The sequence below is a fragment of the Solanum dulcamara genome, chromosome 11, assembly GCF_947179165.1.
Source record: "Solanum dulcamara chromosome 11, daSolDulc1.2, whole genome shotgun sequence".
NCBI classification, from domain to species: domain Eukaryota; kingdom Viridiplantae; phylum Streptophyta; class Magnoliopsida; order Solanales; family Solanaceae; genus Solanum; species Solanum dulcamara.
In genome coordinates, this window is record NC_077247.1 from 450,898 (window position 1) to 522,986 (window position 72,089).

Here is a 72,089-nt window from a genome sequence, read left to right on the forward strand (position 1 = left end):
CATTAACACATACCAAATATCCTAATTAACTCAAGTACAAGAGAGGGATGGAAATTGCAGTAGCTTACCTTGTTTGACAGAACTTCCACTCTCTAAGGCTTGGATTACTTAAGGTAAAGGTTGTCCTATCCAACTTGTCTTGATAATAAAAGAGGGTTTATTAACCTAGAACACTAATTATATCTTAAGAGTAGAAAATATTAACATGGCAGTAGCTTCTAGCTTATTTGGTGGAGAGTTTTATCCTCTTAAACTTATACCCTCTAAGAGCTTGAACTCCCATTCAATCTTAGCTTGAAAACAGGGAGAATAAACTAGAACCCTTATGGTATTTTACTGTCATGACCAGAACTTGGGTCAAGCCGTGACACAGCGATCGAGATTATAAGAGATCCCAACCAAGCCATCTTAGCATATATTGCATACATAAGGTGAAGAAACATAGTAAAGTAAGAGGATGTAACAACTCAAAGGAGTGAGTCTAAGCGATAGAAAACTCAATAGATGTCCAACCAGACTAGATCATATAGCGTCTAAACATGCCTCTAGTCTATTCTTTGTTGGGGGCTTATGTCACGACCCAACCCCGTGGGCTGTGACTGGGTTCCGACCTTGGCCCCCATATACGTATCTAGAGGATGTAATGATCAATATAAGAACTATACATAAGAACCTAGTGGGTCATAGAATTTTCATGCATGTTGCCTCTTTCATTTGTATCTTATCATAAAATGGTGTGCCAGCCGACAAGGCTGCCGTAGTATCTTAATATTTACAATACATCATATAGACATAATTGAACAGAACTTACACGTATAACCCACACATATGTCTACAGACCTCTAAGAATATTAATAGTAACATATGGCGGAATAGGGCCCCCGTCGTACTCCTGAATAAACAAATATATACATAGGAGGTTTGGTACTACAACTCGGCTACGAATCAATGGAGCTTCTTCCAAACTGGCCGAGTGGAATCCTAAGCTAGCGGAATCCCAAAACCTGTGTCTGTACCTGCGGGCATGAAATGTAGTCTCCCGAAGAAAGGGGAGCCAGTACGATATATGTACTGAGTATATAAGCATAACATAACTGAGATAACAACTGAAACAGGGATGCAGGAAATCAAGTATACATTTAGTAGGGTACCGTACCTGCACCTCATAAAATAAATTCCTGCCTACTAGTATCATGTACCATATCCGGCCCGCTCAGGGACTCAATATTACAAATACATCATCTATCATGATAGGCATATGCATATTGTTAGCACGGTGGAATGTACAGCCCAATTGATATATATCAAGTTAGTGTCGAAGAGCGTTCGGCTCGATCCGTATATATAACAGGTTATTGCCGAGGACCATACAACCCGATCCCTATATATATAACACGTTAGTGCCAAGGAACGTATGGCCCAATCCCTGTATATATCACACGTTAGTGCTAAGGAACATTCGGCCCGATCCCTATATAATATAACAATGCATATACGTTCACATAAAACTTGGTAGCATAACAAACATTTCCCGAATATCATCATAAGGTGTGTAAAAGAGTCTCTAGGAATAGGATCTTACACCTCCAATCATTATTCAAGATATATAAGACTCAAGGGTCGTAGTTCAACAACTTCAAGGCCCTTATCATTTAAAAGTGAGTCCAAGTCATGGGTCACATCCAGAACCTGTAAAATGGAAATGTCTCTAACTCATATCATATATCGTTTCACTTACATTAAGCTATTTTAATAAAAGGAAGAGATAGGCTTTACGTGTATTACTTTTTATCACGTAGAAGGCTTACAAGACCATAACTCAACCATCGAGATTTCTAACATCAAGAAGTGACTAAGATTAATGAGTCATGCTCGGGGTTCTAAGAATGGAACTACCTCCACATCACACATACCAACCACTTATGTCTAAGACATGCCACAAGAAAAGAAGAGTTAAGCTTTACATACACTACTTTTCAGCATATTTGACTTGAAGAATGAGAGCTTAACTACTTTAAGAGTCTTAACATTTAGAAGTGAGCATGAATTATGAATCATGAATTATACTCAAAGCTCATGAATAGAGTTACCCCAAGCCTCATACACATATCATTTGTCACTTAAATCTAAGACATGCCCAAAAGAAAGAAAAGATAGGCTTTACATACCTCTTACGGATTAATCTTTATCGCATTTGCCTTGTCATCCTCTGAACCTATTTAACATAAAAGCAATATGAATATCAACAACCCTAGACTTTTCAGCATCTTAAGTTATACATGAGTATTCATAGAACTCATTTCCTCGCTCGCTTCCTCGACTAGTTCTTTAGTTAGCTAGAAAGTTAACGGAAATTGGGCAGCACCTCCCCTATAACATGCCATATCCAAATTTCCAATTACATTCCTAAGCAATACAGCCAAGCAACAACAACAACCTGTAGCATATATACAAGCAATTCACTTTAACATTACATAATACAAACTCTAAGCGACTCGCTCAAAGTTATGATATAAAAATAGGGTTTTTAGTTTCTAGTTCGTAAAACCTTTAACCGTACAATATGGAAGGTCCTGTGGCTTCAACTAGCAGCTTTCCCACCTATTTTAGAACACTTTTAGGCCCAGCAACACATCACCATGCACCTGCAGCCACACACCACAAGCACAACACCTTGCTTCGACTACAATTTAACTATAGCAAATCCAATTTGGTTTGTTTCGAACGTCAAGCATATTTATGGAATTTACCTATTTCCAGCTACTTACACAATGTATAATACACTTCATAACAACACCATAAACTCTAAATTGAAAGGAAAACCCTTACCTTAACCTAAACTCGTCAAGCTCACCAAAATTATCAAAACGTGAATTCTGGACAGCCTACTGTCTTGTATTATCGCTTAGTTTCGAAGGGGTAATTGAGGGAAACATGATTTGTGTCCTCAATGAAAGTTATAGACATGTGTCTTAGAATTGTATACAATTTCGAATCACCCTTACAAAAATTTTGTACAAAATGATATGCCCAAAATACCAACAGCAGTCCTAATAGAACTTCTAAAATTAAATCTGGGCAGCAGACCCCGTGCTTCACTACCCTTTTTCGAGCAGAGAAAAGAAAAACTGGATTTTAGAGGCTAAATAAAAGTTATAGCCCTATGAAATAGATTTCCAAAACATCTTTAATCACTTAAAACGAAGCCTTACACAAGGAGTTATACTCATTTTACTAACAGCAGTATCATTAAAAAACGGGTCTGTTAACAAGAACAAAAACCTCCTATTTTCCCTAACGATAAATTTTATGTTGTTAAACACCATCATATTACCATAGGATACCTTAAATAATTAATTCATGGATCGAAAATGGAGGCCTTACCTCAAAACCATGGCTGTTGTAGCTCCTTTCTCTCTTTCTCAATGTTTCTCATCTTTTTTTCTAAGTGTAAAAAGGATGGAAAATGAAGGCTTAGTCATAAGAATAAGTATATATAGCCTTCCCTAGGATGTGACACGTGGCATCCCCTAGGAGTGACATGTGGCAGCCTCCTAGGGTGCCACCTTATGTCTACAACCAATCATACGCTGCCACATGGAAGCATGGGGTCCACCCTAAGTAGGTGGGTCACCTACTTAGCCCAAGTAGGTGTGTAACCTACTTTTCACCTACTTGTCACCTGCTTGCTTCATTTTTGTGGGTTCGTAATCTCGTCTTCCTTTAAGAGCCTATGTATTCCTTGCTACGTAATCTCAACACGTACTCTAATAGCTTAAGTACGTAAAATATCCAATTTGATAGCTTACGCAAGTAAGTCGAGTCCTACGACTCATTACTTGGCCTTCAACTCATTTCAAATACTTATAGACCTATTTCCAACCTTCACTCTTAAGGGTCATCACTTCCTCCCTTCCTTAGAGTTATTTAATCATGTTATATATAATCTCGGTCACGGGACAACTTTCAAGAAGCTTAAGAAGACGTTTCGAAGCACAAAGGTACAGGCTATAACAGCTTAGGACAAGATCCTAGCTCACCCAAGTCATATGAAGAAAAGTTGAGTAAAAAATGAGAATGAAAGTAATGTCCTCGATAGAGTGAGGACTCATCAACTCTTTGATATCTAAGCACTCTAGCCACGAATCAGATAATCAAAGTCTACCTCTACATTATTGTCACGACGACCCAAACCCGTAGGCTGTGACGAGTGCCCGAACTGGATACCCATGTGTACTCCTGCCAACCATAAGTAACTATTCTCCTACTTGACTCATAGTATAACAATAGGTAAGAAAACATATAAGCTGACGAGCCTATCAAAATTTATGGGGTCATCCCATAACAAGTACACCTATGAGATGACAAGGTTGTCACAACAAGGGAACGCCCCAAAACATAATTCATGTAAGTACAATTGTACATACACATATACACAAACCATATACATCTCATATACAACCCATATACATCTCATATACAACCCATATACATCTCATTTACATCCCACATACACCTCATATATAACCCATATACACCTCACGTACATATCCACATACCTCTAAGAGTAAAAGAAACCAATAGTAACATAAGAAGGGACAGGGCCCCTACTGTACCCGTGAACAACAAGATATACATCATGGTTTAGTACCAAAATTAGGCTCCTGCACAAAGGAGCACTTTTGGACCACTGGGTGGGACTCCTATGCTGATGGATCCCCAAGTTGTGTATCTGTATTTACGGGCACGAATGCAGCCCCCCGAATAAAGAGGGGTCAGTATGACATATGTACTGAGTATGTAAAGTATAACATGGCATAACTGGAAGCATATCAGAAATAGAGAAGCAGGGGATAAAATATCATATAAGGAACCTATACCTGTACTCTGTGATTTATAAAAGCATGCATGCTCAAATTATACCATATAGTCGGCACTTTCAGGGATTTGGTGAATCATACTTGTAGGATCATCATAGGTCCGCCATCATCACCACCTTATTACAGCCCATCATTATATATATACGTACGTATCCCAGCCCTCTAGTGAGAGGCTCGGTGAACAATGTAGTAAACTATGCACGATTACGTACCCGGCCGAAGACTCAGCGAAAGAAGCGTTACAGTATACATGAGTAGAGTAGTGAGTAACTATATGCAATTCAAATCATATCGGAGACTCAACCGTATAAGAAAATTGAACTATTGTCTAACGATCAGGGTAGTAATGTATTTTTTCAAATGCCCTCTAGCTGTCATTTGGGACTATGTCAATTAGGATCTCAGGGATCCTATACATATACTAAAGTAATGCTAACCGCTTATGAACTCAGAAGTACTTGTTGTCATATAGTCTTTCAGACTAGGAGCCTGTACATTCGTTACTTCCTTAACATATAGAAAGATCGAGGAAAGTGGTTCAATTACCATGAGAGTTCAACATCCAAAAGGGAATAAGAGAACTTAAGAGTGGAATTACTTCAGAGATTGTATTATCTTTTACTTACCTCTAAGATATGCCAAAAGAAAAGAAAGAATAGGCTTTACATACCTCTTACGGGTTACTCTTTATCCCGTTTGTCTCGTCGTCCTTTGAACCTAAGTAACATAAAGAAATACGAATATTAACAACCCTTGGATTTTCAGCACCTTAGGTTACACACGAGTATTTATAGAACTCATCCCCTCACTCGCCTTCTCGACTAGTTCCTTAACTAGTTAAAGAGTTAACGAAAATCGGGCAATATCTCCCCTATAATGTGCCTTATCCAAATTTTCAATTACACTCCTAATACCTACAGCCAACCAACAACAATAACCTGCAGCATATTTTTAAGAAATTAACATCAACAATATACAACATAAACTTCAAACGACCCGCTCGAAACTACGATACCAAAAGAGGGTTTCTAGTTTTGGTTTTGCAAATCCTTTAATTACACGATATGGAGGGTCGGGTGAATGCAACCAGAAGCACCCACACCTATTTTAAAACATGTTCAGCACCTTAACATACCATCACACTACCAGTATCATCCCCCACACGCACAATGCCTCATTTCGACTACAATTTAACTATAACGATTCCAATTTAGTTTATTTTGAACGTCGAGCAATTACATGACTTTATTAAACTTCCAGCAGCAAGGTGTTTAATAATCCCTATAAAAACACCATAAACTTCGAATTGGAAGGCAATACCTTACCTTACCCGAAATTGGCCAAAACTCGCCAAAATTGCCCCTCGAAACTTCTCGAGCGCGATTTAAACGCCGTGGATGCTTGATGTCCATTTTGTGCCACACCAAGCCATGATTTTATACTAATAATACGTCCATATCATCATGTTATACGCTAGATAATTAATTTACAGAACAAAATTGGGACTTACCTTATTTTTTCTCCTAGGCCGCCACTACTCTCTCTTAGAGCCCGTTTGGATTGGCTTTAAGTTGGTCAAAACCAACTTAAAGCCCCTTTCTAGCTTTTGGACGTGTTTGCCTAATGCTGACTTTAAGCCATAAAGTTCTTAAAGTCAGTCAAAAATGAAAAGTTAGGATTCCTAACCTTTTTTTTTTCAAAGTGCTTAAAGTCATTTTCTTTGACCATGGAAATTACTTTTATATCTCATATATTTTAACTAAATTCTCAAACTACCTTTTTTTATTCTTTTAATCCTAAAATTCACATCATAAGCACTTTTATCCAAACACTCAACTGCTTATTTATAAAAATAACTTTCAGCACTTCAAAGTTCTAAAAGCACTTCATACATAAAAGTTACTTTTTTTAAGCCAATCCAAACGGGCTATTAGTCTTAGGGTTTGTTCTTCTCTTGCCTTGGCTGATTTTTGGGATAATAACTGAAGTATAAGACACATATCACATATATATAGGTGATCCTAGGAGGTGACACATGTCATCCCCTAAGGGTGACACGTGTCCAGCCCCTATTGGGCCACCGTATCATGCAATCAAGGAGGGGCTGCCATATGGCAGTGGGGTCTAGCCCCCCCAAGCAGGTGGGTCACCTACTTGACCCCAAGCAGGTGGGTCACCTGCTTGCTTAAGGTGCTTCCATGTGTCCTTCTCTTCTCTTCCTCGTGGATTCGTTATCTCATCTTATTTTAAGAGCCTATGTAATCCGTGCTACGTAAGCTTGGTATATCCTCAGGTATCTTAGGTATGTAAGACCTCTAAATTAGTGGATTACATAGGTAAATCGAGTCCTACGACTTATTACTTGGCCTCCAATTCCTTCCGAATTCTTATGACTCTATTTCCAACCTTCTCTACTATGGGGTATCATATTCTTCTTTCCTTAGAGTCATTTGATAGTGTCGTAGATTATCCAGCTCACATGATAATGTCGTAGCTTTATCTTTCTAGCTTATGATATGTTGAGATCGTTAGACACTTACTATGACATTTCTTTCTATTATGATTGAGTGTGAGCTAGGGGATTGTCTTAGCCACGTTAAATCTAAAAGTTAGTGGTATTGTTGGACATATGTAAGTTGAAGATTTACTATTATGATTTTCACTTATTTATTTATTGTCATTACCTATGAAATGCTAAAAGACTGCTAAGTGGCTTGTTAAAGGTACTTTTAGGTTCCTCATTCGTCATGTCACGTCTAGGCTCTAGAATTGGGTCATGACAATTTTGTTCCATTTTGGAAAACAAGTTTCGGGTAGTGTTTAGGACCTTTTTTGGAGTTAATTCTGGAATTACCAGAGCAGGTTCCATATTCCCATTTTTGACTTTGAAATACGTCCATATCCGAATTTGATAATTTTAGTGTTAAAATAATTGTATATTTGTTGTGATTCTATATTTGATAGCACGCGGTCGGCCTACATTTAGGCTACGACTTTTCCTCCTTAGACTAGATTGTTTTAGAATTTGTATGAGGAATTATGTGAAATTGGAGGTATTTAGGTGTTAATCATGCTAAGTTCTTAGAAATCATGCCTTAGGTTCTATTTTCAAGAAATTTGGGTTATAGAAGCATGTCTCCTATTACTGTTGATCATCCATACCTTTTGGTGTGTACCGTGTGTTTGTTTTATTTCGTTAGAAGCATGTTTGGCCTTAGTCTAGGCTTAGACAAGTGATTGCCATAGACTTTTATTTTTTTGGAGTTGTTAGGCCTTGGAACTTCTCCGACGTTGCTATGGACGGCTTAGCTCCTTGTAGACTTATGTAGCATAATTGGTTCTTAGAAATGCTAAATTCTTACAAAACCATGCCTTAGGTTCTATTTTCGAGAAATTTGGGTTACTGAAGCATGTCTCTTGTTACTGTTGATCATCCATACCTTGTGGTGTGTACTTTGTGTTTGGTTTATATCGTTTGAAATATGTTTGGCTTTAGTCTAGGCTTAGACTAGTGATTTCTATAAACTTGCATATTTTTGGAGCTGTTATGCCTTGGAACTTCTCCGACATCGCTTCGGATAGCTTAGTTCTCCATCATGCAGTGATACAACTCTTGGAACTGTATATCTATAATTCCCTAATTTTGTCGGTCCCACATCACTTGAAACTTTGTTTTGGAAATCTATTCATCAATTTTGGTAGAATGTGGTTTGGGATGAAGTGATTTATTGATGGCACTACGATTTGGGGTACTCCCTGTGATGTTCGGTTAGACGTTGATCCTAATTATGACCAGTTTGCCTCTATTCGCGGTTCAAGTCCCCAATTCACTCCACCGGATGGGATTCAGGTCCTTGCCTTGGTATTATAGCCTCGGTTCAAGTCCCTATCTTTACTTTGTATGGTTCAAGTCTATAGCTACTTTTCACCCTTGGTTCAAGTCCATAGCTATTTTTTAGCCTTGGTTCAAGTCCATAGCTACTTTCACCTCAGTTCAAGTCCTTGGTCATATTATCATGTGGTTTAAGTCCATGATTATCTTTATCCTTGGTTCAAGTCCTTGGTTATTCCAAATCTTAGTTCAAGTCCCAGATACTTTTGTATTCATTTAGTTCATGTCTTTGACTCTTTCTTGCTTTGGGTTAAATGCTTCAAGCTCTCGAAAAGGTTTGATTCAAGTCCGCAAAAAATTATGTCATTGTTGGCACTGCATCGGATTCCTTCATTTCACTTCAACTTTCTTTGATATTGTTGGGCTTATGGGAGTCTGATAGGATTGTTACTCCTGAACTTGTGCACGAGCATACTTGTCGAGTATATGGGAGCCCGGTTGATCTAGTTAGCTTCTCTCTTTCTCTTTGTGTGTGAGTATGCTGGTGTACATGACTATTTGATTTTCTTTTTCTAGTCTCTAGTTGTGTTTTAGTCTCACATTTCAGATTACTTTTGCTTTTCATGCTCAGTAGGCCTATGATACCTACTGGGTACCTGTTGTTTTGGTACTCATACACTCTACATCTATTTTCGTGATGCACGTCCAAACACCAACTATCAACATTGATCTCGACTCAGATGTAGTTTTGATCGGATGCGAGGGTGAGCACACAACTTTCTAGATTTACTTATCTCCCTCTGTATATATATATATATATATTAGTTTTTGGACATGTGTGTTGCACGTGTCTTTTGCGTATTTATTCAAATAAGAAGTTTGACACTAATTTATAAAAATAATTAAAAATATATATGTGGACATCGAAAATAAATTTTATCAAAAAATAATCTCCAATCACAAAACAAATCAAAAGAAGTGATTTTATTTATCTAGATTGTGAGTGCAATTTTGTGTATTCCTAAATTTTCTCAATAATTTGTGGGCCATAAATAGAATATATCTCGAACTTAGAATGATTTGTCACACAAATTGTGCACCCAGTATGTCCAAGCTCTTGATTTATCCTTAGAATACAAAAGAATACGATTAAACTCAAATTCTAAGCATGATGTTGGGATCAAAATAACAGGGCATCACGCATAATCCGAAAAAGAAACCTTGAAATGATGGCAAAGAGAAATCATAATACAACAACAACAATAACAACAACAACAACCCAGTGAAATCCCACAACGTGGGATTTGGAGAGGATAAAGTGTACGTAGATCTTACTCCTACCAATGTAGGACGGCTGTTTCTGAGAGACTCTCGGCTCAATCAAAGAGAAATCATAATAAAGACCATAATATATTAAATTTGTTTGGTCAACCTACATATTATTGATCTAAAATGTTGGGATACTGCATAAGTACATCTGAACTATGACCAAAATTTCAGCGACACACATTAACTTAACTAGGGTCCTATTATCCCCCGAACTCATTTTTTTCGCATGTTCGTGCACCTTTTGTTCTGATGTGGCACTTTCAACCAAGTAAGTGGTTGTGTTTTTACAAACTCGTCGCCACGTCAGTAATTAATTTTTGTTTTTTTAATTTATTTTTTATTATTTTAAAGAAAATAAAATAGTTTTTTCAAAAGTTTTTAATTCTCTTTATTTTCTTTATCTTGTATTTAAATAAATTTAATACACATACTTTTTATTTTAAAAAAAATATTGTATTTAAACTTTTTTTAATATTTTTTACCTTCATTCATTATATTTTTACTTTTATTTTTCTATTGATTTTATTTACTCTTTTTATTTTTCTCATCTTTCCTTTTTAATTTAATTTCAAATTTAATTCCAAATGCTTGTATTTAAAATTATTTAATTTCAAATGGATATCAAAATAATTGAATAAAATCAAATAAAACATAAAAAAATTAAAACGTTAAAATTAAAGAACACTTTTTAATTATGTTTTTTAAAGAATCCACATAATTTTTTAAAAATAATTAAAAGTGAAAAGATAAGAAATTAATTAAAGAAAAAAAATAAAAAAATTAAAGTGAGAAAGAAATTAAAAAAAAAAATTCATAGAAAGAAATGATAATAATTAAATATATATGTAAGTTTTAATATCAATAATTATGTGTACTAAATAATTATAAAGTTACTAATTAAAAAAGGATATGTGTCCAATTTTTTCACCCACCACTTGCCTTAAAGAGAGTGTGCACACTCTCTGTGCCACGCCAGCTTTTAGGATGTATTTATTCCATTTTAAAATAATTCATGGGGTAATAGGATTCTAATAAAGTTAAGGTGTATCATTGGAATTTCGATCATAGTTGAGGGTGATACTTATGCATTATCCGTAAAAAGTTTAAACTATTGGGAGAATAATCTCACCCTAAACATTACTTCGGCTGACCACTACGTTGTAGATGTTATTACATTATTGTAGAAAGGATGAATCCTCAATTTATAGAAGTCAAACCTTTTTCTTCAAAAAATTGATTACCTCAATATGGAAAAGTTTTATTTTTATTTTGGGAAGAGTAAAAATCAATTATGATATCAAATTATTAGAATTTCTTTTTCAAAGTATTTATAGTTACCAAATTTCTCGTTTTATACAGTCATATTAGGAACTTCCCACATTGAATTCCTTTTATGTTTAGGGGTTTATGCTATTTTGTTAATTTTAAAATATTAAAAAAAATAGTAAATAATAATTTTGTCTATTGTTATGTCTTATAATGAAAGAAAAAAAAGTGCAATCAATATTTTTAAGGATTTTCATGCCTTTAAAATAGCTTAGATATAGATATAGATTATAATCTACATATACCTGGAAAAAAATTAAATTCCAAAGAAGTATTTAAATAAATGAAGAAAAACTGAAGCTTGGTGACACTCTCTATATATGCAGTGTGTCAAGACTGTAATGTCTAAAGATTAATTATACACATGAAAAGAGAAAGCAAAAGGAAATTATCACATTAAACTTTGCAACACCGTGGACATATATACTACTCTAAGGAACCTATTCACAATGGTTAACTTGAGAAATTAAACTATCTGTCATGCATCGCTAGTTATTGTTTCTTTCACTATCATCACAAAGATAAGAGAATCATTATCATACTACACATCAACATATTAATTAATCCCCTATTTACAACATAAATAACCATAACGTAAAATCAAATACATTTAAGAAAAACTAGTTAGAGCTCACTTGTTGAAGGAGATGAATGGAAGGACACGATTAACCTATTACAGAGGAGCAAATAGTTTGTTCCCAAATTACATGAAGTTGTCTCGATACATTAAGTTCATTGACTTTTCTGTAAAATCATACCCCTTTATATTAAAGGGCGTGTTTGGGGTCTTTCTACGCGTTTATTTTTGCTTCTTTTTTTAAAAAAAAACAACTTTATATTTCTAAATACGATCTTAGAGTATTTAATTAGAAGGATATTATAATAATTAAATTTCAAATTAGGGAGTTAATGAATGCGATTATTTTTTAAAAACTTTTATATTTCTAAATAGGATTTTAGAATATTTAGAAGGATATTGTAATAATTGAACTTTCAAATTACGGAGTTCATGAATGAAACCATGAAACAAATACTTGAGACAAAATTATCCAACAAATTAAGAACCAAAAGTAAAGCTCTTTAAGTGAAATTCTACCACTAATTGTCATAAATCAGCCTTAGAAAAATAAAATGAGAGTAATTAACATTTTAGATAGTATATAGAGAATTGTCATTACACAAATTCAAGAATAAAGGTGAGAACTTATGAAATAATTTTCTCCATTAACAAAATACGTGACAAAGCAATTAAGCGGAGATAAGAAGAAATCAACTTTGCTTACCAATTTGCTGCAAAAAAGGACAATAGAAGATTGTGTTTTTCTCTTGTTCAAAACACCGAGCAGGCGAGCAACATCATGCGGATGTTTGATGTTGTAATATATACGCTTTCAATACTTCACAAATTCGCACCTTTACGGATGTTAGTTATTTTTATTTTAAACATTGTGATTATCAATACGAATAGAAGCATTGGTTTTGTATGTGGTACATATGTTGAAGATATAGATGGGTGTTTTTAGTTGGGGGAATTATAGACATTTAATATTTTTGTTAGAAGATGTTTTTAGTTGGGGATATTATAGTAATTTAACATTTAAGTTAAGGAGTTGATATTCTGAAGGTTGTATAGATTGTCTGTCTTTTTCTTTTTGAGACAGTCTTGTTTCTGTGGTCCACTTTTGGGACTTGTATTCATTTTGTTTAGTAGCTCTGTACATATGACTTCCAGGTTGAATTTCATACATTCAAGTTGAGTTTTGAGTTTAAGTTTCAATTCCGATAAATGAATTTTTGAGTATCTATAGAGTTTCTTATTGAACTCTAGTTTGTATATTTGATTATATGGTGATGAGTTAACTTTTTCATTTTTTTTGAGATTATGGATTCATGTTTGCATTTACGTGAACCCTCATTGAGTTGATGTTCATTGCTTCTGTTTTAAGTTGAAGTTGACTTATTTCATGCATTGATGTAAAGGATGAGTTTTTCGGAAACATGAACGTCCCAAATACATATATTATATTAAACCATGAGTATTACTATAAAGTCCCGTATGTTTTGAATATCAAAATGCATTATAATAAGTTAAAATAGAGGGAAAATGGCCTCGGATGATTTTTTTTGAACTTGATAAATTCAAATTGTTTATATGAGTTAGGATCGATTACTAGATATTTAAAGTGTGTTAAATGTGGTGTAGGGTCATAAGACATCTCTAACACCAAGCCAAGTCCAAAGAATTTCTATCAGCTAAGTTTTCGTATAAGTCAGTATAAGGGTCAACTTCAAATGACCATATCTTTTAGCATATAACGAATTATGTGGCCCACAACCTATCAAATTAAAGTTCATTGAGTCTGCTTTTCAATGTCACCAAGATTTCATTATTTTGAGTTTGGAGTAAATGTTTATGTCCTCTTAAATAGAAGGGTTCGCGCCAAGTCCTCGGCTCAGACTTGGTCCATTTTGTTTCAAATTTTAATTTTGGAAAAAAATGAACTGTGGGGGAATGCCTCCATGTCGCGGACCTTTTCCTAGTTAGTTAAAAATTCAGCAAATATTTCCTATTTCAAGTAAGGGCAACTTGGACATTTCTCTAATTATTAGTTAATGAACCTAGACGTTTTTAAGGCTTAATTCCACTCTATAAACTAACTTACACCTCTAATTTCATTCATTCTTCTATAATTCACCTACTCAAATATTTTTCTCTCTAGAAAAGGCTCTCAAGGACTCCATTGAAGACTTCCAAGAAATTCACTCAAGCTCTACATCAAAACTCTCAAATTCTTCCAAATTCTTTTGTCTTCTCACTCAAGGTATGTGGGTATTTGATCCTAGTGTACTTTCACCTATGGAGCCTAACTAATTCTTTATTTTTTAAATTAATTAAAGTATGTACTCTTACGGGTTGTATGCATTTTCTTCCAATTTCATAAATTGAGTTTAATTACATAATTCTCTATTCAAATATATATAAATTTTATGATATTGCATGATTTCAATGATTTTCCAATAAATCCTCTTACAAGATACTTAGGGTTCATGATCTCATTATGGGTTTTGTTTAATTCTTATTAAATTGCATGAATTATGATTCTAATTATGATTATGAGTCTATTTTAATATAAATTGATGGTTATTGTATTGAACTGATAGTTTTTCCATGAATTTTAGTATATTGATATTTAGGGTTCATGTTATGAATTAGAGGTATTTTTAATTATACTTCAAAATGATATTATCTTTATGAATTATGTATGGACTGATAGAAAGTATGTGATCATGCATGTTTACAAGTCAATGTCATGATTTTTAAGTAAATTGATCATGTATTCATGTTTTACCCAAATTTCCAAGTATGATTTATGATTATGTATGTATGATTTGTAATGTGGAAGGATAATACCCGCATTGCACTTATGTTATAAAAATAAGCTACTCTATGATTTCAACCTATGATCATATCTATGATGTGTGTTAACTATGATCACTATGCTATGTAAGTGTTTCGTGGGATTTAACTTAGCACCGAGTGGACTTGAGGTGGAGGCCGTACCAAAAGCCTTAGTAGCAACCTCATGTATCTAAAACTATGTGCCACCGTAGGTTGTCTTCATGGCCAAGCTAGTAGATCCACATATAGCTTATGTACATTACGCATCTAGCGGGGTAGAGTCTACCTTGGCAACTAGATTCCCCTTTTTCCGCTGTAGGGGTAACATCGGGATTCCATATTATAGCTCGCATGATCTAATTGTCAGTTATGCTTCCTATCCCACATATGTATGGTCCTTTTTATGTTTTAAATGACTAATCATATCCTTTACTTTATATGATACTCTTACGGTTTATTATGCATTGATCCTTCCTATGACTACTTATAATTTTTACTACTTTTCCTTTCATGCTACTTAAAATGGTCATTTTCACAAACATGGTTTTCTATGCATTGCATTGCCTACATACATAGTACATTCAAACATACTAACGCATACTTTTTGCCTATATTATATTACAATATAGAGATGGATGCTCCATCCTTTTCCCGTGGCTAGTTGGTGTTCCATTGAACATTAGTGTGGTGAATCCTCATGCTTTGAGGACAATTCGATTCATTCTTTCCTTTATCATTATTTTACACTATGATGATATTTAAAGACTATTCTGTATGGTTTCATTACTTTCTTTGAGGGTTAGCTAGTAACATGTCCGAGTCCCCACCTAGGTTGTCATGTAGAGGCATGTTGGGCATATTGTGTAAGGAGTCTGTGTTGTCTTGATTGTCTCTAGCTATGCTTTATCTCCTTGAACTTTTATGAGTTTCCGCTTATTGTTTACCTTATGTATGCTTATGATATGCTAAGAGGTTTGGTTGGGGTTTCTTAAGAAATTCTAATCATCGTGTCACATCTAAGCCCTAATATGGGTCGTGACAAACTTAGTATCAGGGCACAAGGTTCAAGTGTCATAGGTAGTCCAACATACCGCATCAAGTAGAGTTTTATTCATCGGTGTGAAGCGCCCCTCACTTATGAGTAGGAGGCTATGAGTAGTCTTAGGAAATCCTTACTTCTTTCATTATCTATATTGTGCTATAGAGTGGTTCTCTAAGCCTTTCCCTCCTAACGATTGTTCTTTGAGATTTTCATAACATGCCTCCAAGAATAAAAATTCCTCAAGCTAATAGTACTCTTCCCGATCAAGTAACTAATGAGGAGTTTTGGACCACTATCATTATGCTATCTCGCATTGAGGCCAACTAAGGAGTAATGGCTCTTCTGATAGTGATCAGACCGACTTCAAGAGTTAGAGACTTCACAAGGATGAATCCTCTCAAGTTTCATGGTTTAGAAGTGGATGAGGATACCCAAGACTTTGTTTATGAGGTATATAAGATTACAGATATTATGGAGATGTCTTCGGAAGAGAAGGCGTAGAGGGAGGCCTACCAACTTAGGGGTGTCACTCGAGTATGGTTTGACCAATGAAAGGCTGAAAGGGTTGAAAGAGTCCCTATAGGTTGGGAGGATTTTAAAGTTGCTTTTCTTGACCTCTTCTTTCAACTTAAGTTGGGGGAGGAAAAGGTGTTGGATTTTATCAACCTCAAGAAAGGTAATATGATTGTGAAGGAGTATGCCCTCAAGTTTACAAAGTTGTCTAGGTATGCTCCTTCTTTGGTAGTTGATTCTCATGCCCGAATAAGTAAGTTCATTTCGAGGGTATCCGACTTAGTTGCTAGAGAATGTTGAACTGCTATGCTTATCAAAGAAATAGACAGAACTCGGCTCATAACCTAAAAAAAAAAATGAGGGAGTCATAGGCTCATAACCTATGATGAAAAAATAGAAAGAGAGAAGCTTGAAGAGAGAAAGATGAGGGAGTCGAAGAGGGCTTGGTTTGAAGGCAGGTTTTCTAATGCTAAGGCCCATGAGGATAATGGCCAATTTCAAAAAGGCCAAAGATTTCAAGGTCAAGGTTCCCCTCAAGCTTCAGGCCAAATATTTGATAAGGATAAGGTGCCATACCCTAAGTGCCAAGGTGGAGGTGCAAATGCTAGTGGTAGTACTGTCCCTAAGTGCACCAAGTATGGAAGGAATCATGGGGGTAAGTATTTGATGGGAATGGGTGGTTGTTTTGGATGTGGTAAAATGGGGCACAAGTTCTCTAAATTCCCTAACAAAGGGAGAGAAAGGCATCCTCAAAGGAAATCTACTCAAGGTGTACAAGATTCCTTCTACTAGTTGAACTGTGCCACCTTGCATCTACTTTTATCGTAGATAGCTAGCCACAATAGTTTCTATGCACTTCAAGCTAGGCAACATGTTGAGGAGTCTCCCGATGTGATTATAAGTAGCGGTTGTTTGACTTTGATGTTTATGTTTAATTTATTTGGGTGCCACATTATAGTTTTTTACTCCTTACCTTTCTATAAGAGTTGATGTATGTCCCAAAATCTTCTAGAGCCTTTTTCGATTAATACCCCTATGTGATTTGGTATTTAGGGGTAAGTTTGAGTGATGCTAATGAGGGTGGGGTTATTGTTTGAGATGGTTAGGAATTATGATTGGTAGTGCATAAGAAATTGGTGGTTGATGAGAAGATCGAAGTTCCCTCACAAGGGGGAGATAGAGTATTTCATTACCAAGATTTCTTAGGAGTTTCAAATGGAAATGGCCTAAGAGAAATGGTATTGAGTGGAAGTCATAGTTCTTGATAGGCGAGTTAGTAAAGATTAGGGGTAGAGTGGGTGTTCCGTATTGTGATGATTGAAGTATGTTTATTCCATTTAAGGTTATATATGTGAAGGGAGAGCTAGATGAGACCTTGTTGTGTGCACTAGATAGGTAAGGGTATATTGGTGTGCCCTTTGGTAGGAGGATATGCAAATGCGGATGTAGAGATGCTAAGGTAGACATGGAAATTCTTAAGCGATGTTGACTTTGAGAGAGACATAAAGTGGTTAGAATGGTAGGCTTAAATGTGTGGTTGTAGATAAATGAGTGATTGTAGTAGGCTATTCATGATTGTTAAGGTTTTCAACTGAGTGTATTAGAATGGTAATAGAACTAGGCTTGAATGTAGTGTTGATGGAATATGTGGTGAATGTACAGGGCATTGGATGCTTCTTGATTAGGCCTCGTGGCTTGTTGTATGTAGTGGTAAGGAGTAGTAATCTTCAGATAAAATTCCCTACAAGATTCTAAGGTGTATTGGTAAGGTGATGCATGGACTTGATTTGCCAATGGTGTTAGCCTCGATTCATCCGATATTCCATGTGTCTTTGTTGAGAAAGTTGTTTGTTTGTGATCCTAGTTCTATTGTGTCATTGAACAATATTGTGTGAGGAGAGTCTTTCATATAAGGAGGTTCCAGTTGAGATCTTAGATTGGCAAGTCAGGAAGTTGAGAAAAATAATAAAATAGCTTTAGTTAAAGTGTTGTGGAGGAATCAAGAGGTTGAGGGTGCTACATGGGAGGCCGATGTCGATATGATGTCGTGGTATCCTCATATCTTTCTTTCCATACCTAGTTGAGATATTTAGTTCCTTCATGATCCATTCAGCCCAAATCATGTGTCATTGTCATTCTCATGTTTTCATATGTATTCATTTACATGAAATGAATTTTATAGTCATGTTTTGATTTCTGATTGAGTACTCAATGTTTTTATGCATTTTAGAAATGTTTTGCATTCATGTTGGGTTGCTATACATTCATTCCACTCTATTTGTGCTAGCTTAATTCACATTCGAGGATGAATGTTCCCAAGGGGGAGATATTGTAAGGTCCCGTATGTTTTGAAGATCAAAATATGTTATAATAAGGTAAAATAGAGGGAAAATGGCTTCGGAGGATATTTTTTCAAACTCGATGAATTCAAATTGTGTAGATGAGTTAGGATCTATTACTAGGTATTTAAAGAGTGTTAGATGTGGTGTAGATCATAAGTGTAACGCTCCTAAGTTCTTAAGTTAATATTCACACTTCAAGGGGTTATTTCTCAATTATAGGATCAACTCCTACTTTACTGTTCCTGTACTCGAACATTGTGACATAGGAGAACTTGATTTTCTTAAATCCTTATATTTTTATATAGAAGTATAGTGGGATAGATTACTAAATGCTCATAACTCCTAAATATCCTTTTAATAATAGAATCAATGTGTTTATTTTAGGAGTTGGGCAGCCCTTAGTGACTTTTTGGGCAACAACCATTTTTTCAGCAACTTTAAAGATGTGTATCACTTCTATATTATATAATATTGAATCTCTTCCAAGGAAGGTAAGTTATTTAGGAGTAAAGGACATTTATAATTCCATTAAAATGATGTAGTTGACAAAAAATCAAAAGAAAAACAGGTTCCACATAGATGAAACTCAAGAAACACCCTTACCCTTGGTAAGTAATCAAATCCTTTTTTGGAACTGTGAAGCAATTAGTAATTTTTAAATATTTCATTGTGTAGACCTTTGAGTTTAGTAAGTAAATATTTTTTGGTAAGCTAACACGCATACCTAAAACTCTTATGTTCATGTTAGGTCCTAATTTTGATGTGATGTGTTCGAAAAACTGGACGCAAGTTAGGAAAAGTTCTAGCCAGATTCTTGATTTAGAAACCCCCTATGTGCAACCGTTATTGCTTTTATTATGAATTTTTGTACAAAACATATTTTTAGGTGATTATTGCTTTTTTGCTACCTTAAAATGTATATATACAACTTGTATGAGATCGAAAAGTCCAGTTTTGCCATTTTCATATTGAAAACTAAGTTACAACCAGAGGTATTGGACTGACCAGAATTACTATTTTGTAGCATAGTGTTTGTTATCCATGCTAGGCTTACTTTTGGATAATACTCTTGTTTTTTTGTTAATATTATGGAGATTCTAAAAACTTAAGAGGATATTTAATTGTACTTTCAAGGTTGTTTATACTCGTGTACAAGTTGAGGAACTTGAGACGTTGATTGGTCTACGGTTTGAACTCTTGAAGTTGTGTTGGACTTTTTATATGCAAAAAGGCTGAGGTTTATGTATAAACTTCTACTCTTGTTACCTGCTGATATATTTGAAATCCTATATTGGTATGTTAGTTATTTCTTTTTATTTTGGATTGTCATGTTGGTATCTTAGAGATGTGCAAGACACTCTGTTAACTTGCCCACTTATACGGATTGCTCGATCACTTGACATTCTTGTGGACTTTGTCCTTCTTGTGGCTATGACTTTGTCACTATTAGCATGCCTATTCTTTCGAACCCTTTTCTATTTTGATTATGGATTTTTGGTTCATCTTAAGTATGGAAATTGTCAATTTTAGTATGAACTAGAAAGCTATTTTTGATATGGTTCTTGGTTCTCTTGATTATTGGGTCTTTACCCTTCTTGGTACCGGGCTCCATCCCTTCTTGGTACTTGATCATGTTTGGTGTGACGGCATGACGTACATATTGGGTGAAACTTGTTATTTAATCTCTTATAAATATGGTTCTATGAATTCTTGATAGTAAAATTGTCACGACCCAACCCCGTGGCCCGCGACTGGGGTCCGACCTGGACACCCGTTTACGTAACTATCGACTACAGTCAAATTGGACTATGTATAACGTGATACTGCTTACAAAAACCTCAATGGGTTAAAACTTTTTCATGTTCATATAGCCTCCTAGATATAGGAACCAAACACATGAACCTAGTGGGTGATAAAATATTCATACACATGTGGCCTCTTTCATTTGCATCATGTCATTTAAGGGAAAACCAGCCGATAAGGCTGCCACAAAATAATAGCTTTTGCAATATATCGCATAGGCATAACCGAAATAAACTCCTAAACAACCCACACACATATGTCTACAGACCTCTAAGAATAGGAACGACAACATATGGCGGGACAGGGCCCCCGCCGTACCCTTAACCAATATGTACAAATGTACAACAAAATGCTAGTACCAAAATAGGGCTCTGGATAAGGAGCATTGCCAACCAACAGGGTAGCTGTCCTAGGCGAGTGGATAAGCAAACCGAGCGTCTGTACCCGCGGGCATGAAACGCAGCCCCCCGAAGAAAGGGGGGTCAGTACGAAAAATGTTTCGAGTATATTAAGCATAAACAATAATAAGTAAAGTCGTTACAAGAGCAGAATGTGCAAAAATGAGCAAAATATCCAGAATATCAAAATGCTTTTCATAATCACCGACAATGTATACAGAAAAACATATGCCACATCCGGCCCTATTAAGGGACTCGATGAACAAATACAAAACGTGGTCGCCGCCCCTTCACTAGTGCCACAGCACATCATAACACCAGAGTAGGGAATATCTCTGTAACAGATCATATCATATCAGATGGTCATATCAGATCATATCATACCATATGTGTACATGGTACATCATAACTCCACAAAACCCATGTACAGGCCGTACCTGCCCCCTCACGTCAGGGCACGACGAACAATGCAGAGAAGTATGCACGATAACAAAACCTGAACCAGGCTTGGTGAAGGAAACGTTGAGGTATCCACGAGTGGAGTAGTGAGAAACTATATGCAATTTACATCATATTTGAGACTCGACGGAATAATCAAAATGAGTTTTCCTTCAAAATCGAGACAAAAGTCATATCAAGTACCTTTTGAAAGTCACTATGGACTATATCAAAATAGAACTTCTGGGAATCATATATATGTATCAAGGCATTACAAAATATCTTTTGGAAGTCGAAAAATTGGCCATCCTAGTGGCTTTAAGAATAGGACTTCTTGGAAATCATATACTTGTTTCATAAAAACCATGCCAAAAAGGGAGATTAGTTTTATATACTTATGTCAAATCATGCTAAGAGAAGGAATAAGACTTACATACTTATGCCAAAGAAATACTAAAATAAAGAGCCTTACATACGTATGCCAAAACATGCCAAAAGAAGGAAACGTTAGCTTTACATACCTGTTACGGGTTACTTCTTATCCCATTTGTCTCGTCGTCCTTTAAACCTAAGTAACATGGAAGAAATACAAGTATCAACAACCTTAGTCTTTTCAGCACCTTAGGTTACACACGAATATTTATATAACTCATCTCCTTGCTCGCCTTCTCGACTAGCTCCTTAGTTTGTTAAAGAGTTAATGAAAATCGAGCAGCATCTCCCCTATAATGTGCCCTATCAGAATTTCCAATTATACTCCTAATAGCTACATACAACCAAAAAAAATAACCTGCAGCATATATATATACAATTCACATCAATCTTATACAAAATAAACTCCAAACGACTCGCTCGAAACCACGATACCAAAACAAGGTTTCTAGTTTCCGTTTTGCAAAACCTTTAACCGTACGAAGTGGAGGACTATGTGTCTGCAACCAGAATCTCCCACACCTCTTTTAGAATACCTTTAGGACCTGCAACACACCATCACACACCTTCAACAGCCCCCACACGCACAATGCCTCATTTCGACTATAATTTAACTATAGCAATTCCAATTTGGTTTATTTTGGACATCAAGCATATTTATCATATTTTCACATTTCCAGCCACTTAAACAACGTACAATACCCTATATAACAACACCATAAACTCCAATTTAAAAGGAAAGGCCTTACCTTACGTTAAACTTGTCAAACTCGCCAAAACTATCAAAACGCGAAATCTGGACAGCCCACTGTCATATATTGTCGCTTAGTTTCGGAGGGGTAATTGAGGGAAATAGGATTTGTGGCCTGAATGAAATTTATAGAAATGTGTATCAAGGTCGCAAAAATTTTGAATTACCCCTGCTACAATTTTGTACGAAAATATATGCCCAAAATACTCAGAGCTGTCCATGTAGGATTTCCAAAACAAAATCTGGGCAGCACCTCCCCCATACTTCATCACCCTTTTTCGAGTAGAGTAAAGCAAAATTGAGTTTTAGAGGCTAAATGAAATTTGTATCCCTACGAAATAGGTTTCCAAAACATCTTGAATCACTCAAAAAGAAGCCTTACACAAGGAGTTATACTCGTATTACCAACTTAGTGTTTCTCCAAACCATGGCTGCCTTTGCTTTCTTCTCCACGTTTTTCTCTCTATTTTTGTTCAATATTTTGGCTAAAAATGACTTAATAGTCATCCATACATAGATATATATCTTTTTGGAGAGTGACATATGTCATCCCCTAAGGGTGACATGTGTCACACCCTTAGGCAGCCACCTCAATTATGCAACCAATCCATGGTTGCCACATGGCAGGTGGGGGGTCCACCCCATGGTGTGTCACCTGCTGCCACGTGTCACTTTCATGTGATGCCATGTGTACCTATCACGTGCTTTCATGTGTCAAATAGGTGAGTCACCTACTTGCTTCAAGTAGGTGCGTCGTTTCCTTATTTCTCTTCCGTGGGTTCGTAATTTCGTCGCACTTTAAGAGCCTATGTATTCCTTGCTACTTAGTCTCAACATGCACTTGAGTATCTTAAGTACGTAAGACCTCCAAGTTGGTAGTTTACGCGAGTCAATCGAGTCCTATGACTCATTGCTCGGCCTCCAACTCCTTTCGAATTTTTATAACCTTATTTCCAATCTTCCTTATTATGAAGCATTTCGTTCTCCTTTCCTTGGAGTTATTTGATAGCATTATACACTATCCGACTCACATAGCGACTTTTAAAAAATTTAAGAGCCTTCCCAGAAGCTTAAGAAGCATTCTAAGGTACCAAAGTACGGGGTGTAACATCCTTCCCCCCTTTAGAATATTCGTCCCCAAATGTTAACTAGCATCATAAGGTCTTACGAGTGCTTCAGGATTCTTCTGTACTGGCTGCCGTTCATAGGCCTTGTATCAACTTATATGGTCTATTTAAGAAGGTAGATTACTTGTAGACATAGGGAACAGGTGATATTTCTTTTCCATTACTTCTTTCCAGTTTCTTTACCACACATCATATTGCACCCTTTACACGAACATGTGTAGGAGCTTAAAATAGCCCAAAAGATACTTTAGCATCACCATACTAGTTTGTACGTAAACATGTATCATTTCTTACTTCCTTCATCTACTTACCCTTGAGTTTCCTCATATTCCAGTATAGGAGAGATCTCTTATCCTTTCCTTGTTTTGCTGCTTGTACACCACAATATTAGTAGTCAGTAACTTTGTTACCAACGTCTTACCTTCAGTCGAGTATAGCCTGGCTATTCCTTACAGTATGTTTAAGTTCTCATCGTAATTCTTTTGTTGTATTCATCCCCTTTGTATGCACCTATTGTTTGATGTCATACTATTCAAGTCCTTACTATTAATTCTCCGCACTGTCTCCGGTATCATGGTTTCTATCCATTTATTGCTGGCCTTTAGATCTTATTAACTCGTGCCAGTATGGGATCTCACTTGAAGCCACTTCCCCCTTTAGGGTGTACCCATGTCACTATCTGTTGTGTTCTACCTTACGCCCTTATTTCCAATTTTCCAATACGTATGATTCTTTTTCAACACATTTGGTATACTGCACCATATCTATGCCTTCCTTTATATCTTCCATACCTTTGGTTTCCTAGGTACGACAACTTAACACAATCATGAGGTGCTAATCCAGTCTAATTATGGGTACTCGAGTCACGTAGCAATTTATTCGAAGCCACTTTCTCACAAGGCTTTACTTATTTTCATAACTATACTCATTATATTCACATCATATCCTGTTCGCATTCTACCCCATAGTATAACACTTCTTAACCTTTTTCACGATTCTTACTGTAGGTTACTTACCCTTCTTGATTAGTCTTATCCTTAATATATCGTTCTATCCAGAACTACCAGTCTTTCCTAAATCATTTTCCTTTTATTTCAAGGAAAATTTGGGCAGAGTTTCCTCTGTATTTCTTACTATCTCAATACTTGCACGCAGAAAATACTAATAATGCCTCACAGGGGCAATACGCATAAAGATACATATATATGTATCATATCACGTCATATCGAAGCCTCACAGGGCGCCCAATATCAACAATAGTATAAACTGATGGACTTACCTCGTATGTCAAACTCGAACTGCACCTGTTTAGACTTTCCGTCTACTTTTCCTTTCAATTTTCAACTTTACATGTCAACCGTAATTCAATACCTTACCTGACACCTATCATACGTGCCTTGCTTACCTGCGTGCTGTGTAACTTCCAATATCATCAGTAACCTTCTTATATTGATATTGACCTTCTACTGAAATCACAAGTTAGTATGAGGAATTTCATTCCCTATGACTCGGCTCTATCGCACGATTATGAAAGAAAGGTAACATCCTAAATGTCCTGTAGCCTCTTGTCTATAGATGTGGTGCACAACACACCAATAAACAAGACTCTACTAGACACGGTCTGTAGACACTCCAAGGACGAACAGCTCTAATACCACTTCTGTCACGACCCAACCCCGTGGGCCGCGATTGGGATCCGACCTGGACCCCCGTTTACGTAACTGTCGACTATAGTCAAATTGGACTATGTATAACGTGATACTGCTTACAAAAATCTCAATGGGTTAAAACTTTTTCATGTTCATATAGCCTCCTAGATATAGGACCCAAACACATGAACCTAGTGGGTGATAAAATATTCATACACGTGTGGCCTCTTTCATTTGCATCATGTCATGAAAGGGAAAGCCAGCTGATAAGGCTGCCACAACATAATAGCTTTTACAATATATCGCATAGGCATAACTGAAATAAACTCGTAAAAACCCACACACATATGTCTACAAACCTCTAAGAATAGGAATGACAACATAAGACGGGATAGGGCCCCCATCGTACCCTTAACCAATATGTACAAATGTACAACAAAATGCTAGTACCAAAATAGGGCTCTGGACAAGGAGCATTGCCAACCAACAAGGTGGATGTCCTAGGCGAGCGGATCAGCAAACCGAGCGTCTGTACCTGCGGGTATAAAACGCAGCCCCTCGAAGAAAGGGGGGTCAGTACGAAAAATGTATCGAGTATATAAATCATGGACTATAATAAGTAAAGTCGTTACTAGAGCAGAATGTGCAAAAATAAGCAAAATATCTAGAATATCAAAATGCTTTTCATAATCACCGTTAATGTATACAGAAAAACATATGCCACATCCGGCCCCATTAAGGGACTTGGTGAACAAATACAAAACGTGGTTGTCGCCCCTTTACTGGCGCCACAGCACATCATAACACCAGAGTAGGGAATATCTCCGTAACAAATCATATCATATCATATTAGATGGCCATATCAGATCATATCATACCATATGTGTACATGGCACATCATAACTCCACAAAACCCATGTACAGGTCATACCTACCCCCTCACATCGGGGCACAGCGAACAATATAGAGAAGTACGCACGATAATAAAACTTGGCCCGAGCTCGGTGAAGGAAACATTGAGGCATCCACGAGTGGAGTAGTGAGAAACTATATGCAATTTACATCATATTTGAGACTCGACGGAATAATCAAAATGAGCTTTCCTTCAAAATCGAGACAAAAGTCATATCAAGTACCTTTTGAAAGTCACTATAGACTATATCAAAATAGAACTTCTGGGAATCATATATATGTATCAAGGCATAACAAAATATCTTTTGAAAGTCGAAAAATTGGCCATCCTAGTGGCTTTAAGAATAGGACTACTTGGAAATCATATACTTGTTTCGTAAAAACCATGCCAAAAAGGGAGATTAGCTTTATATACTTATGTCAAATCATGCTAAGAGAAGGAATAAGACTTACATACTTATGCCAAAGAAATACTGAAATAAAGTATAAGAGTTATATACGTATGCTAAAATATGCCAAAAGAAGGAAACATTAGCTTTACATACCTGTTAAGGGTTACTTCTTATCCCATTTGTATCGTCATCCTTTAAACCTAAGTAACATGGAAGCAATACAAGTATCAACAACCTTAGTCTTTTCAGCACCTTAGGTTACACACGAATATTTATAGAACTCATCTCCTTGCTCGCCTTGTCGACTAGCTCCTGAGTTAGTTAAAGAGTTAACGAAAATCGGGCAGCATCTCCCCTATAATGTGCCCTATCAGAATTTCGAATTATACTCCTAATAGCTACAACCAATGAAACACAATAACCTGCAGCATATATATATATACAATTCACATCAATCTTATACCACATAAACTCCAAATGACTCACTCGAAACCACGATACCAAAATAAGGTTTCTAGTTTTCGTTTTGCAAAGCCTTTAACCGTACGAAGTGGAGGACCATGTGGCTGCAACCAGAAGCTCCCACACCTCTTTTAGAATACCTTTAGGACCTGCAACACACCATCACACACCTGCAATAGCCCCCACACGCACAATGCCTTATTTCGACTACAATTTAACTATAGCAATTCCAATTTGGTTTATTTCACACGTCAAGCATATTTATCATATTTTCACATTTCCAGCCACTTACACAACGTACAATACCCTCTATAACAACACCATAAACTCCAATTTAAAAGTAAAGGCCTCTGATTTGGTTACTTTCTTTGTTATTTTGGGGCATGCAAATTTAAGTCTTGAAATGTACTATGCTTTGAGGTCAATCCGAGTCATTCTTTCATTTATGGTTGTTTTAGACTATGGTGATGTTTAAATACTATTTTCTATGGTGTCATTATTGTTACACTCCATACTTTTAAACTCGAAATGTCTTATAAGTTTCTTAGACATTATCATATGAACCGGATACGCTACGACACTATCAAATGACTCTAAGGAAGGGAGAATGTGATACCCCATAGTAGAGAAGGTTGGAAATAGAGTCATAAGAATCCGAAAGGAATTGGAGGCCAAGTGATAAGTCGTAGGACTTGACTTACCTACGTAGGCTACTAACTTAGAAGTCTTACATACTTGAGCTACTTGAGGACATACCAAGCTTACGTATTACGGATTACATAGGCTCCTAAAATAGGACGAGATTACAAACCCATGAGGAAGGGGAAAAGACGAGACGTGGCAGCCAATGGAGGAGTGACACGTGGAAGCACCTCAAGCAAGTAGGTAACCCACCTTCTTGGGGTAAAGTAGGTGACCCACCTATTTGGGGGAGGTGAACCTCACGCCACATGGCAGTCCCTTATTGGCAGCATGTATGTGTTGGCCCAATAGGGGCCGAACACGTGTCACCCTTAGGGGATGACATGTGTAACCCCCTAAGGCAACATATATCTATATGTTAAGTGACTCTTAGTCACATTTTCTGTCCAAAACAGCATCCAAAAAGAAAGGAAAAACGTGAGAAGAGCAAAGGAGGCAGCCATGGTTTAGAAGAAACTAAGGTAGGTTTTTAACTTTCTCTCCGCAAATTAATTATATACGGTGTTTCTAAACCACGTGGAGATGTATATATGTATCTTATGATGTCTATGAAACTATAACTTCATCTTTACACTTGGAACAAATAAGAGAAAGCTAAAGGAAAATGTTGGAGACAAGGAAAGGAGGGCTACGGGTTTGGGGGCTACCAAGGTAAGCCTCCGAGTTTCATTCTGTGAATTAATTATTTGAGGTATACCAAGGTTATTTAATAGTATTTGATAACAAAAAATTCCAATTTGGGATAGCGGAGAAGAGACATAAACAGCCCACTTAATTTCAGCACGTTTGGAGAAGTTCGGAGTTGCAATTTGGCAGTTTTGGCCAATTTCGGCTAAGGTAAGGTTTCTCCTCTTAATTTGGAGATTATGGTATTTTTAATAAGTGTATTATATGTTGTTTAAGTAGCTGGAATTGTGAAAAAATCATAGATATGCTTGACGTTCGAAATAAACTAAGTTGGAGTCGTTATAGTTGAATTGTCGTCGAAGTAAAGTGTTGTTCTTGTGAGGTGCTGCTGTAGGGGTGTGGTGTTTTGTTGCAGGGACTAAATTTGTTCTAATAGGTGTTTTAGTGGTGCTGGTTGCATCCACACGATACCTCATTTCATATAATTAAAGGTGTTACGAAACAAAGACTAGAGACCCTCTTTTGGTATCGTAGTTTTGAGCAAGTCGTTTGGAGTTTATGTTGTATATTGTTGATGTGAATTTCTTAAACATATGCTGAAGGTTGTTGTTGTTGGTTGGCTGTAGTTATTAGGGATGTAATTGGACATTTGGATAGGGCATATTATAGGGGAGGTGGTGCCCAATTTTCATGAACGCCTTAACTAATTAAAGAACTAGTCGAGAAGACGAACAAGGAAATAGATTTCATGAATACTAAGGTGCAACCTAAGATGCTGGAAAGATAAGAGTGGTTGATATTCGTATTACTTTCATATTGAATAGGTTCAAAGGACGATAAGGCGAACGGGATAAAGAGTAACTCATAAGAGGTATGTGAAACTTCTCTTGGCATGTTTTTTCGACATAGTTATGTAAAGCCTATGTTTTGTCTTCCTTTTTGGCATGTCTTAGATGTAGGATATGGATGATGAAAGCTTCAGGGCCACTTCACTCTTAGGTTCTGAATATGACTTCAGGACTCTTGATCACTTCTGGATGTTAAGACTTTTAAAGTAGTTAAACTCCTACTCCTCGAGTCTTTTATATGAATGTATAACAATTGATTCGACTAAGCTCTTTTTTGTAAAAAAGAAAGGCTCTGAGATAACCAACACTCGGATGACTATAAGATATTTCATACTGATATATGTCTAAGATTTGCAAAACTCTCTTTTACATATTCCTTAGTTACATTTAGAGGGTATACGTCAGATACTTTCTGCCCTGATATCTAGGGATGAATCACCTGATGACTTCATTGAGTCTCTGACAATGATTTAAACTGTGTTTTGTTTATCACTACTCTACTCGTGTATACTATAACACTTCTTTCATCGAGCCCGAGCCGGGAATAGTAATCGTGCACAATTCCGCTACATTATTCATCGCGCCCTCACTAGAGGGCCGGGTACATATGTATATATATGATTATATGATGATGTGTTGTAATAAAGAGGTGATGGTAATACAGATATGATTCACCAGATCCCTGATAGGGCTGGCTATATTGAAAATTTTAGCATGCATGATTTTACTTTCCCTGGTATAAGTTGTTGATTTGATAATTTACCCTCTGCTTCTCTATTTCAGATATGCTTCTAGTTATGTTATGTTATGTTTTACGTACTCAGTACATATGTCATACTAACCCCTTTCTCTTGGGGGGGCGCGTTTCATGCCCGTAGGTACAGGTATAGGTTTTGAGAGTCCGTCATCTTAGGATCCCGCTTAGCTCAGCTGGAAGAGGCTCTATTGTATCGGAGCCTAGTTTTAGCACTAGCCGTTGATGTATAGTATTGTTTTATTAGTCAGGGGTAAGGAGGGGCCCTGTCCCACTATATGTTGTCATTGATATTGTTAGAGGTCTGCAGACATATATATGTGGGTTGTATGTGTAAGTATTGTTCAGCTGGGTCTTCTTGAAATATTGTAAAAGTTTAAATATATGACAGCCTCGTCGGCTTACGTGCCCTTTTATGATGTGATACAAATGAAAGAGGCTACTGGTTTATGAAAATGTTATCATCCAATAGGGTTCTACTGCATGGAATTATGTTAATTATAGTTCGACTCGACCATAGCTGATAGACACGTATACGGGGGTTCAAATCGGACCCCAGTCGCAGCCTACGGGGTTGGATCGTGATAGAAGTAGTATCAGAGCAGTTCATCCTTGGATTGTCTACAGACCATGTCTAGTAGAGTCTTGTGTATCGATGTGTTGTGCGCCACATCTATAAACAAGAGGCTACAGGACATTTAGGATGTTACTTTTTTTTTCACATTTGAGAGCGTGCTATAGATTTGAGTCATAGGAAAATTCCTTTTACTAACCTTGGATCTTAACAGAAGAACGACACCAATAGAAGATATCTGTTGGGTAAGGTATTGACATATGATTGAAATGTAAAGTTGAAACCTGAAAGGAAAGCAGACAGAAAGTGCAACGGATGCAGTTTGAAGTTAGACATATGAGGTAAGTCCATTACTTTCATACTATTGTTAATATTGAAAGCCCCGTGTGGCTGTGGTATGAGATGATATTGAAAGCCTTGTGTGGCTGTGATATGATATGAATATATATATATATATATATGTATATATATATATATATATATATATATATATATATATATATATATATATATATGGGGGGCCTGTGAGGCATTACTGGTATTTTTTACGTGCAGGTTTTGGGATAGTAAGGAGTGTAGAGAAAACTATGTCGAAATTTTCCCAAAACAAGAAAAAGGGAATAAAACATAGCTTTACAACATGTCTTGTAAATTGATACCGAGTACCCATATTATGCCAAATTAAAGTTGTAAGAGGTACTCTTCATGTCGTCAATAAGGGATACCCTTTTTACTTGGGGAAGTTTATGTTGGAGAAACAAAAGTATGTTTGAGCAATACAGTTCAGACCACAGTATCTCCAGCCGTAATTGAGTTGTAGAAAAAAAGAGAAGCTCAGGTTGAAGGGTAAGATGTCCAATAATTGAGCTTCAATCATTTTGAAAGTACCAAGCCCCCAACTCCTAATTGTAAATTAGATGAGTTGTTCATAACTAGAGGATAAACTCGGAATGAGACAAGGTAGGTCAAGTATTAAAAGAAGTACTGTGATGATTAAGAGATTCTAGTTTCTTCCAACAATGGTTGGAAAATGGTTTACGATAATATTTTATAGTTCTCCACCGACTAATTGGGGAAAGGACTTCTAAACTGAAGCACCTCAAAGAGATGTCAGGAACTGAATATGAGTGCGTACAAAAAGGGGGTTATGTAAGTATAAATTGAATGGTGTGATATAGTTATATAGGGATAAAGTAGTACCACTAGTAAGGTGCACTTAGTATGCGTTGACTAAGTTAAAATCCTGCATTGAGAACGCAGTAAGAGCATGGAGCTTAAGATACAAAGAAATAACGCGTGTACACAACGTCGCCCAAAACATAGTTGAACCCTTAAGGGACGAGGATGGAAAACTTAAGGAATAATTAGTGTAACCTACATTCACCTCAAGGAATAAAGGATATAGGTTGGGGTAAAGCTACTATTTCAACAAAACCTTGAAAAGTTATCGTCGGAATACTAGCACCGCCTAATTGAAATTGGAATGACTACGGGTGTGTTACACCCCACACTCTTGAGTTTGGAATGTCTCTTAGGTTCTTCAGACATTATCATGTGAGCTGTATAAGCTACGACACTATCAAACGACTCTAAGGAAAGGAGAATGTGATACCCAATGGTAGAGAAGGTTGGAAATAGAGTCATAAGAATTCGGAAGGAATTGGAGGCCAACAAATGAATCGTAGGACTTGATTTACCTATGTAAGCTACTAATTTAGAAGTCTTATACACTTGAGTTACTTGTGGACATATCAAGCTTACGTAGCATGGATTACACGGGTTCTTAAAATAAGACAAGATTACGAACCCACGAGGAAGAAGAAAAGACGACACGTGGCAGCCAATGGAGGAGGGACACGTGCCAGCTCCTCAAGCAAGCAGGTGACCCATCTACTTGGGGTCAAGTAGGTGACCCACCTGCTTGGGGGAGGTGGACCCCACTACCATGTGGCAGCCCCTAGTTGGTAGCATGATACGGAGGCCAATCATAGCTTGACACGTGTCACCCTAAGGGGATGACATGTGTCACCTCTAAGGAATCCCTTATCTACATGCTAAATGACTCATAAGTTCAGTTCCTTATCCAAAACTCTTCAGCAAAGGAAGTCAAAAACAAACCCTAGAACAAGAGAGAAAAACGTGACGGCTTGGAGGAGAAAAATAGGTAAGTTCCGATTTCGCTCTGTAAATTAATTATCTAGCATATAAAACGATTATATGGAGGTATTAGAAGTATAAAATCATGACTTGGTGCAGCCAAAATGGACAGCAAACAGTCCACACAATTTCAGCGCGACTAGAGAAGTTTCGAGGCGAGTTTTGGCGAGTTTTGGCTAATTTCGGGTAAGGTAAGACTTCTCCTTTAAATTTGAACTTTATGGGGTTGTTATGTAGGGTATTATATACCTTGTATACTTCAGGAAGTATAAAAAAAGTCGTGGAAATGCTCGACAATACAAACAATTGAATGTGAAGTCGTCATAGTTAAATTGTAGTAGAAATGTGGTGTAGTGCGTGTGGGTGATGTTGCAGGTGTGTGGTGATGTGTTTAAGGGCATAAATGTATTTTAAAATGTGTGTGTGCGCTTCTGGTTTCCTCCACACGACCCCTCATTTCGTATAATTAAAGGTTTTGCGAAACAAAGACTAGAAACCCTATTTTGGTATTACAATTTTCAGCAAGTTGGGTGGAGTTTATATTGTGTAATGTTGCCATGTTTCACACCTCTAGTGTTTTCCTAGGAGCCTTGTTTATGTTAGGACCCAAGCTAGGTCCAAGGTGTGACACGAAGATTAGAAGCCCAAAGGACCCTAACAAAGCCTCTAAACATATCATACATGATCATTCATAAGGTAAGTAAAACAATAAGACTAATATATAGATACAGAAATAAAGTCTCAACAAAGAGAATAAGTCTTAAATCTCGAAATAAAAAGACAACACAAACTCCATGACATCCAATATGCCTCTACTAATCTAAATGGGAGCATAAGATAATATCCTAGCTCACCCAATAAAAACGATGAAAATTCATGGGGGAGATATTGTAAGACCCAAAAGTTGGAAAGTCAAAAAATAAGGTTCAAAGCAAGTTTCCCTAAAAAATCTCAGCTTCTGCACCAGGTTTTCACCATGAGCTCAGTCCACGAGCCATACTAGCCATGTAAGCCATCATGGTGGAAGTCCTAAAACTTAGCTCTGCAGGGGAGAAGATCACAAAAAGGACCCAGTTCATGGCGAGCACCATAAATTGTGCTGCCCTCCGTGGTGGACACTCTCCTAGATCCCTAGACAGTCCCTTCACCATGCACGACCACCACAGGTCGTAGTGACCATAAAGGATCGTGGTTGGCCTTGTGAAGGGTAACCCTTGAAAATACCCTTGTCCAAAATCTAATTCCATCATAATGACCTTGAATACGAACCCGATTAGCCTTCAGGGGTTGTAGTGGGGGTCTATTTAGACACTTGAATCTAGTTTAAGTTAGGGGTAGTTTACTCATTCCCTATGATTTCATTAATGAATGTGGATTGTTTTTCGGACTACATCCTAACCTATTAACTACCTTAAGCCCTCATAAACCTCTTATTCTCACCCTAACTTTCTAAATCAAAATCATCTCTCTAAAAGTGTTCTCTCCAAGTTTTCTTCTTCCTCAAGCAAATTCTAAGGATTTCTTCAAGTTCAAGCTTCCATTATTTGTAATTTAGGGCTTCTAAAGGTCAAGGTATGTGGGAATTCATCCTTGGGCCCTTTCACTCATGAATACCAAAGATTTCTTCTTAAAATCTCTTATGATTTATTTTTCTAAAATTCCTAATTTCATGATTTGCATTGGTTCTACTTCATTATGATATATTTCAGCTATTAGCCTTATTATGCATAATTCACATACATTGTATGATATCAAGATGAATTTCAAAGACTTATGTTATATGCTAGTTTCAAGTATGATTTATGAGTTATGATCAAGATTTTAAAGTTGTTTTAATGAAAGAAGTTTATGTATGATGTTTAAAGATGCTTTATGCAAAGAATTTATGAATGATGTTTCAATGATTTTATTAGCAAAGAAGTTATGGTGTAATAAGGACAATTCTTGCACAATTGTGTTAAAAAGGTAAAGGTTGTGATGGTATTTCCACACATTTATGATGAAGTTTATAAATGAGCTATTCTTATGTTATTTTATAAAGATGGATTGATATGTATTATTATCTTTCCTAGTGATGTTAATGACTATGTTTTCATGAAAATTTTGTTTGAATAATGACTAAGCACTAAGAAGACTTTAAGGTAGGGTTCAGTCTGATATACCATTGTACCTACCCAAGGGAATCCTAATAGCAATATTTAGTCCTAAACTACGTTGCCCAAGTAGGTTTAAATATGTCAATATGGAGAATCTAGTGGATCCACATATAGCACAATTAAAGAGAGAGTACCATCTAGAAGTCTACCTTGTCAAGGTAGCCTTCCCCTTTCAATGTGGTGTTCATCGGACTCTATGTAATGGATCGCATGGTTTGATATGTCGGTTAAATGTCCTATCCCACACCATTATAAAAAATCTATGAATTTCTTATGATAAATATGTTTTGATGCACTGACCAATCAGTTATGATATGTTAATGTTTTCATGGTTTTACTAGTGTTTTAAGATATTGGTCTGGCATCTCATGATTCATATTGATTATGTCCTATATCTATTGATCAGGCATACTTCTCACATACTTAGTGCATTGCATGCACTAACACACACTTTTTAACTATATTGTATCATAATGTAGGGACGAACAATCATCGCGCACCTCCCATTCGTGAGTAGAGTTAAGCTTAGAATAACACTTGTTGTGAGTCCTCATGCTTTGAGGATGAGACACTTTATTTTTATTTGCATCATTTGACTATTCCATTCTCTAATGTTATCATGGGTGAGCTAGGAACTTGTCTTATGCCCCCAGCTAGTAGTAGATGCATGTTGGATATTTCGAATCTATATTGTCTTTCATTTCATACTTTGAGACCTTTGCACTTTTTGAGCTATGCTTCTGTGTCTATATTTTAGCTTATTTGCTTATTTTCCTTATGTATGCTCTTGAATGATATGCTAAAAGGCTTGTTTAGGATCCTATGATATTCTAATCAATGTGTCACAATGTCACTTAGATATAATTCTTATAGGAGTAACATGTTATTAATACCACTTAGATAGCATGCCTATAGGATTTTTTTAAATATGTCATTTTGTAGATTATAGACATCATGCCTATAGAACGCATAGTGTAATCAGTTGTCAGCATGCTCTTCATTGTCGAACAATTATGAATATGTGTTAAGGTCTTAAGGTAGCATGGGTAAGTTCCACTAAAATCTAGAAGTAGGATATGACCCAAACTAGGGATAAGCCGCGAAATGGCGATCAGGATACGATGGAACCCAACTAAGCCATCCTAGCATAAATTGCATTCATAAGGTAAAGAAACATGATATTAAGAGCGGAAGTAATCAACTTAAGGGAATGAGACTAAGGGATAGAATCAACCAACCAATATTCGAATGGACTACATCATATAGCGTCTAATCATGCCTCTAGTCTAGTCATTGATGGGGGTATAGGACAAGCTTCTAGCTCACCCAAACAATAGAAGTGATTCAAGTAAACAACAATAATAAAAGTCATCTCCTCTATAGAATGAGGACTCACCAACTCCTTGAGAATATAGAGCAACTCTATCCACGAATAGGATGGTCGTGAGTGTTGTCCGCCCTAACATTATGAGATAATGTAGGAAAAATATGTGTTAGTATATTTGAATGTACTAAGTATGAGAGGTTTGCATGAACAAGTAAATGAATGTAAAAATATGTCATAAGATGCATGACCAATTAGAATGAACATTAATTAAGCTTAAAATCATTTAGAAACATATGAAAACTCTTTGGTCAATGCATATCATAAACTTTATTATAAAATCGTAGATTAACATTCAACTTGCATAGGATAGGACCTTTAACCGACATCTAAGACTATGCGAGCTATAATATGGAATTTGATGATCCCTACATCGATAAAGGGGAAGCTACCTTGCCAGGGTATACTTAGTCATGGTACTCATCTCAACTCAACTCAACTATGCTATATGTGGATCCACTAGCTAGGACATGAAGTCAACCTATGCGGGTAATGTAGTTTAGGACTTTAGGTTGCTACTAGGATTCTATTGGGTAAGTAACTACTTTACCGATTTAACCCCACCTAGAAAATCTCTCGGTGCTTAGTCAATATCTCAACGAAAACTCATTAAAACATGATCATAACATAATAGGGAAAGATAGTAGCTGCCTATCAATCCATCTTTAGAAAACATATTAGGAATAGCTCATTAACTTAGTGATTCATAAGAATCCATAACTTCGATGAGAATTGTACTTATTACCATCTTTAATATGATTGTGTGAGAATTGTACTTATCAAACCATAATAACATCTTTGATCTTAACTTTCATCATCATCATAACTTTCATCATAAAATCATAATCTCAACTTTAAATCATGAAAACCTTCTTTAAACATTATTGAACTCATAATCAATTCGTGAAAACCATCTTGAACTTCATATTCAAAACTTGAAAATGGCTTTATGCATGGGCATTCATAATTCATATCAAAATCATGCAATTCATTTGAAAATGTGCTTATAATAATCATTGATAACATCTAAAAATGGAAGTAAATCAGCCCAATGTAATTCATCAAAACTAGGGTTCATAATCAATTATGAATTGAAAGAAACTTTGAGAAAACTTTGGAGCTTCATGGGTGAACGGAACCCATGAATCAATCCCCAAATACCTTAATCAAAATCACTTATAATTGAGAAGGAAACCTTGAAGGAATCTGGAACCATAGCTTGAACTTGAAGAGAATCCTTAAGGGAAATTTGGAGTTTTTGCCATAGTGAAATTTTAGAAGAATGACTTGTGAATGAGGGAATTTCATAGAATTAGGTATATATAGGCTTGAACCTAGCCATAATTATGTCTAGGTTCATTGAACCAAACTTGAAAAAAGACACAATTGTCGTTCATTAAATCCGAACTATTGATCTTATGGATCGACTCTACAGGTTGTAGAAGATAGGATGAGTCATCAAGATGACTCATCTTGTATATCTAAGAAAAAGGCCTAATTTTTCAAGTATCTGAAGTTTGCAAATGGGTCTTTTCTATGAATCGTAAACTTCATTACGGCTTGTCAAATCTATCTATCATGTGGGTCCTAAAACCTGCAAAAATATAAGTCTCTGAAGTATTGTTATGAGTCGTTCCTACGACTCGTAACATCTTCTACAGACTATCCTGTCAAATCGTGGACTTGACCTTGAGGGAGTTTTGTAACTTACCCTCTGAAGTCTATCTACAGGTTGTGTCTATGTATCATCTTGGGGTTTACGGGTCGTCAACTTGAGTTGTAGGACCTTTCTCTTAGGTTGGTCATTATCAACAACCAAGACTCCCTCTATGACTTATTTCAAGGGATTGAAAAAACCTTTACGACTCATACAACTGTATTTTGATGTTGTGGTTTTGGGTGGGATGTTTGGAGCTTGTATTGAATAATGTTAAAGTAGTTTTATTATTTATGTATGGTGGTTGTTGTTGTTTGTATGGTTGTACTAATTGGAGGTTAATTGGAAGTTCAGAGTAGGAGAGTTATATAGGGAAAATGCTGCCCGATTTCCGTTAACTTCTTAACTAATCAATATATTAGTAGAGAAGTGTGAGCGAGGAAGTGATTCCTATAGGTAATTGGTTGTAGATTTAGAAGCTAGAAAGTCAAATTTTATTCATAATAGTGTTACTTTCGTGTTAAATAGGTTAAAGGGGTAACGAAGCAAGCTTGGTTGCGGTTGATTTGTAACAGGTATGTAAAGTTATCCCTCCTTTCTTTTGGCATGTCTTAGATATAAGTAAGGAATGATATGTATATGAAATTTGGGGTAATTCCATTCATAAGCTTTGAGTGTGCTTCATGATCCTTATTCACTTCTTGATATTACAATTCTCAAGTGATTGAGCCTCCCTTCTCCAGTTTTCGATACGTTGGATAATAGTCGATATATACATATTTCTATTCTTAGGGACTCTATGATAATTAGTGTTTAGACTTCTATAAGATGTTTCATACTATAGTGACATATGACTATGAATTTTTAGGCTCTTTGACATACTTTATGATGATATTCGAGGGATGTCTGATATGTTACCGAGTTTTACATGCACGTATATGTATTATATTATATATAGATCGGGTCGTACTTTCCTCGACACTATTATATTATATATGGATCGGGCTGTATGTTCCTCGGCACTATTATATTATATATGAATTGGGTCGTACGTTCCTTGGCACTAACTTTTTATATTTATGAATCAGGCCGGACATTCCTCGGTACTATTATATTATATATGGATCGGGATGTATGTTCCACAGCACCAACAGTTATACTATAGTCTATGCCTACCATACACCATAAAGTTAAATTCAGTTATATAGAATTATGCAGATATTATCACATGTTGGCCACAGATGCATTCAATTATTGAGACTATTTTCATGATTCATCTATACTTAATGTTCTTACTCTTTATATACTCAGTAGATATTCTGTGCTGACCCTCTCTCTTCGAGTGGCTGCATTTCATGCCCGCAGGTACAGACATGCATTTTGAGGATCCGCCAGCTTAGGATTTCCACTCAGCGATTTTGGAAGTGCTCCATAGTGCCAGAGCCTAGATTTTTGGTACTGATCTTTTAATGTATATATTCATTTATTCAGGGGTACTGCGGGGGTCCTATCCATCTATATGATATCATTGACACTCTTAGAGGTTTGTAGACATGTGTGTGGGTTGTGTGTATATATGTTCCGCTGTGTCCATATGACTTATGTTTTGGGACATTCCCATTCATAGTACCGGCCTTGTCGTCCAGTGTATATGTCTATAATAGAACAACCCCATGTGCTATGACAGCCTCATTGGCTTATGTACTTTTTTACCTATTGATAAGTTATGACTCCTCGGGAGATAGGTTATGTTAATAGGTGCACATGTGACAGTTTGAGACAATATTCTATTTCCTTAAGTTATAAATTATTTGTGGTTTAGTTATAATTAGAAGGATTCTACGTGAGTATCCAGCTTGGAACCTAGTCACGGACTACGGGGTTAGGTCGTGATATTTCATATTTACAAAGAAGTCTCACCTCTAGAATTCTCTACATACTCTAGAGAATTCTAGAGAACTCTATGTCTTTTAAGACTTCTCTACAATATTTCACAAGAATCTAGAGTCTTCTACTAACCTTTCCAAGACTCTAGGTTCTCCCCCCTTCTTCATGATCTAGTAGGGTCATAATATTCTCCCCCACTAGATGTGGAGATGACCGCAGCATACTGCTGCTACAAGAACTCCCAAACTTTGTATTTAAAATGCCACAAGTCTCCATATCTCTCCCATGTGGACTCCTCCGGAGATTGTCCCTTCCAGTGGATAAGAAACATAGCAGTGGCTTGTTTTCCTAATTTTCTTTTTTGGCTTGGTAGTCCATAATGGACTCAATGTCTCAATCATGAGAGGCGGTAATTGTGAGTGGCGCCTAACTTGATTCTCCTCAACTAGGATCATCCTTTTCCTCATGGTACAGCTTTAGGACGCTTGCATGGAAGACAAGATGCAATTTGTGGCTAGCTCAAATAGTGTCCGTCATATTGCCTCACTCTGGTGCAACTTGTATGAGAATTGGGATACATCCAACAGACTTGCCCAATCTTTCTGATGAAAGCTCACAAAGTGCCTCAAGTAGCACTCTAACAAAGCATTGACTTGCTCCGTCTGGCAATTTATCTACGGGTGGAAACTAGTGGAGAAATGCAACTCCATGCCAAGGATCTCGAACAACTCTCTCCAAAAGTTCCCAGTGAAGCATGGGTCTCTGTCGCAAATGATATACCTTGGCAACCCCTAATACTTTACCACGTTCTTGAAAAATAGCTTGGCAGCCTCCTTAGCAGTGCAACCTGATGTGGCGGGCATGAAGCTAGCATACTTAGAGAACCTGTCCACCATGACAGTACTCGTCCCGTACCCATCGGACTTCAGCTGACAAGTGATGAAGTCTATGGTCACACTCTCCCATCGGACCTCAGCCATGGGCAAGGGCTAAAAGAGTCCTCTTGGATAACGCTGCTCCGCCCTGTCTTGCTGGCACACAAGAGAAGTCTGCAGATATCATTCAATATCATCCTGCATGCATGTCCAATAGTAAATCGCCTCAATCAATGCTCTCATGCGACACTACCTAGGATACCCAGTTCAGAATGTTTCATGTCTTTCCTTCGTGGTGGATGGTTTAGAATTTTGGTACGTAGATCCTTCGTCCAGTGGTAAGTAGAAGATCATCTTCAATCTAGAAGCGCCTTGTCTTTCCCGAGCGGCTAGCTCCATAATCCTCTTTGCCTCTGGATTATGCTGCAGTCCATCTTTAATTGCATCTTAAATGTCACATCATGTTGTAGTGACGGCAGCAAGCTGAAATTTCTTCTCAAAGTATCAGCCACAACATTGCCTTTACCTAGCTTGTACTCCAGCTCATAGTCAAACTCGGCCAAGAAATATTACCACCAAGCTTGCTTCGGTGTGAGCTTTTTTATGATTGTAAGTATCTAGTAGCCATATTGTCAGTCTTGACCAAGACTTGGACCCAAGTAGGTAATGTCTCCACGTGCATAGGCAATGGAAGATGGTCGTCATCTCTTTCTTCTATCTCATTCAGCTTGCAGCTCTTGAAGGTAATAGGTGCTTCTCTTAACTCCTCCAATGGCATAGTCAGAGGCATCCATGTTCAATTCAAATGTCTCTTGGAGAAATCAGGTAGCGCTAGGACTGGCTCCTCTGTCAAGCAGCCTTGAGGTCTTCAAAAGCCTTCTTACACTCCTTACTCCAAACCCACAGCTTGTTCTTCTTCTCTTGTTTAGTAGCTCGGTCAGTGGAGCAGCTTTAGCAGAGTAGCCACTTATTAACCTACAATAGTAATTAGCAAGTCCAAAAACAAATCTAAGTTTGATTACCTTTGTGGGAACCTTCCACTCCTTGATAGCCCAAACTTTTGCCTCGTCCATCCGTAATTCATCATGGCTGATAACATGTACCAAGAAGTGCACTTCATGATGGGCGAACTCTCCTTTCTCTTTCTTGATGTAAAGTTCATTCTCATGCAAGACTTGGAAAACTTTATTAAAATTCTCTACGTGCTTCTCCAAGGTGTTGCTATAGATGACTATGTCATCAAAGTATACCACTAGGAATTGATCCAAGTGAGGATAAAAGATCTTGTTCATTAGTGTGAACAAAGTGGCAGGTGCATTGCTTAAGCTGAAGGATATTACCAACCACTCATAAGCTCAATACCTTGTCACACATGTCGTCTTCAGCTCATCTCTCTCCGCTATGCGCACTTGGTAGTATCCCTTCCTCAGATCCACCTTGGTGAAGTACTTGTCTTGTCCAAGTCTATCAAACAAGTCAAATATAAGAGGGATGGGATACTTGTTCTTCATGGTCACCTTGTGGAGCGCTCGGTAGTCTATGCATAGGCGCAACGAACCATCCTTCTTCTTTTGAAATAAGACTGGCACGCCGTAAGGTATCTTGGATGGAAGAATATTACCGGCCTCAAGGATTTCCTTTAGCTGCTTCCTTAGCTCCTCTAACTTATGTGGAGCCATGCGGTATGGTGGGTAAGAAGGTAGCCTGGCTCCAGCTCAATCCTGTGGTCTACCTCATACCTTAGAAGTAGGTGTCTCGGCAACTCTTTAGGCATCACATCCTGGTTCTCCTCATGAACCTTCTCTATCCAAGGTGGCAATGCCTCTCTAGCACTATTGTCTTCATCCAAGCTCCCAATGGTTGCTATGAATGTCGGTTCCCCTTCTAAAGGCCCTTCACAATCTGTATGGATGATAGATGGTCTTGCCCCTCCATATTTGTCACCTTTACTAGGGGTACTATGCACGGTATCTCTCTCCATCACTAGGAGTTGTTGGAGGTAGGGATCAATCATCATGTGGAATCGTTGGAAGAACTCCTGCCCAAGAATGATATCAAAGATATCTAACAGAGAGACAGTGAAGTTGGTCTTGCCTTGCTACTTTCCCAATGTGATGTCTACTCCATTGAGCGACTTCGCACAAGGGACTCTGTGGGGCATTGACTATCTTCAAGCAGGTGTTTCTTAGACCATAGCTTAACCCCAACCTTATTTTCTGAGATTTGGTCATGATGTTGGCTTTTGCTCTAGAGTCCACCGTAGCATAAGCTGGACGAAAATTGATGGATAAGTCAACATATTGTGTGGAGTAATCTCCCGCTTTCTTAGCTGGCTTTGCTATGGCTCTGCAAAGCCCAATCATGCCCACATGTGTAGTACCCGAACTCTGTCCTAAGTATTCCACCTCCTTGTTCTTCCGCTCACGCAGGATGGCACCAAGTTTCTTTATCTCTGAGCTCCTGGAATAGCCATGAGGATCTCCACATATGTACCAGCCTCTACCCATTGTGGTCTTCTCTTTCTTCTTGGCATAGCCCTATCGTCCAAACTTCCTACCATCAGACTTGTAGGTATCATGGCTCTTGGTGGGAGAGTGTTTTTCCTTGCTCCTACTTCAATCTCCCCAACCTTTGGTATGACTAATCCTTTTGTCTTTGCCCTTGCTCTTGTCATTTTTTTCATGCCTAAAGTTCGTTAGGGCTTCAGCTTTGGTGATGGCCTCATCAATGATGCTGACTTGACAATGCTCCAACTCTATCTTGGCCCAACTTTTCATCCCAACAATAAAGTGGAAGAGTATGTCTTCATCCGTATGGTTGGGGATTTGAAGCTAAGGGTAGTGAACCCCTTCATGTAAGCCCGTATGCTACCCGTTTACTTCAACTCTCTAAACTTATGCTTGGCCTCATAAATGACATTATTGGGGAAGAAGGTCCTCTTTAACTCGTCCCGAAACTGCTCTCAGGTGTTGATGGTGCATAGCCCCTTCCCTATCTTTGATTCCTTGCGCTTCCACCATAATATAGCCATCTTCGAGAGGTATAGCACGGCTGTGTTGATCCTCGTCTAATCATTCTTCACTTTATTACACTTGATGTAGTTCTCCAAGTGCCAAAGAAAGTTCTCTCCCTCTTTCGCATCTCAAGCGCCCTTGAAACGGGTGGCTTGGGAGCCTGTTCTTGCCCTTCCTGTCTGCATCGGATGTCATGCACCTTACATCTTCCACGTCTTCCTTGAGTGCTGCCATCTCGGCCTTTATGGTCTCTATCGTGCTTAGAGCTTTCATGAGTCGACACTTCAAGAAAGTGATAGTCTCTATCTCATACTCATCATCCTTTCACACCTCCGACTCCTTTCATATGTTGTCGTTCTCCTCAAGGATAAAGTCCTCCAGGGTCTTGAATTTGCCATCGAACTTTTGTAAGCGCTTGCCCAATATCTCTATGGCCTGCCAAGTAGCATCCACCCTTATAATCCACTCCATGCTAGTTGTGACATCCATGGGCTCCTCACCCCATTCATCGTCACTCACCTCAGTGGTCGATGGTGAGTAGGATGTAAGGGCCTCTCTTGGTGTGGGCTCAAGCGGCACCTTCTTATTCCTCTGAGAGTTCTTCCCTCCCTTACGAGACTTCTTACTAATATCTTGCTTGACAATGGTGGCGGTAGTGGCGTTGATGTCTCCCTCACTTTTCATATCCCTTAGTAGCCACCTTGCTCTGATATCATGTTGTCACTAACTTAGATTTCAACTAAGACATCCATGTGATACTTAACAACTTACTCATGAATGTTTCACGATCTTTCAAGCTCACGTAAGCCTTTTAGACTAGATCGCTAAGGGAACACTAGATAGTAAAAAAGACAAGAGAGCTTTTATGAAGAAGGGTTTGTATTGCTTAGAAGAATGCTTGTTTTCTTGGATGGTTGCTACAAATGAAAGGCCCCCTCTATTTATACTACTCCTAAGGGGCTTAAGTGTAAATAAAAATTACCATACAAGACCTTCCATATTTACAAAGAAGTCCCTCCTCTAGAATTCTCTACATACTCTAGAGAATTCTAGAGAACTCTATGTCTTTGAATACTTTTTTACAATATTCCACAAGAATCTAGAGTCTTCTACTAATCTTTTCAAGACACTAGGTTCTCCTCCCTTCTTCATGATTAAGTGGAGGATCATCACAAGAAGCTGAAATAACATGTATTGAGATGTAATTGCATTGAACTACAAAAATAATACAAAAATGATACTTACTCCCTTCTCTTTTTCCATTCAAGGTGGAAGGAAGTCCTCCTTTCTTATAATAGACTTGCAAAATATTTTCTGGAGCAGAGTCAAGGACCATCAACCTACTCAAATAGTAATTGTAACCTGAGTAAATGACTTCTCCTCTGAGCCTCACATGAATATTCCTCCTCCAAAAATTCCCCTTGGAAATTAATCACACATGAAATTATTTTCATTACTATCACAATTAGTCTTCTACAAATTTGAAAGAAAAAAGTAACATCAAATTTAGCTAAGATTTTAGAAAACTATTCAGTTATTTAGGCATATAATCAACAAAGTTAGGTGCAACAAAGTTTTCCATTTTTTCAGATTTTAATTCAATGTCGACAGTGATATTACAGTTTGTGAAACTAACCTAAAAATTTCCATGAAACATTACTATGAAGAAAGAGAAAAGATTGCATACCTATAATTACTATAAATTAAATTTCAGATAGCTTATATATTAAGTTATTATACAGAATAGAGTAGATTGACAAGTGCAAAAATGAGCTCATGATAATCCCAAGTAAAATAAGAACAGAAAATAAGTACAGAAGAATCAAGTTCGTGAACATGCGCTTGTACCATACTCTAGCCACAACAAGTAAAAGGAGTCGATCATTAAGGACACCAACATGATGTAGTATACTACTGCTTCCTCATAATCATACAGAAATCCAACCAAAAGAATATTCCAATAGATGTTCGATATTGATCAATACCTTAATGTACAACTACAAAGTCTACATCACTTTAGCTGGTTGTTCTTTTTCTAATAGCCCCTTTTTATTACTTTTTCTTTCATAATCAGGACCAATATTTATGGTCTGGTCCCGATTCACCATATTTATGTTGCATCTCGATGTTAACACACTAACATTAAAAAATCATATTAACTGAATACAACTTGACCAAATCGAGAATACAAATTAACGAAGCAGATTCTAATCTATCAAAATAGGTGAATAAGCTAAGAATATATAAAAGGCAGAAAAAATGAAGTACAAAAGAGAAAAATACTGTCAAATCTCTCATAAAGTTATCAATTAAGGACACAAGTGCAGAGAAATAAAGGGGGAGGAAACTCTCCAAAAATGACTTCGGCTTTCATATAGTACTTACTTTTGAGAAGTTTGGTCACATGGCCTTTCTGTATTCTCATTGAATTTTTCGTACTACAATCTACACCTAAGAAATTGAGACCAAATAGTGAATAAGTACACGTATGTGCAAAATCAGGTAAGAAAGAGCACCAAAAGCTCACAAGATTTCTAGTGAGCTTTACTTCATTCTCTTTATTTCTTGTTGCACCATTTCATAGTGTTTGGGTTCCTGTTAACTTTTCTCAATTTTCAAATCAAAAACACATAAAAATTAAAACACAGTTTTGAATTTAATAAATAAAAAATAAATATCTCAAGAAAAACTAATTAAACCTCAAAAATTTATGATTAGAATGAAAAATTACCTCCAATTTCGATTGTTAGATGTGAAATTTCATCACCAAATTGATGCACCAGTTCGAAACTCAAATCACTCTATTGAAATTGAGATAGAATTGGGAATTTTGAATCTCTGATTATGAAAGTGTAGTTGTACAATATGGACTGATCACCTATTTATACAAGTAATGCCAACAACCTCTAACTAATCATTTACACTAACCACACTAGTTAACTAACTGAGCAAATAGTTACAATTAATTTAGAATCTACTAACTAATTACTTGAACTGCCATCGAACTAAAAGAACTACCATCTCCGATATTTCCTTCAAGCTAGATTTACTAAGGACATTTAGAACACCTAGCTTGGCCAATAAAAAATCATATTGAGACCCCCCCCAAAGTCTTTCTCAACAAATCAGCCTGTTGGACTCTTGTATTGATGTAGCTTGTCTTTTTTAATCGTTGCTGCAATCTTTCCCGAATAAAGTGAAAATCAATCTAGATATGTTTTATCTTTTCATGAAAAACATGATTTGCTATTATCTATATAGCAGCCTTGCTATCATAATGTATAGTGATAGTTCCATCCACATCTAATCTCGGTTCTTTGAATAAATTAGTTACCAAGACTACTTCAGCTATCAATGCAGTTAGGCTCATATATTCTGCTTCTGTAGAACATTTAGAGACTGTGTTTTGCTTTTTTGACTTCCATGCTATTAGTGACTTTTCATACTTCAATAGATAGCCAGTTAATGATCTCTTGGTGTTGGGGCATGCAGACCAATCAGCATCACAGAAACCAGTAAGTTTTGGCTGTTTGTCTGAGCTCAAGAGTAGTCCTAAGCTAGGTGTTTTCTTGATATATCTAACCACTTTCAAAGATGCATTCCAGTGTGAAAGTTTTGGCTTCTACATAAACTGATTTAAACACTGAATAGAGAAAGTTATGTCAAGCCTATTATTGGTGAGGTAGAGTAGCGTTCCTATCAACCTTTGGGATCTACCAACATCAGTAAGTAATCCATCATTATCATTTTGAGAAAAATCAGCACTTATCAGTTACATGTTACTTTCCAAACGTGTTAATGATGGTCCAGCACATGCTAATCCATCTTCAAATACTAGTTCTAAGACATACTTTCTTTGGCTCATCACAATTCCCTGAAATCAATGCCAAGAAAATACCTCAATTCTCCTAAGTCCTTAATTTTGAAATGATGGTGAAAGAACTACTTGGTTTCTCGTATTAATGTGTGATCATTACCTCTTATCAACAAGTCATCTACATACACTACAGCAACCACTAGTGCTGATCCTTTTCTCTTGGTGAACAAAGAGTAATCCAAATGTCTTTGAGTGTATCCTCAAGTAACCAAAACATCTGTGAGTTTGGAATTCCATTATCTGGAAGCTTGTTTGAGACCATATTGAGATTTGACAAGCTTGCAGACTTGATGTTCCCCCTTTCTACTAAAACCTTTAGGCAGTTCCATATATACATCTTCAAATAAATCTTCTTGCAAAAAGGAATTTAAGATATCCATTTGATATATCATCCATTTATTAGCTGCTGCAATAGTAATAATGGTTCTCATAGTGACCACTTTCACCACTAGCGAGAATATCTCCCCATAGTCTATCCCTTCAGTCTGACTATATCCTTGGCCACAATCCTAGCTTTGAATATGTCAATTTCACCATTTTCCTTGTATTCAATCTTAAATACCCATTTACATCCTATGGCTTGTTTTCCTAGAGGAAGATACATAACAATCCAAGTACCATTGTCTTCTAATGTAGCAATTTTCTTATTTCATAGCTTCAACCCACCTGTGATCTTTGACAGCTTCCTCATATCTTTTTTGTTTAGTTTCTGTAGACATTTTACCCAAGTAGGCTTGATAATTTGATGTCACGATCTGATTTATCGAGTCATGATGGCACCTACTATAATCCACTAGTAGGTAAGTCAATCTGTAACCCAGAATAGCTAGTAATATGTTTAAGGGTAGAAACTAAATAAGAATAAGCAATTCTGATATAAATAGCATAAATAAGCAGAAGATAACCAAAATGAATATATATAGACAACTGATCCCTCCCAAAATCTAGAAGTCACTAGTACAAAACTAACTAAACAAAGAGTACAAGTGCCAAAAGTGGACCACTGAAACAAGACTTGTGAGAAAAAGACTAGTATATATATACAGATGGAGATCAGAATAGTACAAAATGCCAAATGCTCACCCTTGTCTCCAATAAGACCGCACCAAACTCGAATCAACACTGGCAACTGGTGCTTGGTCATACATTACAAAAATAGATGCAAAGTGTAGTATGAGTACCAAAATAATAGGTAACCACTAGGCATCATAGGCCGACTGAGCTTGGAAAATTAAAAGTGATATGAAGAGAGAATAATACAGAACAAGGGTCAAGAGCGAAAGTCTAAAGTAAAGTAATGAACTGGAATGCACATGAGTATAGAAAGAACTAACTAAAGTAATCTATAGCTAAACTACACCTAACTAGGCCACCATAAGCCCAGAAGATACACTCATGCGCAAGTTTAAATAAAAACCCGAATGGACCTCCATAAGTCCGATGAGTACACAGAAAAACTATAACTACTGAGAGCTAAAACTGAGAACCAAAGACCGGAGAATGAAGACCCTAAACCCTAACCTAATTCTGTAAAATATGATAGTATGGAGGCCAGACTTTTCTAACCGGATACTCCCCAGAAGTACCCAAGAACTGATCAAGTATCAAGTAGCTGAGGCCAGACCTCTAACCGGATTCTAGATATAAGGATCCAAACTATTAAGGTTGGACCTCCTTAATCGGATGCTCATCGAAAGTGCCAATGCGATCGAGGCCGGAGCTAGAATTTGGATGCCTGAAAAGGTGCCAAATATAGTTATTCTCCCCAAAGATTAATAGTTTTCAAACTCCGTGGATTATTGTCCACACTTACTCAATCAATACAACCCTTAGAGCTAAACCCCAAATTAATCTTGAATTGAAGAACGGAAATTCGGTGCCACCGCTTAATCTTGTGAAGCCGCAAAATTGAGGAAATAGAATAAGAAAGTCATTGGAGAAAACCTATCACCTAGATAAGGCCCAAACTATCAGACTCAAGTCTGCTACACCAATCTACAAGGATCTAAGCCGGTCGAACGACGTCGAGGATAAACTAAGGCCTATCGGATCTGAATCATGCATTTCTAAGACAAACACTAGTCACACCTAGAATAAGGCTGAACAACATTCAAATAGATGATAAAACAAGCATACAAATACACCACAAGGTATGGATAATCAACAAGACAAGTAGCATGCTCACAAGTACCTGGTAATACCTCGGAAAGGCCTAAACATGATTTCTAAACATCCAATCATGATTGAATACTATCCAATCCCAAATTAAACTAATCAACACGAAATTACATCTCAATCTTAATCTAACGGATGGAAAATTGTAGCCTACCTATAAGTCGATCATGCGCGCTCCAAAATAATGGAATCAGAGCTTTCCCTTTTCTAAGGGTCTACGAACGTTGTCACGCTATCAAAAATAGGTATACAACATTAATATGGTCATTTTGACATTAAAATTATTAAATTTGAAGATTGACCAATTTTGGAGTCAAAATTGGGATCATGGAATGGTTTGTTAATTTTGGAATTGACTATTTGAAAAGGGTCCTAATTACCACCTCAAACTTTTGTTCCAAAATGAACACAATTTAGGTATCGAATCAGCAGAAATGAAGACATGAATCAAAATTAACAAACAAGCTCAAAATCAACTATGGGAAGCAGGGTTATATCGTATTTTACCTCTAACGATAATCCTAAACCACTCTACGAAGTCCCCAACACCTTTTCCCAGCATTTTCCCATAATTTATCCTTTGAATCACCCAAATCTCCTTAAGAGATATTGATGTTTGAATGTTGGAGACAACTAAAATTCAAAGTTTAAAATAACTCTCAAGTATTGCAAAAGTGACCTCGAAGAACACTTAAGCGACACCCACCAAGAGGCAAGCATCATTTTAGTGACACCAGGTTGCTCTAACGATAGGCCTTTTGCTTAAGAGACACCCGCCTAGCAAGGACTAGTAGCTTTAGCAACTACCTTGTCTCTTTAGTGACCAGGAGTCGCTCAAACGACGGCACCAAACACAGTCGGTGAAAAAGAACTTTGGCAATGTCCAAGTCTTCGATGAGGTACTCATAATTTGTTTGGAACCCCGTGCTCAAACAAGATATGCTACCCCATCAAATTTAATATTTCAGACTCAATGGTGAATTCGATAATCACGTAAGAGGTCATTTTAATAAAAAAGTAGGTCCCACACCCAAGGGTAATTTTTAGCCAAACTCCATAATAAGACTCGAGATCAAACTGAAAGCCTTGACAAGTACACAAAGGGTCATCTCGACCAAACTCGACAATCCTAAACTAATCACTCTGACAGAATTTTCATCCAAGCATGTTTTCTAAGAATGTTGACCAAAGTCAATATTAGGCCAAATTTCAAAGGCTAAAGCACCAAAGACCTCAAGCCCACACTGGTTGCCTTGATACTCATGTCGACCATGCTACTAGCCTAATTTGGCCACTCCAAAGCTGATAGAACCTTCAAAATTCAATTCTAAGGTTGTTTACCTAAAGTTATGACCAAAGTCAACTTTTCAAGTTATCAAGGCTTCAAAACAGGGAAAGGGGCCTAAAATTCAAACGAACGACCAGGCGATCGAACAGCTAATGCTAGAAAGTCATAAATGACTTGGGGTCACTACAAGAATGCTCTAAATGATGAAAATGAGGCATTAAGGCAAAAATGACCTATAGGGTCATTATATTTGAAGACAAGTTACTATAGGACACATAGTCTGCCAAGGAGTATGGATGGATAGAATCAACCACATGAGTGACATAGTCCTTCATCTAATTAGGTGGATGATATGTTCTAGAAGAAGTTCTAGACATAATGTTCATAACACCATGATTCATCATCTAATCAACCTCATCTACTACATTATTTATGGCATCCTCTATAATTCCCATTTTATCACCTTGATTGGGATGGTTAAGAGCTACCTCTTGTTCAAAGCCAGACTGCATATGGTCTTGCATAGCATTTATAGGTTCATCAATTAGTGGTGTGTCAACTGCCATATCATTATAATCAATGAAGGGTTGTTCAGGAAAAATGGGCATGTGTTGGTCCTTCAACTTACTAAATGGGAACATACTCTCCTTGAGGACAACATCCCTACTTACTACAAGTCTTTTCAGGCTCAAACTATATAAGATATATCCCTTCTAATTTAGTGAGTACCCCATCATAACACAAGCATTATCTCTTGGAGAAAATTTGTCGTCTTTGGCAAGTTTAGCTGCATAGCATAGGCAACCAAGAGTTCTCAAATGATCAAGTTGTGGTTTAGTTTGGTGAAATACTTCATAAGGTGACTGGCCTTGTAAGACATCAGTAAGCATCCTGTTAATCAGGTACATGCTGCTAACAAACATTCTCCTCAGAACTTAAAAGGAATAGATCCTTAGAACCTTATGGCTCTTTCCACTTCAAGTATGTGCATGTGCTTCTTCTCTACCACTCTATTCTATTGTAGAGTGTGAGGACAACTGCTTTCATAATTATTCCCAAAGAAGCAAGCATTGTACTGCACTCCTTATTAAAGAATTCAGTATCATTATCTGATTTTACCCTTTTAACTTATTTATTAAATTGATTTCCAACCAATGCAAAGAAAGACTTTAAGGTAATAAAAACATCACTTTTAAAACTTAGCAAAAATAACCAAACCATCCTTGAATTATCATCCACAATAGTCAAGAAAAATCTAAATCATTATGTGTAGGAAATCTATATGGTCCCATACATTAAGATAAATTAGATCAAGATAACACTGGTCATAGAAACACTCATAGGAAATGGAAGTCTAGTCTGTTTAGCCAGAGGACAGACAAGTATCACATGTTGCTATATTTGTATCTTTATTCACTAAGGACAATTGTTTTGAAACTTTGAAGGAAGGATGGCCCATTATGTTGTGCCATAGCATGCATTGTGAATCATCACTTTCCTTTGCCATCAAGCTTATATCATTTCCAACAATTGTCTACATATATGAGAAATGACTAGGAAAGTAGTATGGCCCTTCTATCTCCTTACCAATCCCCTTCACCTCTCCATTAAAGATGTCCTAAAAAACATAAAACTTATGGAAGAAATGAACATAACACTTTAGTTATCTAGTCAATTGGGACATGAGAGTAAGTCATACTTAAAATCAGGAACCACCAAGACATTCTCTTGCACACTATCAGTAGATATCATACAACTTTCTGAATGAGTGACTAATGTGGTTTGATCATTAGATAGGTGAACTTTCCTTCCTATACTTGTATTAAAAGCATTGACACTGTCCAACTTATCAAGCTTAAATGTCATGTGGAATTTTTCCCGTCAATATACTATCCAGTTATCCTTTTCCTTATGATTATATACATCTTAGCCACCACTAGTATTCATGGCATCAACATCATAACTTTCCTTTCTATTAGAGACTAAAAAGGCATTAAGATCATTGGAATTACCTGCCATGTTAATCATATCTCCAAATTTCTCCTCTTCATTCAGTAGCTTTAGTATCTGTTGGTATTGATCAAGGTATAGGTTGACTTCATAGCAAGTGTCTGCAAGTTAGTACGAATAGACTTGATATCACATGAGCCTTTTGTATTATATGAGTCTTGAACATATTTTTTCCCTTCATTAACTTTTCCAAAAACATCAGTTCTTAGCCCTTCATCACTTTTATCTATTTACACACTGTATGATATCCTTTTTCCTCTGGTCGAATTCACTTCTCTTGTTGTATTTATGAATCTAGGAACAATATTTTGGCCAGACTTCATAAACTTTCAATCTTCAAGATATCTAATGAGTCTATAACAAGTATTCTTAGTGTGCCCATGTAATTTACAGTGATCATGGAACAAATTGTAATTCACCTTCTTCTTATTGTTATAGTTCCCTCTTCCATCAATATCTCCATCATCTCGTGTGTTTCTGGAACCATAATTTCCTCTTATGGCATACAGTGTTGTGGGATCAATCATATCACCTCTTGTGTGTATCTCTGATATAATTCGTTGGCTCTCATATGAAACTATCATTGATCGTGCATTGCCTATACTTGGCAAGGGACTCATAATTAAAATTTGACTGCGTGCATACCATACATCTCACTTAACCACATTAGAAAGGTAAACAAACATAAATACTGCATGTTATCTACATAGAATCTGGATTTATTATAGTAGCATGATGAAGGAGGTACAAGGACATCAAATTCATCCCATAGCAATCTCAATTTTGTAAAATAGGCTAAGACAGTTAGATCACCTTAGTGAATTGTACAGATCTCCCTATGAAGTTAATATATCCTCGATCCATCCACCTTAACAAAACGTTCTTTCATATATGCCCATACAGTTGCAACATCTAAGGCATAAACAATTCCACTCAATAATTCCTTTGAAATTGCATTCATGATACCATACAAGCACAAATGCATTTCATTTCTCCTATTGTTTGTCCAGTTCTGGTGCATAATGACCCTTCCGGTATGTTCCGAGCACAAATCCTAGTTTACTCTTTGCCCTGAGATTGATCAGCATCGATCTACTCTATAATGAGTAGTTTTCTGATCTAGTGAGTTGAACAGTGGTCAATGTACATACAAAGGATAATTCTTATTTAACTCGATTAGCTCAAGTATTTCAGGTGCAGGAATAGCTAGTGCATCAGTTTTAACAACTATCGTCAATTCTACAGAAGCCTTACGTCTTTGTTTATGGAGATATCCAAGATCGAATTCTCAACTTTAAATCAAAAAATCATTGATTCACATCTCTGATACCATATTGAAATTTAGAGAGAATTGGAAATTTTGAATCTCTGATTATGAAAGTGTAGCTTTACAATGTGGACTGATCACCTATTTATACAAGTAATGCTAACAAATTCTAACTAATCATCTACACTACCCACACTAGTTAACTAACTGAACAAGTAGTTATAATTAATTAAGAATCTTCTAACTAATTACTTGAACTGCCATTTAACTACTTTAACTACCATCTCCATTACACTCTTCTCTAATTTTCTATCAATTTGATCTCCCTCTCTAAAAATGTAATACCTCCATTTCTAAGTCTCCGCAAGAGTGAGAATGAAGAGAATGAAACATAGAAAAGTAGAAGATGAGATGAAAAAATGAAGAAAGAATGCAAAAATAATAATTGAAAATCAGAGGATAAATAGGGCTCAATATAATATATATATATAATAATCACTAGACAAGCCAAAGTTGGTCTATGCCATGTGAGGTTGAGATTCTATTTACCACTCCAATTATGTTAAAGTGATATAGTAATTAAAGACATTTAAAATACATGGTATATAATTATTATATAATTAATACTTCAAGCCTAGTCTTCAATCAATAAAATATTTTGACAAGACTTGAAGCAGAGAGCATTTATAATCATTTAAAATTTATTACATATAAATTTACAATGATTCAGATTATATTAAATCATTAATGTTACACCACGTAAATTTCTAAGCCAAAACTTAAACCATTGTTCATATATGTATAGGGTCGTATTGGGTGATTCTTAATTGTGCATAGGTGTTAAGGTCAATTCTTTAGTGTGGAAATAGATTTGGGGATGTTTTAAGGTCACAAGGATCCTCTAGCACAAAGTTGAGTTGAAAGCTTCCTTACCAATTGAGTTTCGATATAAGATCTTACATTGGTCAACTCAAATGATGATATCTCCTAGAATATAAAGAATTAGGTGCCCATGACCTATCAAATTAAAGATCTTTGAGTCGTATTTTCAATGCCACCAAGTTTACCTTATTTGGAGTTTGAAGTAAAAGTTATACCCGATTTACTGAAGCCCTTTCAAGCAGTCGCATCTTCACGACGCCACTATGGATTGTGAAGACCTTCATGGGTAGTGAAGGGTTGCTGCAACGTTTTTACAACAACTTCCTGCACGTATCCCAAGGTTAATTTGGTCCTTTTCAAAGCTTTTTAACATTATTCTAAGTCATTCTGAGTGTTTTTAAAGGAGTATATCAGCCAATAACTAGTTTTCCTCTCATAACCACAATCTAAACATCATAATCTCAAGAAATCCTCTCAAAACAATCCTAGGGTTCCTCTTCTCCATCAAGAACCCTAAAGCTTTGAAGTTAAAATTTTCAAAAACTCAAGTCTTCTTTTCAATTTCAAAGCTAGAATTCATTAAGGTATGTGAGAATTCACCCATGTGCCCTTTCACCCATGGAGTCTCAAGTTTGTTCTCAAATTCTCTTATGAATTCTTCTTCTAAAAGCCCTAGTTTCATGAGATTTCATCAGGTTTTCTTAGTTATAAATTATCTTATGATTATTGATCAAATTATGCATAATTCACACCATATTGCATGATTTCAAGTTAAATTTCAAAGACTCATGTTATATGTTATTTTCAAAGTATGTTTTCAATGAATTATGATCATGAATTTCAAAGTATTTCAATGAATGTTTTATGAATGTTTATCAAGGCTTATGAATGACTCATGAAAATTAAGAATGATGTTTTCAATGATGTTTCAAGCAAGTGACCATGAATTATGAAAGGTGTTTCCACTATATAAAAGAAATCATTATTTAGATACCGTTAGAAGAGGCGGAAGTCTATATGAATTATGTTATGATCATGCTATGTTGAAGGATCTATTCTTATGATTTTCAAATATTATGTTGAACTTGGTATTACTAGATTCTTACCATCTTCAAAACTTATGATATATTATGTATGATATTCCGTTGAGAGTTGACCTAGCACCGAGTGGATCTTGTGATAAGAGGCTCACCCGTTAGCAGAGGCATAAGAACATAGCAGAAATTCCATTATTCCATAACTACGTGCCACCGTAAGAATAAGGATCACTCATTAGTACAGTCTTAATTCCTTAGAAAGGGTCAGTTAGTTGAGACATGATTCCTTAGTAGCTTAGTGGATCCTATTAGGCATGACGGAGTCTACCTTAGAAAGTAGCCTCTCTCTTCTCAATGTGGGAATTACATCAAAATTCCATGTTATATCTCACATGGTCTCATATGTCGGTTAATGGTATCTCTAACAAAAGGTTTACATAAAGGTATAAAGTTCTCATGATGAAGGTGTTTGATGCATTTACCAATGATTATGATATTTTAAAGTTTTCATGGTTTTACTCATGTTTTAAGATATTGATCATGCATCCCTTGTTCATATTGTTTATGACCTATTTTCATTGTTCATGAATATTTTGCACATACATAGTACATTTCATGTACTAACGCCTACTTTTGTCTATATTTTCTCATAATGTAGCATCTGACACTTATCTTCCTGCACGTGTCTAGTTTGTGATCTACTCAGTGTTAGATTTTGGTGAGTCCTCATTAATCGACGGCAAACTCATCATGTAATTTTCCTATTTTTAGACTTATCTTCTTTCATTAGGTTTGGTGGTCTAGGAGCTTGTCATATGTCCCATCTAAAGTTAGTAGAGGCATGTCTAGACTATATGAATATGTTTAAGTCATCTGACCTTTATATTTGATTTCTCCTACTTTCGAGATTCATTATATTGAGACTTTTCCACATCTTAAGTTATCTTATATTTCATGCTTGAAATCGTTATGCTACGTATGCTAAGAGGTTTGGTTGGAGTCCTTCGACATTCTTGTAACACCCCGCCTGTTTGAATGTTGAAATTAACTTATACTTTTGGAATAAGACTAATACTTCTTAAAATTTAAGGGATGGTATTTTATGAGTTATTTTAATTTCACAAGGTTTATATGTTAAGTGTGGAAGTCAAGGAAGTTGTAAAATAAAAGTTAGCAAAAGGTATTGTTAATGCCATTAGGGAATTCTCTGAAATTTTGGGTCAAATGTCTCAGAACTTTTCTCCTAATATATAAAGAGTTAAAAATGTCCAGGACCTACCAAATCTAATGTCTACGAGTCTAGTTTCCAATGAACTAAACCGCTCATATATACAACTTCAGAATTGAGAGATATTCACGTTTTTGTGAGACTACACAAGCGAGCATTTTGAAGTGGGCCCCCAAACTCTAAGTCGGTTTATCTTTATATAAAACTATCTTTTTCATTTTTAGTGGGAATCACCAAAAAACTCAGAAAACTCAGAAAAATCAGAATACAAGCCACTAAACTCTCCATGGGTGTTTCAACTTGGAAGTTTAAAACATTTTGCGCTACATCGTGAGCTCATCATTGTGGTATAATTTTCTTGTTGATTTAGGCTCCGTTTGATATTGCTGCATGGAGGAAGATTTTTAATCTTTTTATTTCAAGCATTTTTGTTGAGGTAACCTTCTTTTTACAATCCTCTTTCGTAATTCCATATCCTAGTATCGTTTCAATTGATTTTTGAGCCACGAGGTGGTATTTTGATATTGTGTCTTTAGGCAGCCCCTTTGTCTTATTTATTTGGGATATTATTGTTGTGTATTGATGGTATTAAGGTGATGGAGGTAATGGAGGGATTGGTGTGATTCTTATTCGGGTCGTATTGGATGGTTGTTAGGTTGAACGCCGTGAAGAATGCCTAGTTAAATTGCCTCGGGAGCTTGTCGCTTCTTTGAGATGTTGTTGGAATGTATTCAATGGATTTAGCTGCTGATTATTGTTGCTATTAGATTCATTTTATGCCTTGGACTTTGCTGGTCACAAGTGTGGCATTAGCACCTTATTGATTAGTTATGTCTTGTTTTGCAGTCATGTTGACCTTTGCATTATAGCACTATTTTTGGTTGGCCAAGCTTCATAGTGACATCTTTTGGGCTTTGGTTGGAAGGTATGTTAAGGCTACTTTTTCTCTTCAGGCATGATCCTGATGGCCTAAGCTTGTCATGGACTATTTATAGTCGTTATATAACTTGTAACCTTACCTTATTAAGTGGGCTACCAACGTATGATTAATGTGTCTCACCAACACTCTACTCCTTTCCTAGTGTCCTAGATGATCAATTATGATTACTTTTTATTGTTGTGATGTTTTATCATCTAGATGTCGCCTATAAGCTTGTTTTGTCCTTATCAGACACTGATACTGACACTGCAGGGTTCTTGAGCATACAGATTGATTGTTATACCGAGCCTACGGACAGGTAGACCATATCTACAGGATGGGTAGGTTGTTCCTATAGAGTAGCATATATGTATTGTACCATGGAGCTTCAAAGTTTCATTGATTCATGGAACATGTACATTCATATACTTCAGATTAGATTATTATTGGGATCTAGGTAAGGGGGTTAATATGGGTATTAAGCAATTATTTACGCTCTTTAGGACTTATAGTGATTGTGTGTTGTTTGTACCTATCAGGCTTATGGCGGCAAGGTCATATTATTACTTGTTATGTGTTATATGTCTTGTTATAGGGAGATAAGGTATTGTACTTATGCTTTACCCTACCTTTTTTGTTTAGTACGTATATTTTAGTTTAAGCTTTCTATTTGCCTTGCATGCTCGGTACATTACTCAGTACTGATGCCCTTTGTTGGGTGCACTGCATTCATGCCGGTAGGTTTTGAGTGACGATCAGATAGACCTGCCGAGTAGCATAGTCGAGCTTCAGCGAGTTGGTTGGCTCCTTTTGTTTCAAGGGTCTCTCGAGTCTTAAAGGTTTGCCTTTTGCTATTTATAGTTTATGGGTAGGTTGGGGCCCTGTCACACCAAGTATTATATTCATAAAGGCTTGCAAACTAGTCAGTTAGGTTGCATAACTACAATAGTGGCCATTTTGGCCTTATATGTTTATTAGTTGCGTCTTGTTAGCCAATTGGGCCTTGTTGTTACGTTGATAGCAGTTAGCAGCTTATTGGCCTAGTTGCATTATGTATACCTTTTTTTGATTATTATATAGAGATCATGGCGGCCTTGATGGCCCACATAGGGTTGATGCTTTTCTAGATATCATGGCAGCCTCGACAGCCTAAATAGAACGTATATGCTATTTGCTTATTGCTTTATATGAACTATTGGGAGTAGTTGTTTTGTTTCTAGAGCTGATGATAGGGGCCTTGCCAGTTGAGGGCTTATTTTAAGTCGAGATATACTTATTAATCTTCTTGACAGTGTGTGGCTTCCACGCATCTTTAGCAAGTGGCTTAGCAAGGTTGGCTTTGGTCTAAGTTTTGAAAATAAATGCTAGTTGTGCCACATGAGTTTAGGGCGTAACAAACTTGGTATCAGAGCAACGTCATATCCTTGGAGTCTGCACGCCATATTTGGTAGAGTCTTGTTTATAAATGTGTTGTGCCCCACATTGCATAAGCAAGAAGCTACTGACATTATTCAGGCATGTTACCCTTTTTTTGCTCAAATCATGCTATAGAACTATCATGACCTAAGCCTAGGGCCTACACGTGACACAGCAAATGAAACACCTAGAGGTACCTCATCCAAGCCTCTTAGCATTCGTTAAGATTTTCATAAGTAATGATAATCAAAACAAGCGGAAATGTAAGGGATAATGGGACTAATGGATTCCACATAGAATAAGAGTCAAGTCATTTGAACATCATACATTTTGTCCAACCATCCTTCTACTTTAGAGACTTGGCAGGAGATAAGACATGTCCCTAGATCACCCTCAAGATATAAGTCAAAAGTACCAAAAATAACTCAGTAGTCTATACATAACACAAGCTAGAAAGAAAGGAGTGTTGTTCCCAAAATATGGGAACTCACCAAAATAGTAGTAGCCTTCAACGCCCGAACATAGCCATGGGGAGGAGAGGGTGGAGCAACATTGGTCCCTACATGGTGATATCATGTAGGCAAAAGTATGTGTTAGTACTTTGAATATGCTAAGTATGTGAGCATGCTATACAATGAAGAGCATTAAGACATTTATATGCAATATGCATAAGTGAATGCATGCATGAGAAATCATCATATGAAATCTTAAAACATTTATTTTGTGGGAAGATGACTGTAACCGACATTTAAGACCATGCGAGCTATTACATGGAATCCAACATAACCCCCTACGTTGGCATGGGGAGACTACTTACCTGGTAGAACTCCATCAACTTTAATCATTTCTTTAACTTTAACTTTAATGGTTAATCGTGGATCCACCAGCTTAAGTAGCCTACAAGGGCTCCTATGTTGGTGCATAGTTAATGGAACATGAGACTTTACTTAAGGACCCCTTAGGTCCAATCCCCATCTACATACTGCATTCAGTGCTAGGTTAATCCCACGGATTAACATTTAAAGATCATAAGAACATAAGGATTGTATAACTTTAGATATCAAATCATCATCGGTGGAATAGCTCATTAAAATATTTCATTTGATTCAAATATGTGAGAATTGTCGTTTCACATTGAATCCTTTCTTTGGCTAAAAAACCCTTTCATCATCCTTCAATTGTTTCACAAAACGCCCTTAAACATAGGCATTTGCTTCATAAACTTTCATTTGGAGTCAAGCTTTCAATGCAGCTTCATTTTAACATTGAGGAAACTAGGTTGGTTCATTTTATATATCATTCAAATACATTTAAAACAATACTTGTATGCATGAGAGTGATGGAAATGCATTGATTAAAATATCTTAAAACAACTCACCATTTACACTTTAAATCTACTCTCAGGTCTTCATATAAGAGCCTTGATTAATAATTCATTTCATGAAGTTGAGAGTCAATATAGGCAAATAAACTTCAACTATACAATACTCTATGCATTTGAATCATCATGTAAAAGCCCATAAGATTTCATCATTTAAAATTTAAAATACTAAGTTGAGAAAATATTTGGGTTCCATGGGTGAAAGGACATATGTATAAAACCCACATACCTTGGGGAAAACAAAATTCCTAATGAAAACTTGAGGAAGAAAGGAGACATGAAGATGCCTTGAGATGAAACTCTGGCATGGCTTGAAACTCTTGGGAGAGTTTTAAAAGAGAGAATTTGTGAATCTTGCTCTAAGTGTGAGGAATGAGGGTTTGGAGGGGTTTATGGCTTTATATGGGTGAATTCTTCCCTCAAAATGACCTCATTTTGAATTAAAATGCAGGAAAAGACCAAAATGCCCCTTTAAAAATCTAACCAAAATTGGCTTCATAAGGGACCTTCACGGTCTAGGTACTCACCACATCCCGTGGTAGGGTCCGTGATGTTTGACTTAGGGAAACGTTTTGGGAGTTTGCAGGGAGGGTATCTGAAGTTTCTTCAGGGAGAACTTAATGGTCCGTGAAATGCATCACGGCCCGTGAAGCTTAGCCGTGGTGCAAGTCTTGTAGGAAGCCTGTAGAGTGTCCACCACGGAAGCACAACTTGGTCCGCGAATAGCTCCATGGCCCATGGTGGTTGCCCATGTTCCTTCCTTATAGGTCTGACTCTCTGAATTTCTACCATAAGTGCTCACCACAGTCCATGGTGTTTACCACGACCCGTGATGGCCTACCGTGGTTGGTACTAGGTGCCGGTTTTCTACATTTTCATTCTTTGCTTCCTCGCTTTAGGACTTTCCAAATTTCTGGGTTCTTACAATATCTCCCCCTTGGGAACATTTTTCCTCGAATAAGAATCATTAGCATAGAAAAGGACACGGCATGAGTTATAGCAACCCAACATGAATACAATGACACATGAAATGCATAAAACATAACTTTAAAATTCAACTTCATAAAACATGCAGGCATGAGAAGACTTAAGAAAATTGAAACATAAGGTTCTTAAACACTTGAGCATGAATAATTTAATACCTTAGGCTTGAGTAGAATGAAAGACATGAGGGTAATGTTTCATCATATCTGATTTCGCTTCCCATGTAGCATTTTTAACTTGTTGATTCCTCCAAAGGACTTTAACGGATGCAACTTCTTTGTTCCTCAATATCTTGACTTGCCAGTCCAAAATCTCAACCAGAACCTCTTCATAGGTCAAGTTTTCTTCAACATTCACTAACCCCAGAGATACAATGGAACTAGGATCCCACAAATATTTCCTAACATAGACACATTGATGACCGAATGAACCATGGCCATCTCCAAAGGCAACTCCAACTCATAAGCCACCTTGCTGACACGTCTCAAGATTCTATAAAGCCCTACATACCTAGGGCTCAATTTCCTCTTCTTACCAAACCGAACTACACCCTTCATGGGTGAGACCTTCAAATACACCCAATCATCCACACTAAACTCAAGATCCCTTCTCCTAGAATCAAAATAGGATTTTGACGACTTTGAGCCGTCTTCTACCTTTCTCTAATGATTTTAACCTTCTCCAAAGCATCAAGAACCAGACCAAGGACCAACAAGTCCATCTCACCTACTTCAAACCAACTTATTAGAGACCTACATCGTCTCTCATACAAAGCCTCAAACGGTGCAATCTCAATACTTGAGTGGTAGCTATTATTATAGGAAAACTTGATAAGCGGTAGATGATCATACCAACTCCCTTTGAAACCTAATACACAAGACCTTAACATATCCTTTAGTGTTTGAATTATCCTTTTAGCTTGCCCATCTATTTGAAGATGGAGTGCAGTACTTAACTTTACCTTAGTACGGATGCCCCTTTGAAATGATCTCAAAAAGTGAGAAGTGAATTAGGTAATACGATCCAAAATAATTGACAACGGCACACCATGCAACCTTACCAACTCCTGAATGTACAACTTAGCATAATCTTTGGGACTATAAGAGGTCTTTACAAGTAGAAAGTGAGTTGACTTAGTCATTATATCAACGATTACCCAAATCAAATCAAACGTTTTTGAGTATGAGGAAAACCTACTTCAAAGTCCATATTCACATCTTCTAACTTCAAAGTGGGTATTTCAATATCTTGTGCTAGGCCACCCCGCCTTTGATGTTCGGCCTTCACTTGTTGGCGATTCGGATATGAACCTTGCTATGTCCTTTTTCATGTCATTCCACCAATATAGCTCCTTTAAGTCTCGGTACATTTTCGTCGAACCGGGATGAATGGGGTATGAAGAATTATGGGTCTCCCTCAAAATCAAACTCCTTAGGCCATTAGCATCCAAAACACATAACCGACCTTGGTGGTGTAATACCTCATCTCCCCCTTATGATAAGACTTCTACTTTCTTTTCTTTCACCAACCTCTTTAATCTATAAAAGTTGAGTCGAGGTCTTGTTTTGACTTGATGTCTACCACCAAAGATAATTCAGACCCATTATGAACAACCATACCACCATCATCGGTACCACTCAACTTTACCCCTAATCTAGCCAGCAGGTGGACCTCCTTTACCAGCTTTCTCTTCCCTTCATCAATATGGGCCACACTTCCCATAGAACTCTATATAATACCTCAAAAAGTTGGAAAGTACTAAACCAAGGAACCAAGTACGAATTCTCTTAAAAGTGGTAGAAAACTAGCATCAGAAGCTGACCACGAAAGCCATCACGGACCATGGTGTGACCGGGGTGTGCAACTGTGGTAGAGATTTAGAGGCTTAGTCTGCAGAGGATGAACCACGATGGAGGACCATGATCCGTGAACCCCTCTGTAGTAAGACCTCCCCCATATTCCTTAGGATTTTCTCAAGGCAAGGTCCACGGACGACTAACACAGGCCGTGGAGACTTTTACAAACCGTGTAGTGGTCTGTGGTTCCACTCCTGGAGGCCTCCTACAGGACCTGCACCATGGTCACCCTACACAGGCCATGATGCATTTTACGGACCATCAAGGTGTCTGTGAAGAAACTTTAGAGACTACCCTGTAAGTCTTTTTCCCAATATTCTCTAAGTACCTTATCACAAGACCCCACCACGGACCGTGGTGAGCACCACGGACTGTGAAGGGTCCCCGTTAAGTCTTTTTTGGCCATATTTTTAAGGGGCATTTTAGTCTTTTCCTTTGTTTTAACCCAAAGTGAGTCGTTTTGAAGGTATATTTCACCTATCTAAGAGACCCCTAAGTCTTTCTACACTTATTTTCTCTCACTCACACTCTAAGAACAAACACCCTAACCTCTCAAGTTCCTCTCAAACTTTCTTCCTCCACCTCCAAGAATGATTCTAGGGTTTCACTCCAAGAATATCAAGCCTCCATTTCTTTTCAAGATTTTCATTCAAGAGTTGACTTCTCAAGGTATGTGGGTTTTCATCGATGGGTCCTTCCACCCATGGAGCCCAAATATTTTCTCAAACTAGATTTTGAATTTTAAATGATAAAATCTTATGGGCTTTTACATGATGATTACCGATGCATAGTTTTTGATATATTTGAAGTTTATTTACTTATATTGATATATATTGACTCTCAACTTCATGAAATGAATGGGTTGCTAAGGTTCTTATATGAGAGGTTTGAAAGGTAGTTTTAAAGGGCATATGGTGGGTTGTTTTGAAGATGTTTAATCTTATACATCTATATCACTCTCATGCATACAAGTATTCTTTAAATGTATTTGAAGGTCTTTATGAAATGAAACCACCTAGTTTCTTATGATAAAGTAAAGTTGAAATAAAGTTTGAATCCAATGAATGTTATGAAGTAAATGCTTATGAATGGGAGTCTTTATGAAATGAGTGATTAATGAAGGGCTTCTTATCCAAAGTAAGGTTTCAATATGAAAGGACAATTCTCGCATTGAATCAAATTAAAGGTTTTAATGAGCTATTCCACCGATTGATGTTTTATTGTTAAAGTTATATAATGTTTATGCTATATTAATGTTTAAATGTTATTCCGTAGGACTTGACCTAGCACTGAATGTAGCATGTAGATGGGGGCTCGACCGAAGGAGTCCTTAAGTAAAGTCTCATGTTACATTAACTATGTGCACCATAGGGGCCCTTGTCGGCTATTTTAGGCTAGTAGATCCACGATTAGCCATTAAAGTTAAAGTTAAAGAATGTTTAAAGTTGATCGGAGTTCTACCTGGCAAGTAGTCTCCCTGTGCCAACATAGGGGGATATGTTGGATTTCATGTAATAGCTCACATGGTCTTAAAAGTCGGTTATGGTCGCTATCCCACAACATAGGGGGATATGTTGGATTTCATGTAATAGCTCCAATCAATAAGTTTAGTTACCTTTGTGGGCGCCTCCCACTCCTTGATGGCCCAAAATTTTGCCTCATCCATACGTAATTCTCCCAGGATGATAACATGTCCCAAGAAGTTCACTTCATGTTGGTCAAACTCGCACTTCTCCCACTTAATGAAAAGCTCATTCTCGCACAAGACTTGGAACACTTTCTTCAAATTCTCCACGTGTTCCTCCAAGGTTTTACTATAGATGATTATGTCATCCAATTAGACTACCACAAACTGATCCAAGTAGGGTTGGAAGATCTTGTTCATTAGTGTGTAAAAGGTGGCCAGTGCATTGGTTTAGCCAAACGGCATTACCAACCACTCGTAAGCTCTGTATCTCATCACACAGGTCATCTTCGGCTCGTCCCCTTCTTCTATGCATACTTGGTAGTATCCCTTCCTCAGATCCACCTTGGTAAAATACTTGGATTGTCCAAGTCTGTCAAACAAATAGGCAATAAGCGGGATGGGATATTTGTTCTTCACGGTCACCTAGTTAAGTGCCCAGCAGTCTATGCATAGGCACAACCAGCCATTCTTCTTCTTTTGAAATAAAACCGGCATGCCATAAGGTTCCTTGGATGGATGAATATGATCGGTCGTGAGGAGCTCCTTCAACTGCTTCCTCAGCTCCTATAACTCGGGTGGAGCCATGTGGTATGGAGGGTAACACCCTCTAAAAACATTGTATATGATGTTCCAATTCTCGATGAAAATGATACAACTTTTTTATTTTGGTCATAATTTTTTATAGGATGGTCCACATTAGGTTGTTCAACAATCGGAATAACCCAACATCATTACCTACAACTTTTGTAAAGACCATATTTAAAGTTTTGGAGGTTAAGTAGGTCAAATAATTTAATTGTTGCAAGACATGGTGTTGTGACAAAATAGAGTATTTGTAGAAGAAATATCATATCTCACTGCAGGATGATCCAAATCGGTTGATTCTTGAACGACATGAAAGTAGAATTTTAGAGCAACAATTCATATGAAGACACTAATTCCTAATGAGGAAGTTATCTTTGTTACACCCCGTACTTTGGTACCTTAGAAGGCTTCTTAAGCTTCTTAAGTTTCTGGGAAGGCTCTTAAGTTTCTTAAAAGTCGTTATGTGAGTCGGATAGTTAATAATGCTATCAAATAACTCCAAGGAAAGGAAAACGAAATGCTTCATAATAAGGAAGATTGGAAATAAGGTTATAAAAATTTGAAAGGAGTTGGAGGCCGAGAAATGAGTTGTAGCACTCGATTGACTCGCGTAAGCTACCAACTTGGAGGTCTTACGTACTTAAGCTACTCGAGTGCGTGTTGAGACTAAGTCGTAAGGAATACATAGGCTCTTAAAGTGCGACGAAATTATGAACCCATGGAAGAGAAATAAGGAAACGACGCAGCGAAAGCGAAGAAAGTAGGTGACAAGCAAGCAGGTGACTCACCTACTTGAGGTGGACCCCCTACATACACACATGCCACGTGGTAGCAAGTGAGTGGCCACATGGTGTGAGGTGGCGCTCAAGGGGGATTCCACGTGTCACTCTCTTAAAAAGGGTATATATACATGTAAAGATGACTAATCTCTCATCTTTAATTCATTTGAGACTTGGAAAAGTTAGGAGCAAGCTTGAAAGAAATAGAGAGAGCTACGGCAGCAACCAAATAAGGTAAGCCCTCCGCTTTCGATTCGGGAATTAATTATTCAAGGTATACCGCGATTAAATAACGGCGTTTGACCATATAAAAATTTATCATTGGGGCAACGAGGAGGTTTTTGTTCTTATTAAGAAACCCGTTTTTGAATAGGAATGCTGTTAGTAATATGAGTATAACTTCTTGTGTAAGGCTTAGTTTCAGGTGATTCAAGATGTTTTGGAAAGATATTTCATAGGGATACAACTTTCATGTAGACGCTACGACCCAGATTTGCTTTTCTCTACTCCAAAAATGGTGGTGAAGCTTGGGGAAGCTGCTGCCCAGATTGTGCTTTGGAAATCCTACACGGACAGCTGTAGGGGTAATTCAAAATTTTTTGTGACCTTGATACACATTTATATAACTTTCATTGAGGCCACAAATCTTGTTTCCCTCAATTACCCCTCCAAAACTAAGCGACAATATAAGACAGTGGGCTGCCCAGATTTCGCGTTTTGATAAGTTTTGGCGGGTTTGACCAGTTTAATGTAAGGTAAGGCCTTTCCTTTTAAATTGGAGTTTATGGTGTTGTTATAGAGGATATTATACGTTGTGTAAGTTTCTGGAAATGTGAAAATATGATAAATATGCTTGACGTCCGAAATAAACCAAATTGGAATCGCTATAGTTAAATTGTAGTCGAAATGAGGCGTTGTGCGTGTGGGGGCTGTTGCAGGTGTATGATGGTGTTTTGCAGGGCCTAAAAGTATTCTAAAAGAGGTGTGGGATCTTCCGGTTTCAGCCACATGGTCCTCCGCTTCGTATGGTTAAAGGTTTTGCAAAACGGAAACTAGAAACCTTATTTTGGTATTGTGGTTTCGAGCGAGTCGTTTGGAGTTTATGTGGTATAAGATTGGTGTGAATTGTATATATATATGCTGCAGGTTATTGTTGTTGGTTGTCTGTAGCTATTAGGAGTATAATTGGAAATTCGGATAGGGCACATTATAGGGGAGATGTTGCCCGATTTTCGTTAACTCTTTAACTAACTATGGAACTAGTCGAGAAGGCGAGCAAGGAGATGAGTTCTATAAATATTTGTGTGTAACCTAAGGTGATAAAAAGACTAAGGTTGTTGATAATCATATTTCTTTTATGTTACTTAGGTTTAAAGGACGACGAGACGAACGGGATAAAAAGTAACCCGTAACAAGTATGTAAAGCTAACGTTTCTTTCTTTTGGCATGTTTTGGCATACGTATGTAAGGCTTATACTTTCTTTTAGCATTTCTTTGACATAAGTATATAAAGCTAATATTCCTTTTCAGCATGGATTTTAAGAAACAAGTATATAACTTTCATATGATTTTAAAGAAGTTCCTGTTCGTAAAGCCGCTAGAATGACCAACTTCTCGACTTCCAAAAGATATTTTGTTATGCCTTGATATATTTATATGATTCCCAAAAGTTCTATTTTGATATAACCCATAGTAACTTTCAAAAGGTACTTGATATGATTCTGGTCTGGATTTTGAATGATAGCTTATTTTGATTATTCCATCTAGTCTTAAATATGATTTAAATTACATTTGGTTTCTCACTACTCCACTCGTGGATGTCTCAATGCTTCTTTCACCGAGCCCGGGCCAGGTTTTGTTATCGTGCATACTTTTCTGCATTGTTCGCCGTGCCCTGACGTGAGAGGGTAGGTACGACCTGTACATGGGTTTGATTTGTGGAGTTATGATGTGCCATGCACACTTATGATATGATATGATATGATATGACCATCTGATATAATATGATCTGTTATGGAGATCTTCCCTACTCTGGAGTTATGATGTGCTGTGGCGCCAGTGACGGGGCGGCGACCACATTTTGTATTTGTTCACCGAGTCCCATAATGGGGCCGAATATGGCATATGTTTCTCTGCATACATTATTTGTGGTTATGAAAAGCATTTTGGTATTCTGGATAGTTTGCTCATTTTTGCACCTTCTGTTTATTAATGGCTTTACTAGTTACAGTCAATGCTTTATATACTCAGTACATATATCGTTCATTTTGGAAGTCCGCCGGCTTAGGGTTTACACTCAGCGATGTTGGGAGCGCTCCACTATTCCGGAGCCTAACTTTTGATGCTGGTCATTTGATATGCATATATTTATTTGTCCAGGGGTACAGCGGGGGCCCTGTCCCACCATATGTTGCTGTTACCATTCTTAGAGGTCTGTAGACATATGTGTATGTGGGTTATTTGTAAGTTTGTTTCAGTTGTGCTCATCCGACGTATTGCAAATATTTTCGTGGTATGGCAGCCTCGTCGGCTCGCATGCCCTTTCCTGTCATGATACAGGTGAATGAGGCTACAGGTTTATGAAAAAAAGTTTTTGACCCATTGGTATTTGTGTATGGTATCACATCACACACGGTTCAACTTAAGGGTAACTGATATATACGCATAAGGGGGTCCAGGTCGGACCCCAGTCGCGGCCTACGGGGTTGGGTCGTGACAATCTTGTTCAAACATAGCTTTGAAAAAGTGTATTCCGTTAAAAGAAGGTTCATCTCACCAGCCATGGAAAGATCTAGATCCATTTGACATCACCCATGACATCAATAGTCCTCCATTTTACATCACCCATGACATCAAAATCTTCCATTAAATTTTTAGATTTTTTTTAAAAAATATTTTAATTATTATTAGGTCTCTCCTTCACACCTATAAATACCCTCCTTATTTCATCATTTTGTTCATCAAGCTTTCTTAAGCAATTATTCTCTCTATACACTCATTTACTCATTCTCAAAATATAATTTTTATTCTTAGTAGTGTAGAAATACTATTCCAGTGATTCATATATTCCGGGTAGTACACAAAACGCTCCGGTGAGGAAAAAAGGTTAGGATTCAAGAGTGTTCATTAAGTCCTTCGATTCTAAGTAACTTTTCCAATTCCATGTATGTAAAGCTTCAATGAGAGTATTCCTTTCACTCTCATGCCTAAAGTATTTTTATTATATCATAAATTATGTTTATCTTCTTTAAGCTTTACTTTAAGTTGTGTGGGTGTTTATCCATTGGTTCTTCCACCCAAGTAATAAAAAACTCTTTCAACTAAATCTCTTGATTTCAAATAATATTTTCTAATGGGTAATTCTTATTTCCACTTAATAGCATGAATCATGGTTAAACTAATGGTTATTGGTCTATTTTGATGCAAAATAATTTCATATGTATGAATTGATGGTTTGCAAGTATATTCTCTATTTAGCTCTTTAAAGGTTCTTGAAATTCATGGTAGTTGTTTAAATCATGATTTTTAATTGATGGATTTCAAAGTATTTATGCATAATTTCATTTACATTCATGTTTGAAAGTTGAAGTGATTTGAACCCACCTAGTTTTACTATATTTTCAATGAAGTTTGACTTGAAAGCTTTGACTCCAAATGAATGTTTATGAAAGCAATGTCTATGATCAAAAGGGAGTCTTATGAAATGAAAGAATCATGAAATAATATGAATGATGGATTCTTTAAGTAATAAGGACAATTCTTGCATATTTAAATTACCAAAGGTTTTAATGAGCTATTCTACTGAATATGATGTTTTGAATTCTCAAGCTATATACTATGACTATTTTGAAGTATTAAATTATTTCATGGGATTGACTTAGCACCGAATGGGTCATTGAGGTGGAATTCGGTAAGGGAATCCTAGTAGAAACCTTTTGTCTCATTAACTATGTGACAACATATGAACCCTTGTAGGCTTAGGCTACTGGATCCACAAATAGCCCTTAAAGTTAAAGTTAAAGAAATGAATGAAGTTGACGGAGTTCTACCCGGCAAGTAGTCTCTCCGGCCAACGTAGGGGTTATGTTGGATTCTATGTAATAGCTCGCATGGCTTTAAATGTCAGTTATGGTCATCTTCCCACAAAATGAATATTTTAAAGAATATCTATATGATTAATTATGCATGCATTGCATTATATTTCATATTACATAAATGTTTTAATGTTTTCTGAATGTTCATGCATGCTTACATACTTAGTACATTCAAAGTACTAACGCATACTCTTTTGCCTACATGATATACCATGCAGGGACCAGTGCTCCTCCTCGTTCTCCTCCACGTGGCTAGTTGAGATTTTGTTTGAAGACTAATTTTGGTGAGTTCCCATGTTCTGGGAACAATACTCTTTTATCTTTCTAGCTTATGATATGTTGAGATCTTTAAACACTTACTATGACATTTCTTTCTATTATGATTGAGAATGAGCTAGGGACTTGTCTTAGCCCTGTTAAATCTAAAAGTTAGAGGTATTGTTGGACATATGTAAGTTGAAGATTTACTATTATGATTTCCGCTTGTTTATTTATTGTCATTACCTATGATAGGCTAAAAGAATGCTAAGAGGCTTGTTTGAAGTACTTTCGGATTCCTCATTCATCATGTCACGTCTAGGCCATAGGCTTTGGTCGTGACAATGAAATTGTTGGGGAAGAATGCTTTCTGAACTCGTTCCATAACTACTCCTAGGTGTTGATGGTACATAGCCCCTTTCCTATCTCCAACTCCTTGCGTTCCCACCACAGCATGGCCATTTCTGAGAGGTATAACACGGTTGTGTTGATCCTTGTCTCATCACTCTTCACTTTGTTATACTTGAAGTAATTCTCCAAGTGCCAAAGGAAGTTCTCCACCTCTTGTTCATCACGGGCACCTTTAAACATAGATGGATTAGGAGCCTCAATCTTGGCATCCCTGTCTGCATCGGACGTCATGCATCTTCCAGCCTCAATGTCTTCCTTGTGCGCTTTCATCTCGGCCTTCACGGTCTCTATC

General features: G+C 36.9%; 1 long non-coding RNA gene across 1 annotated transcript; it reads right to left on the reverse strand.

Annotated features, from left to right (window-relative positions):
* Positions 1-26,726: 26,726 nt before the first annotated feature.
* On the reverse strand, positions 26,727-46,115 carry LOC129875234 (uncharacterized). Its single transcript, XR_008763109.1, has 4 exons — positions 46,049-46,115; positions 44,909-45,083; positions 36,243-36,305; positions 26,727-26,766 (listed from the first exon to the last, which is right to left on the reverse strand). It is a non-coding gene; the product is annotated as an uncharacterized LOC129875234 (long non-coding RNA).
* Positions 46,116-72,089: the final 25,974 nt, after the last annotated feature.